The 72,089-nt window shown below is 38.0% G+C and overlaps 2 protein-coding genes and 1 pseudogene across 2 annotated transcripts in view; 1 reads left to right on the plus strand and 2 right to left on the minus strand.

Moving 5' to 3' along the window:
- Positions 1–12,696: 12,696 nt before the first annotated feature.
- Positions 12,697–22,202, minus strand: LOC119769458 (calcium-binding mitochondrial carrier protein-like). The gene is made up of 3 exons (XM_038261953.1): positions 21,698–22,202; positions 12,952–13,086; positions 12,697–12,881 (listed from the first exon to the last, which is right to left on the minus strand). The coding sequence occupies exons 1-3, from the start codon at positions 21,799–21,801 to the stop codon at positions 12,818–12,820; spliced, it is 303 nt and encodes a 100-aa protein (XP_038117881.1). The 5' UTR covers positions 21,802–22,202; the 3' UTR covers positions 12,697–12,817.
- Positions 22,203–33,247: 11,045 nt separating this feature from the next.
- LOC6051883 lies at positions 33,248–33,967 on the plus strand (annotated as a pseudogene).
- A 37,765-nt stretch (positions 33,968–71,732) lies between these two features.
- The window catches only part of LOC6051884 (ryanodine receptor), a 1,141-nt gene continuing 784 nt past the window's right edge, over positions 71,733–72,089 (minus strand). The window contains 2 exon segments of the mRNA XM_038261030.1: positions 71,733–71,988; positions 71,990–72,089. The exon segment at positions 71,990–72,089 is cut by the window's right edge and continues 784 nt beyond it. Of these exon segments, the coding sequence (XP_038116958.1) occupies positions 71,748–71,988; positions 71,990–72,089 (341 nt within the window). The 3' untranslated portion in view covers positions 71,733–71,747.

The raw sequence follows: 72,089 nt of genomic DNA on the forward strand, positions 1-72,089 counted from the left end.
GTAGAACCTTCTCAGGGCAATGGCCACCCGGGTGTGGCCAATCCTGCCAAAATGGTCATTTTCATTATCAGTTTCAAAAACCATGAATTTTGATACCCATATTGCCCCAAGTCGTATGGTTCGATTAATGTCCTCCCGGTAGAACCTTCCCTCAGGGCAATGGCCACTCCGGGTGTGGCCAATCCTGCCAAAATGGCCATTTTCATTACCAGTATCAAAACCATGAATTTTGATACCCATATTGCCCAAATTTGTATGGTTCCGTAAATGTCCTCCCGGTAGAACCTTCCTCAGGGCAATGACCACCCGGGTTTGGCCAATCCTGCCAAAATGGTCATTTTCATTACCAGTATCAAAACCATGAATTTTGATACCCATATTGCCCAAATTTGTATGGTTCCGTAAATGTCCTCCCGGTAGAACCTTCCTCAGGGCAATGGCCACCGGGTGTGGCCAATCCGGCCAATATGGCCATTTTCATTACCAGTATCAAAACCATGAATTTTGATACCCATATTGCCCAAATTTGTATGGTTCCGTAAATGTCCTCCCGGTAGAACCTTCCTCAGGACAATGGCCACTCCGGGTGTGGCCAATCATGCCAAAATGGTCATTTTCATTACCAGTATCAAAACCATGAATTTTGATACCCATATTGCCCAAATTTGTATGGTTCCGTAAATGTCCTCCCGGTAGAACATTCCCACAGGGCGCTGGCCAATCCGGGTGTGGCCAATCCGGTCAAAATGGCCATTTTCATCACCAGTATCAAAAACCATGAATTTTGATACGCATATTACCCCAAGTCGTATGGTTCCGTAAATGTCCTCCCGGTAGAACATTCCCACAGGGCACTGGCCAATCCGGGTGTGGCCAATCCGGTCAAAATGGCCATTTTCATCACCAGTATCAAAAACCATGAATTTTGATACGCATATTGCCCCAAGTCGTATGGTTCCGTAAATGTCCTCCCGGTAGAACCTTCCCTCAGGGCAATGGCCACCCGGGTGTGGCCAATCCTGCCAAAATGGTCATTTTCATTACCAGTATCAAAACCATGAATTTTGATACCCATATTGCCCAAATTTGTATGGTTCCGTAAATGTCCTCCCGGTAGAACCTTCCCACAGGGCACTGGCCACTCCGGGTGTGGCCAATCCGGTCAAAATGGCCATTTTCATCACCAGTATCAAAAATCATGAATTTTGATACCCATATTGCCCCAAGTCGTATGGTTCGATTAATGTCCTCCCGGTAGAACCTTCCCTCAGGACAATGGCCACTCCGGGTGTGGCCAATCCTGCCAAAATGGCAATTTTCATTACCAGTATCAAAAACCATGAATTTTGATACCCATATTGCCCAAATTTGTATGGTTCCGTAAATGTCCTCCCGGTAGAACCTTCCCTCAGGGCAATGGCCACTCCGGGTGTGGCCAATCCTGCCAAAATGGTCATTTTCATTACCAGTATCAAAACCATGAATTTTGATACCCATATTGCCCAAATTTGTATGGTTCCGTAAATGTCCTCCCGGTAGAACCTTCCTCAGGGCAATGGCCACTCCGGTGTGGCCAATCCTGCCAAAATGGTCATTTTCATTACCAGTATCAAAACCATGAATTTTGATACCCATATTGCCCAAATTTGTATGGTTCCGTAAATGTCCTCCCGGTAGAACCTTCCCACAGGGCACTGGCCACCCGGGTGTGACCGATATCCTACCAAATTGTTCCCAATAATTTCGGTATTCCGGTGACCGTTCTGGCTACCGTCAATAACTTCTGACCTCCTCTCAAGTTCGTGCACCACCTGCGTGTGTGTGTGAGCAATAAAATTCCCAACGTAAGGTCCGTCTTTGATGAAAGTCTGATGGACACTAAATCCTCCAGAGGCTAATTTTTAGCTTAAATAGTTTTCACGGCATCTACGCAACAGAAACAGAATGTCACGCCGAGGGCTTGCGACGGTAACGCTACATTTTCGAAAAATTTTGCATTGACACCGCAGATAGAGCTTTAAGACAAAGTCCTTTGTCAAAAAAAGAGTCCATTCTCCAACAGGTGGCAGCACAGTATTCCCGCTATTCATGAGCTTCCGATTTTTGCCACCAGACGGCTACCGCTTAATCAAAAGTTACACATTGGATGCGTTTTTGGCCAGAATCCAGCCAATGTGTTCCGGGCTGTTTACTCGGTGCGATGGTTCAAGCGTGGTCTTGTGCGAAAATGGTTGGATTCAACGCTTTTTGGTGTAATTCTGATCTTCAGTGTAGGTCATGTTCTAAACAAAAAAAAATGGGGTTCCTCTCTTTTACATGGACTTCTTCCACCGGGTACGGTTACGGGACAAAACCCACCAGAAGCGCTTGATTGTGAGAGGAGGTCCGGCGCCTGCTGCGGACACTTTCGGCCGGTGTGTTCCGGATGGTGAGCTCGTCTCGTCTGGAGGCGAACATTGTTAGGTGAGTTGTGAGTTGAGGCTAGTAAGTAGTTCAGAAAAAGTTTCAAAATTAGGGCCACGAAATGATTTTTCTTAAACGGTACTCAGCTGAAAAGTAACTGAAAATGACAGTAACTTTGGACGTTTTTTCGCGTGATGCTTGTTTACATTTTGTTTTGTTGAATAAATCAAACAATTTGGATATACAAATTTGAATGCAATTTAAAATCACAAACGTTTGAGTAATGCTGTAATAATTAATGTTGCATTTCATTTATTTTAAGTTTATGCAAAAAGTTTTATTGAATTTTAGAAATTAAGAAATTAAGAAATTAAGAAATTAAGAAATTAAGAAATTAAGAAATTAAGAAATTAAGAAATTAAGAAATTAAGAAATTAAGAAATTAAGAAATTAAGAAATTAAGAAATTAAGAAATTAAGAAATTAAGAAATTAAGAAATTAAGAAATTAAGAAATTAAGAAATTAAGAAATTAAGAAATTAAGAAATTAAGAAATTAAGAAATTAAGAAATTAAGAAATTAAGAAATTAAGAAATTAAGAAATTAAGAATTTAAGAAATTAAGAAATTAAGAAATTAAGAAATTAAGAAATTAAGAAATTAAGAAATTAAGAAATTAAGAAATTAAGAAATTAAGAAATTAAGAAATTAAGAATTTAAGAAATTAAGAAATTAAGAAATTAAGAAATTAAGAAATTAAGAAATTAAGAAATTAAGAAATTAAGAAATTAAGAAATTAAGAAATTAAGAAATTAAGAAATTAAGAAATTAAGAAATTAAGAAATTAAGAAATTAAGAAATTAAGAAATTAAGAAATTAAGAAATTAAGAAATTAAGAAATTAAGAAATTAAGAAATTAAGAAATTAAGAAATTAAGAAATTAAGAAATTAAGAAATTAAGAAATTAAGAAATTAAGAAATTAAGAAATTAAGAAATTAAGAAATTAAGAAATTAAGAAATTAAGAAATTAAGAAATTAAGAAATTAAGAAATTAAGAAATTAAGAAATTAAGAAATTAAGAAATTAAGAAATTAAGAAATTAAGAAATTAAGAAATTAAGAAATTAAGAAATTAAGAAATTAAGAAATTAAGAAATTAAGAAATTAAGAAATTAAGAAATTAAGAAATTAAGAAATTAAGAAATTAAGAAATTAAGAAATTAAGAAATTAAGAAATTAAGAAATTAAGAAATTAAGAAATTAAGAAATTAAGAAATTAAGAAATTAAGAAATTAAGAAATTAAGAAATTAAGAAATTAAGAAATTAAGAAATTAAGAAATTAAGAAATTAAGAAATTAAGAAATTAAGAAATTAAGAAATTAAGAAATTAAGAAATTAAGAAATTAAGAAATTAAGAAATTAAGAAATTAAGAAATTAAGAAATTAAGAAATTAAGAAATTAAGAAATTAAGAAATTAAGAAATTAAGAAATTAAGAAATTAAGAAATTAAGAAATTAAGAAATTAAGAAATTAAGAAACTAAGAAATTAAGAAATTAAGAAATTAAGAAATTAAGAAATTAAGAAATTAAGAAATTAAGAAATTAAGAAATTAAGAAATTAAGAAATTAAGAAATTAAGAAATTAAGAAATTAAGAAATTAAGAAATTAAGAAATTAAGAAATTAAGAAATTAAGAAATTAAGAAATTAAGAAATTAAGAAATTAAGAAATTAAGAAATTAAGAAATTAAGAAATTAAGAAATTAAGAAATTAAGAAATTAAGAAATTAAGAAATTAAGAAATTAAGAAATTAAGAAATTAAGAAATTAAGAAATTAAGAAATTAAGAAATTAAGAAATTAAGAAATTAAGAAATTAAGAAATTAAGAAATTAAGAAATTAAGAAATTAAGAAATTAAGAAATTAAGAAATTAAGAAATTAAGAAATTAAGAAATTAAGAAATTAAGAAATTAAGAAATTAAGAAATTAAGAAATTAAGAAATTAAGAAATTAAGAAATTAAGAAATTAAGAAATTAAGAAATTAAGAAATTAAGAAATTAAGAAATTAAGAAATTAAGAAATTAAGAAATTAAGAAATTAAGAAATTAAGAAATTAAGAAATTAAGAAATTAAGAAATTAAGAAATTAAGAAATTAAGAAATTAAGAAATTAAGAAATTAAGAAATTAAGAAATTAAGAAATTAAGAAATTAAGAAATTAAGAAATTAAGAAATTAAGAAATTAAGAAATTAAGAAATTAAGAAATTAAGAAATTAAGAAATTAAGAAATTAAGAAATTAAGAAATTAAGAAATTAAGAAATTAAGAAATTAAGAAATTAAGAAATTAAGAAATTAAGAAATTAAGAAATTAAGAAATTAAGAAATTAAGAAATTAAGAAATTAAGAAATTAAGAAATTAAGAAATTAAGAAATTAAGAAATTAAGAAATTAAGAAATTAAGAAATTAAGAAATTAAGAAATTAAGAAATTAAGAAATTAAGAAATTAAGAAATTAAGAAATTAAGAAATTAAGAAATTAAGAAATTAAGAAATTAAGAAATTAAGAAATTAAGAAATTAAGAAATTAAGAAATTAAGAAATTAAGAAATTAAGAAATTAAGAAATTAAGAAATTAAGAAATTAAGAAATTAAGAAATTAAGAAATTAAGAAATTAAGAAATTAAGAAATTAAGAAATTAAGAAATTAAGAAATTAAGAAATTAAGAAATTAAGAAATTAAGAAATTAAGAAATTAAGAAATTAAGAAATTAAGAAATTAAGAAATTAAGAAATTAAGAAATTAAGAAATTAAGAAATTAAGAAATTAAGAAATTAAGAAATTAAGAAATTAAGAAATTAAGAAATTAAGAAATTAAGAAATTAAGAAATTAAGAAATTAAGAAATTAAGAAATTAAGAAATTAAGAAATTAAGAAATTAAGAAATTAAGAAATTAAGAAATTAAGAAATTAAGAAATTAAGAAATTAAGAAATTAAGAAATTAAGAAATTAAGAAATTAAGAAATTAAGAAATTAAGAAATTAAGAAATTAAGAAATTAAGAAATTAAGAAATTAAGAAATTAAGAAATTAAGAAATTAAGAAATTAAGAAATTAAGAAATTAAGAAATTAAGAAATTAAGAAATTAAGAAATTAAGAAATTAAGAAATTAAGAAATTAAGAAATTAAGAAATTAAGAAATTAAGAAATTAAGAAATTAAGAAATTAAGAAATTAAGAAATTAAGAAATTAAGAATTAAGAAATTAAGAAATTAAGAAATTAAGAAATTAAGAAATTAAGAAATTAAGAAATTAAGAAATTAAGAAATTAAGAAATTAAGAAATTAAGAAATTAAGAAATTAAGAAATTAAGAAATTAAGAAATTAAGAAATTAAGAAATTAAGAAATTAAGAAATTAAGAAATTAAGAAATTAAGAAATTAAGAAATTAAGAAATTAAGAAATTAAGAAATTAAGAAATTAAGAAATTAAGAAATTAAGAAATTAAGAAATTAAGAAATTAAGAAATTAAGAAATTAAGAAATTAAGAAATTAAGAAATTAAGAAATTAAGAAATTAAGAAATTAAGAAATTAAGAAATTAAGAAATTAAGAAATTAAGAAATTAAGAAATTAAGAAATTAAGAAATTAAGAAATTAAGAAATTAAGAAATTAAGAAATTAAGAAATTAAGAAATTAAGAAATTAAGAAATTAAGAAATTAAGAAATTAAGAAATTAAGAAATTAAGAAATTAAGAAATTAAGAAATTAAGAAATTAAGAAATTAAGAAATTAAGAAATTAAGAAATTAAGAAATTAAGAAATTAAGAAATTAAGAAATTAAGAAATTAAGAAATTAAGAAATTAAGAAATTAAGAAATTAAGAAATTAAGAAATTAAGAAATTAAGAAATTAAGAAATTAAGAAATTAAGAAATTAAGAAATTAAGAAATTAAGAAATTAAGAAATTAAGAAATTAAGAAATTAAGAAATTAAGAAATTAAGAAATTAAGAAATTAAGAAATTAAGAAATTAAGAAATTAAGAAATTAAGAAATTAAGAAATTAAGAAATTAAGAAATTAAGAAATTAAGAAATTAAGAAATTAAGAAATTAAGAAATTAAGAAATTAAGAAATTAAGAAATTAAGAAATTAAGAAATTAAGAAATTAAGAAATTAAGAAATTAAGAAATTAAGAAATTAAGAAATTAAGAAATTAAGAAATTAAGAAATTAAGAAATTAAGAAATTAAGAAATTAAGAAATTAAGAAATTAAGAAATTAAGAAATTAAGAAATTAAGAAATTAAGAAATTAAGAAATTAAGAAATTAAGAAATTAAGAAATTAAGAAATTAGGAAATTAAGAATGTAAGAAATTAAGAAATTAAGAAATTAAGAAATTAAGAAATTAAGAAATTAAGAAATTAAGAAATTAAGAAATTAAGAAATTAAGAAATTAAGAAATTAAGAAATTAAGAAATTAAGAAATTAAGAAATTAAGAAATTAAGAAATTAAGAAATTAAGAAATTAAGAAATTAAGAAATTAAGAAATTAAGAAATTAAGAATTTAAGAAATTAAGAATTTAAGAAATTAAGAAATTAAGAAATTAAGAAATTAAGAAATTAAGAAATTAAGAAATTAAGAAATTAAGAAATTAAGAAATTAAGAAATTAAGAATTTAAGAAATTAAGAAATTAAGAAATTAAGAAATTAAGAAATTAAGAAATTAAGAAATTAAGAAATTAAGAAATTAAGAAATTAAGAAATTAAGAAATTAAGAAATTAAGAAATTAAGAAATTAAGAAATTAAGAAATTAAGAAATTAAGAAATTAAGAAATTAAGAAATTAAGAAATTAAGAAATTAAGAAATTAAGAAATTAAGAAATTAAGAAATTAAGAAATTAAGAAATTAAGAAATTAAGAAATTAAGAAATTAAGAAATTAAGAAATTAAGAAATTAAGAAATTAAGAAATTAAGAAATTAAGAAATTAAGAAATTAAGAAATTAAGAAATTAAGAAATTAAGAAATTAAGAAATTAAGAATTTAAGAAATTAAGAAATTAAGAAATTAAGAAATTAAGAAATTAAGAAATTAAGAAATAAGAAATTAAGAAATTAAGAAATTAAGAAATTAAGAAATTAAGAAATTAAGAAATTAAGAAATTAAGAAATTAAGAAATTAAGAAATTAAGAAATTAAGAAATTAAGAAATTAAGAAATTAAGAAATTAAGAAATTAAGAAATTAAGAAATTAAGAAATTAAGAAATTAAGAAATTAAGAAATTAAGAAATTAAGAAATTAAGAAATTAAGAAATTAAGAAATTAAGAAATTAAGAAATTAAGAAATTAAGAAATTAAGAAATTAGGCAATTAGAGGATATTACGATATTAGGAAATTAGGAAATTAGGAAATTAGGAAATTAGGAAATTAGGAAATTAGGAAGTTAGGCAATTAGGAAATTAGGAAATAAGGAAATTAGGAAATTTGGAAATTAGGAAATTAAGAAATTAGAAAATTCGGAAATTCGGAAATTCCGAAATTACGAAATTAGGAAATTAGGAAATTGGGAAATTCGGAAATTACGAAATTAGGAAATTAGGAAATTACGAAATTAGGAAATTACGAAATTAGGAAATTAGGAAATTCGGAAATTACGGAATTAGGAAATTAGGAAATTTAAAAATTTAACAATTAAGAAATTACAAAATTAGAAAAGTAGGAAATTAGGAAATAAGGAAATCAGGAAATTAGGAAATTAGGGAATTAGGAAATTAGGAAATTAGGAAATTTAAAAATTTAACAATTAAGCAATTACAAAATTAGAAAATTAATAAATTAGGAAATTCGGAAATTCGAAAATTAGGGAAATAGGAAATTAGGAAATTAAGCAATTACAAAATTAGAAAATTAGGAAATTCTGAAATTAGGAAATTAGGGAATTAAGAAATAAGGAAATTAGGAAATTAGGAATTTAGGAAATACGGAAATTTGGAAATAAGGAAATTAGGAAATTAGGAAAATAGGAAATTAGGAAATTAAGCAATTACAAAATTAGAAACTTAGAAAATTAGGAAATTCTGAAATAAGGAAATTAGGGAATTAAGAAATAAGGAAATTAGGAAATTAGGAAATTAGGAAATAAGGAAATTAGGAAATTAGGAAAATAGGAAATTCTGAAATTCGGAAATTCGGAAATTACGAAATTGAGAAATTAGGAAATTAGGAAATTCGGAAATTACGAAATATGGAAATTAGGAAATTAGGAAATTAGGAAATTAGGAAATTCGGAAATTTGGAAATTAGGAAATTAGGAAATTCGGAAATTAGGAAATTAGGATATAAGGAAATTAAGAAATTAGGATATTAGGGTATAAGGAAATTAGGAAATTAGGGAATTAGGGAATTAGGGAATTAGGAAATTAGGAAATTAGGAAATTAGGAAATTATGAAATTCGGAAATTAGGAAATTAGGACATTAGGAAATTAGAAAATTAGGGAATTAGGAAATTAGGTAATTTGGAAATTTGGAAATTTGGAAATAAGGAAATCAATAAATTAAAAAAATTAACAATAAAGAAATAAAAAATTAAGAAATTACAAAATTTGAAAATTAGGAAATTAATAAATTTGGATATTCGGAAATTAGGAAATTAAGAAATTTAAAAATTTAACAATAAAGAAATTACAAAATTAGAAAAGTAGGAAATTAGGAAATAAGGAAATTACGAAATCAGGAAATTAGGAAATTTGGGAATAAATAAATTCGGATATTCGGAAATTAGGAAATTAAGAAATTTAAAAATTTAACAATTCTAGATTAAATTTTCAAAACAACCTATCCCTCATGGGTTTCCTATGCAGATAGGACCTTTTGAAAATTTAATCGAGAATTAAGAAATTACAAAATTAGAAAAGTAGGAAATTAGGAAATAAGGAAATTAGGAAATCAGGAAATTAGGGAATTAGGAAATTAGGAAATTTAAAAATTTAACACAGCACAGCAACCTAGGAAGTTGTTGTCTTCTTATTCCAAAATTGACAAACTTACGGACCCAATCCTGCAACAATCAGATTATAAAAATAGGCAAATGTTGTTGTAAATTGCTTAGTAGACAGTACGTTAGGGGATGAATAAAAAATTATATGGATAGTTCCTGTAGTTTCGAAAATACTAAAATATTTGTAACAAAAATCTTGGTGCAAAAGCTCTGGTTGATGTGAACCGTTAAGCAATTACAAAATTAGAAAATTAGGAAATTAGGGAATTAGGAAATTAGGAAATTAGGAAATAAAGAAATAAGGAAATTAGGAAATTCGGAAATTCGGAAATTAGGAAATTAGGACATTAGAAAATTAGAAAACAGGAAATTAGAAAATTAGGGAATAAGGAAATTTGGAAATTTGGAAATTTGGAAATTAGGAAATTAAGAAATTAAAAAATTTAACAATTAAGAAATTTAAAATTAAGAAATTACAAAATTTTAAAATAAGGAAATTAATAAATTCGGATATTCGGAAATTCGGGAATTAGGAAATTAAGAAATTTAAAAATTTAACAATTAAGAAATTACAAAATTAGAAAAGTAGGAAATTAGGAAATAAGGAAATTAGGAAATCAGGAAATTAGGAAATCAGGGAATTAGGAAATTTAAAAATTTAACAATTAAGCAATTACAAAATTAGAAAATTAATGAAATAGGAAATTCGGAAATTCGAAAATTAGGGAAATAGGAAATTAGGAAATTAAGCAATTACAAAATTAGAAAATTAGAAAATTAGGAAATTCTGAAATTAGGAAATTAGGGAATTAAGAAATAAGAAAATTAGGAAATTAGGAAATAAGGAAATTAGGAAATTAAGCAATTACAAAATTAGAAAATTAGAAAATTAGGGAATTAAAAAATAAGGAAATTAGGGAATTAGGAAATAAGGAAATTAGGAAATTAGGAAAATAGGAAATTCGGAAATTCGGAAATTCGGAAATTAGGAAATTAGGAAATTAGGAAATTAGGAAATTAGGAAATTAGGAAATTAGGAAATTAGGAAATTAGGAAATTAAGGAAATTAGGAAATTAGGAAATTCGGAAATTCTTTTTAGGGCTGTTCAGCTATTTTATCGTGACTATGCGTTAACTCTTCAAAGAGTACAGTTATCAAAACAATCCGGTTGTAATCAAAAGAACGTATTTCTGAAAGTAATTCTGGTTGAGAGTAGCTAGATAGAATAATATGTATGTGTCAGTAATAAGAGGTACATTTACTCATCGGGTCCTTTATTTCCACAGCCGGCTGTCTAATATTGGACCATTAACAAACATTCGCGTCGGGATAAAATTTTCAAAAATTACATCAGTTAAATAATAACTATCTCAACAGCAGCATCCGATTGCTTGCCTTGAGAATAAATTTCAATCCTGTTAAAATACTAAAATCAAATAAATTTAAACGGGAACAGTCTCAACAGCAGCTTCCGATAGTCTGCCTTGAGAATAAAAAAAAAACCCTTTAACCTCACTTATGCCAATGGTCGTATCGCTTGCTTAGGGCGACTCCCAGACCTTAACCTTTCACAACTACCAACTCCACGCGACACTTGCGCATCCTTGTTGTTTAAATTCGATTAAATTTGATCAAACGGTCAGTTTGATCGAGTTCCACAATAAGGTTGGGAAAAAGAGCCTGCGGTTTCGCTACCTTTTTCTAAGTAAGTTCAGCATCAACACTTCCCGTGCTCCTAATCCTTATTCCTCTCCCGGTGAATGGTGGAGATGGGAGCGGCCGGCAATGGATGGCTTTCATGGTGCTGCCTGTCTTGTTCTGGTAGAATTGGTTTTAATTCCCTTTAATCAATTTCTAAGCAACTTGGGCTGGACAATCATCACATATACATGACGAAATCCAGTCTGCAACCCGCTAAGATCACCATCTCCATGCGAATGCGAATGCGAATGCGAATGATACAAGCATCTCCGCCAAAGGTAGAAGCCTTCGTGTCATCACAAGAAGATTACAAAAAAGCTTGGATATTTTCAATTCTTATTTGAAAGAATGGAAAATTACTCCAAATGCTGCAAAAACTCAACTTATTATTTTCCCTCACAAACCAAGGGCTGATTTTCTTAAACCAAAAAGTCATCACATTATAAAGATGAATGAGGTAAATTTAAAGTGGGAGGATCAAGTGAAATATCTTGGACTTGCTTTTGACAAAAACCTTACTTACAAGGATCACATTGAAAGTATCCAGGTTAAATGTAACAAATATATTAAATGTTTGTATCCACTTATAAACAGGAATTCCAGACTTTGTATCAAGAATAAACTGTTAATTTATAAACAAATTTTCAGACCTGCCATGCTTTATGCTGTGCCGATCTGGACAAGCTGTTGCTTAACCAGGAAGAAAAAACTTCAGAGGATTCAGAACAAAATTCTGAAAATGATTCTGAAACTTCCTCCCTGGTTCAGCACCAGTGAACTTCATCAATTAGCCGAAGTTGACACTTTGGATGTTATGTCCAATAAGATAATTGATGCATTTCGACAAAAATCATTGCAGTCTTCAGCTGCATTGATCCGCTCTTTATATAGTTTATAAGTTAGTTTTAAGGTATCCCTTTTATCTTTTGTACATGTAGGACCTCCTACATTTGAAAACACTGAATAGCGAAAGCTACAATATTTCATGAATAAATGAAAGTTGCTAGTATTTAAAATTGAGGTGAAAAGTCATCGATTGTGATTGGACACTCAATAATATTTTAACTAAATGAATGTACATGGAAGAGAAAATCAAAATAAATATAAATTAAAAAAAAAAAAAAAAAACGCACTATCTGTAAGGCGAAGACAGATTCTTAACAGGCCTATTTTGAACCCTAAAGAGATCTGGCAAGAAAACCCCAGTAAGGTAGTTGATTTCATTTTAGAAATTATACCTGAATGGGGCATACCGCAACGTCAGCCAATGACCGCTACCCTAAATGGTAACGTGTCATCCTGAAGTCTGCGATAATAAAATGGGTATACCGCAATAGATCAAAGTCATGGTCGCAGTGGTCTCAACCCAACAAAAAAAAACATGCTCATGCTCATGCTAATGCTCATGCTCATGCTAAGAAATTCCAACAATTTCCTTAAGAAAAATTAAATTTTGTTAAAAATTTAAATAAAAGCTGCCCTGCTGACAATCAGTGACACATTCAATGATTGGAGAATGTTGTTCTGATGTCTAAGAATGCAATTCAGTCATTCTACCAAATTCTACCTCATTGTAAAATTGTTTTTAAAGCTGCGTCCACCTTTTTCGAGCCAATTCCAAAGGTGGTGCAGATGGTCGGCACGTAGCACTGCATAATACTGTGTGTATTTACGCTTACAATTGCACTTTAAAGTACGCGCGCGGCTTTATTTTAAAATGTTTGAGCTATCAGCCACAATGTTTCGTCGCTGGGGAATGTGTCTGATACTGCTGATCATAGGAAAATATCAGAAAGAATTCTTTCTTGGATTTCCAATCGGGTGCATCATCGAATACTTACATGGATGTATACATTTTTTCTCCATTTGATTTGATCTGTTGATTTTGCAGTCGAGTTTTAACCAAATCTAGCGGAAACACGCAAGATACACCGATAATACCCGCAATGCCACCGTTGATTATTTTAGGAAGCAGTCTGAAATTCAAAAGAAAACACTCAAATTGTAATTTATATTGTAGGGTGTAACAGCGGGGGTTCTATTTGCTGTAAACTAGCTACGCTTACACATGTAAGAAGAAAGGTTGAAACGAGGATTTTTCTTTCTTATTTTGTTGCCCAGCCACACACACCTTTAAACTGGGCCCCTGTCCCGTCAGGTCCGTCGGTAGTCCCGTCGTACATTACAACTACACAGCAAAAAATCCGATGGCAAAATCCGTAAAATCGCATGCAAAAGCATGCACATCACTTTCGTCAAAAATGACACTTAATATTACACACTGCATGTACATTTTTTGTAAACACAAAAAAAAAAGTTGAAACTGATGGGATTCAAAACCAGCACCAACAGTACGGACTGACGCCTTAGCCCGCTCGGCCATCAGACCGATGAAGAATGGAGAGGTTAAACGCATATATGAGCTTGACATTTCGTTCAAGTAGGTTTCCCATACTGATGGGCTTGATTGTGATACCCATATTACCCCAAGTCGTATAGTTCGGTAAATGTCCCCCCGGTAGGACCTTCCTCCAAGGCAATGGCCACTCCGGGTGTGGCACATACGGTCAAAATGGCCATTTTCATTACAAGTTTCAAAAACCATGAATTTTGATACCCATATTGCCCCAAGTCGTATGGTTCGATTAATGTCCCCCCGGTAGAAACTTCCCCAGGGCACTGGCCACTCCGGGTGTGTTAATCCAGTTAAAATGGCCATTTTCATTACCAGTTTCAAAAACCATGAATTTTGATACTAATCCTGTAAAAATGGCCATTTTCATTACCAGCATCAAAACCATGAACTTTGATACCCATATTACCCCAAGTCGTATGGTTCGATAAATGTCTCCCCGGTAGAACCTTCCCCAAGGCAATGGCCACTCCGGGTGTGGCCAATCCTGTCAAAATGGCCATTTTCATTACCAGTTTCAAAAACCATGAATTTTGATACCCATATTGCCCCAAGTCGTATGGTTCGATAAATGTCCTCGGTAGAACCTTCCCCAGGGCAAATTTTGCCTCGTCTCCTGCTTTCTTGGAACTGTCACGCGAGAATGTTGCACCACTGTTGCCACATTTCATGCGAACTATTTAAGCTAGCACTTAGCCTCTGAACAATTTTAGTTTTGACCGAGCCTCTGGCAGAGACGGATCCACGGTGGTAATTTTATTGCTCACACACACATGCACACATTGAAAGACACAGGTTGTGCACCAACTTGCGAGGAATTCTGTTCTAACGAAGATTGTTAGAACGGTCACTCGAAAACCAGAATGATTTGGGGCAATGGGGTTGGGATCAAACTGGTAGGATATTGGCCACACCCGGAGTGGCCATGGCCCTGGGGAAGGTTCTACCGGGGACATTTATCGAACCATACAAATTTGGGCAATATGGGTATCAAAATTCATGGTTTTTGATACTGGTAATGAAAATGGCCATTTTGACAGGATTGACCACACCCGGAGTGGCCATTGCACAGTGTTCGGAATGGCAACATTAAGTGGAATAAATTGCGATTACTCCTTTATTTGACGTCCTAGCCAAATAGTGTCTTGGGAAGAGTTGTTGTACTTGATGAGGGCTATCTTTTGAAGTTATCCAGGTTTTTAACCCGTATAGGCCTGGGTGAAATTGGAATCACTAAAATGGCCATAACTCAGCGAAAACTCAACCAATTTGCATACTTCTTTATTAGTTGGACTCGTTAGAATGTCTATTTTCCGAAAATGACCCGCAGAACCCGGAAATGTTCCGGTGGCCGGAGATATTCCGGTGGGTCACTGGGTCAAACAGGGTCAAAAATGGCCATTTTTGGGTCCCGCACTATTTTGTTGATAGAAATCTTGGAAAAACACATTTTTTCATGTTACGATCTTTGTTCTACCAACAGACAATACTGACCAATGATTTTGCACCTCCGGGGATGTTCCGGATTGAACGGGCAGGTTCCCTACCCCGGGGGAACCGGTCAAGGGACGGTCAGAAATAAAACTATTTCTATCATGGCAATATGGGTGTCAAAGTTCATCATTTTCAAAATCAAGCTCATCTTTGATCCCCAAAACCACTTTTGGACCGATCTGGCCACTTTGGGACCGGTTCCCGGTACTCCAGTGAAATCCGGAATAAGGCAAATTACGGGAATATTTCTGAACAATTTTTGACTGGGCAATATGGGAGTCAAAGTTCATCATTTTCAAAACAAAGCTCATCAATGATCCCCAGAACCACTTTTGGATCGATCTGGCCACTTTGGGACCGGTTCCCGGTACTCCGGTGGAACCCGGAATATGGCAAATTAGGGATTATTTCTGTATAATTTTGACTGGGCAATATGGGTGTCAAAGTTCATCATTTTCAAAACAAAGCTCATCCATGATCACCAAAACCACTTTTGGACCGATCTGGCCACTTCGTGACCGGTTCCCGCTACTCCGGTGGAACTCGGAATATGGCAAATTACGGGATTATTTCTGTATAATTTTTGGCATGGCAATATGGATGTCAAAGTTCATTATTTTCAAAATCAAGCTCATCTATGATCCCCAAAACCACTTTTGGATCGATCTGGCCACTTTGGGACCGGTTCCCGGTACTCCAGTGAAATCCGGAATATGGCAAATTACGGGATTATTTCTGAACAATTTTTGACTGGGCAATATGGGTGTCAAAGTTCATCATTTTCAAAATTTAGCTCGTCCATGATCCCCAGAACCACTTTTGGATCGATCTGGCCACTTTGGGACCGGTTCCCGGTACTCCGGTGGAACCCGGATTATGGAAAATTACGGGATTATTCCTGAATAATTTTTGACAGGGCAATATGGATGTCAATGTTCATCATTTTCATAATTTAGCTCATTTATGATCCCCAAAACCACTTTTGGACCGATCTGGCCACTTTGGGACCGGTTCCCGGTACTCCGGTGGAACCCGAAATATGGCAAATTACGGGATTATTCCTGAATAATTTTTGACAGGGCAATATGGAAGCCAAAGTTCATCATTTTCAAAACAAAGCTCATTTATGATCCCCAAAACCACTTTTAGACCGATCTGGCCACTTTGGGACCGGTTCCCGGTACCCAGTGAAATCGGAATATGGCAAATTACGGGATTATTTCTGAATAATTTTGACAGGGCAATATGGATGTCAAAGTTCATCATTTTCAAAATCAAGCTCATTTATGATCCCCAAAACCATTTTGGACCGATCTGGCCACTTTGGGACCGGTTCCCGGTACTCCAGTGAAATCGGAATATGGCAAATTACGGGATTATTCCTGAACAATTTTGACAGGGCAATATGGATGTCAAAGTTCATCATTTTCAAAATCAAGCTCATTTATGATCCCAAAACCACTTTTGAAACGATCTGGCCACTTTGGGACCGGTTCCCGGTACTCCGGTGGAACTCGGAATATGGCAAATTACGGGATTATTCCTGAATAATTTTTGACAGGGCAATATGGATGTCAATGTTCATCATTTTCAAAATCAAGCTCATTTATGATCCCCAAAACCACTTTTGGACCGATCTGGCCACTTTGGGACCGGTTCCCGGTACTCCGGTGGAACTCGGAATATGGCAAATTACGGGATTATTCCTGAATAATTTTGTCAGGGCAATATGGATGTCAATGTTCATCATTTTCATAATTTAGCTCATCTATGATCCCCAAAACCACTTTTGGACCGATCTGGCCACTTTGGGTCCGGTTCCCGGTACTCCAGTGGAACTCGGAATATGGCAAATTACGGGATTATTTCTGAATAATTTTTGACAGGGCAATATGGATGTCAAAGTTCATCATTTTCAAAACAAAGCTCATTTATGATCCCCAAAACCACTTTTGACCGATCTGGCCACATTGGGACCGGTTCCCGGTACTCCGGTGGATCTCGGAATATGGCAAATTACGGGATTATTTCTGAATAATTTTGACAGGGCAATATGGATGTCAAAGTACATCATTTTCGAAATCAAGCTCATCTATGATCCCCAAAACCACTTTTGGACCGATCTGGCCACTTTGGGACCGGTTCCCGGTACTCCGGTGGAACCCGAACAAGGCAAATTATGGGATTATTTCTGAACAATTTTGACTGGGCAATATGGAAGTCAAAGTTCATCATTTTCAAAACAAAGCTCATCCATGATCACCAAAACCACTTTTAGACCGATCTGGCCACTTTGGGACCGGTTCCCGGTACTCCATCCAGTGAAATCCGGAATATGGCAAATTACGGATGATTTCTGAATATTTTTGTCTGGGCAATATGGATGTCAAAGTTCATCATTTTCAAAATCAAGCTCATCCATGATCCCCAAAACCACTTTTGGACCGATCTGGCCACTTTGGGACCTGGTGGAACCCGAATAAGGCAAATTACGGGATTTTTCTGTATAATTTATGGCATGGCAATATGGATGTCAAAGTTCATCATTATTCAGAAATAATCCCTAATTTGCCATATTCCGGGTTCCACCGAGTACCGGAACCGGCCTCAAAGTGGCCAGATCGGTCCAAAAGTGGTTTTGGGATCATAGATGAGCTAAATTATGAAAATAATGAACATTGACATCCATATTGCCCTGTCAAAAATTATTCAGGAATAATCCCGTAATTTTCCATATTCCGAGTTCCACCGAGTACCGGGAACCGGTCCCAAAGTGGCCAGATCGGTCCAAAAGTGGTTTTGGGGATCATAAATGAGCTTGATTTTGAAAATGATGAACTTTGACATCCATATTGCCCTGTCAAAAATTATTCAGAAATAATCCCGTAATTTGCCATATTCCGAGATCCACCGGAGTACCGGGAACCGGTCCCATGTGGCCAGATCGATCCAAAAGTGGTTTTGGAAATTATGTATGAGCTTGGTTTTGAAAATTATCAACTTTGACATCCATATTGCCCTGTCAAAATTATTCAGAATAATCCGTAATTTGCCATATTCCGAGTTCCACCGGAGTACCGGGAACCGGTCCCAAAGTGGCCAGATCGGTCCAAAAGTGGTTTTGGGGATCATAAATGAGCTTGATTTTGAAAATGATGAACATTGACATCCATATTGCCCTGTCAAAAATTATTCAGGAATAATCCCGTAATTTGCCATATTCCGAGTTCCACCGGAGTACCGGGAACCGGTCCCAAAGTGGCCAGATCGGTCCAAAAGTGGTTTTGGGGATCATAAATGAGCTTGATTTTGAAAATGATGAACATTGACATCCATATATCCCTGTCAAAAATTATTCAGGAATAATCCCGTAATTTGCCATATTCCGAGTTCCACCGGAGTACCGGGAACCGGTCCCAAAGTGGCCAGATCGATCCAAAAGTGGTTCTGGGGATCATGGATGAGCTAAATTTTGAAAATGATGAACTTTGACACCCATATTGCCCAGTCAAAATTGTTCAGAAATAATCCCGTAATTTGCCATATTCCGGATTTCACTGGAGTACCGGGAACCGGTCCCAAAGTGGCCAGATCGGTCCAAAAGTGGTTTTGGGGATCATAGATGAGCCTGATTTTGAAAATGATGAACTTTGACATCCATATTGCCATGCCAAAATGATACAGAAATAATCCCGTAATTTGCCATATTCCGAGTTCCACCGGAGTACCGGGAACCGGTCCCGAAGTGGCCAGATCGGTCCAAAAGTGGTTTTGGTGATCATGGATGAGCTTTGTTTTGAAAATGATGAACTTTGACACCCATATTGCCCAGTCAAAAATTATACAGAAATAATCCCGTAATTTGCCATATTCAGGGTTCCACCGAGTACCGGGAACCGGTCCCAAAGTGGCCAGATCGATCCAAAAGTGGTTCTGGGGATCATGGATGAGCTTTGTTTTGAAAATGATGAACTTTGACTCCCATATTGCCCAGTCAAAAATTGTTCAGAAATATTCCCGTAATTTGCCTTATTCCGATTTCACTGGAGTACCGGGAACCGGTCCCAAAGTGGCCAGATCGGTCCAAAAGTGGTTTTGGGGATCAAAGATGAGCTTGATTTTGAAAATGATGAACTTTGACACCCATATTGCCATGATAGAAATAGTTTTATTTCTGACCGTCCCTTGACCGGTTCCCCCGGGGTAGGGAACCTGCCCGCTCAATCCGGAACATCCCCGGTGGTGCAAAATCATTGGTCAGTATTGTCTGTTGGCAGAACAAAGATCGTAACATGAAAAAATGTGTTTTTCCAAGATTTCTATCAACAAAATAGTGCGGGACCCAAAAATGGCCATTTTTGACCCTGTTTGACCCAGTGACCCACCGGAATATCTCCGGCCACCGGAACATTTCCGGGTTCTGCGGGTCATTTTCGGAAAATAGACATTCTAACGAGTCCAACTAATAAAGAAGTATGTAAATTGGTTGAGTTTTCGCTGAGTTATGGCCATTTTAGTGATTCCAATTTCACCCAGGCCTATACGGGTTAAGAGAAGATGGCGTTCGAATGTTGAACGTCCGAAATGTCAAAATCGCGCAGTAGCACCAACATTAGAAAAAAAAAATGCGGCTGTCATGTTAGGCACACTTTTTTCGTAATGTTGGTACCACTGCGTGATTTTGACATTTCGGGCGTTCACCATTCGAACGACATTTTCGCTTAAAAAGCTGGATTGACATACAGGGTGACGACCTTCCAGGGTGTCAAACAAAAACTAACTTTGTTGGATGACGTTGTAGGGCTTTGGTGTCTTTAGCAAAGTTGTAGAGGAGAAAATTTCATGAAGGTTTGTCGAAGGCGCCAAATTTGTAGGTCTTAATCTACTCGAGATATACGCCATTTTTGCAAAAATGTTCCAAAAAGCACTTTTTGTGATAACTCAAAATGTTAGCATTTTAGCGGACTACTATGTTCTGAAGAGTAGGGTCATACTTATGCAAAATTTTGCTGAACTTCCCGAAAAAAAAAACTTTTGAAAATATGTTCAAAAGTGGTCAAAAGTGGCTTTTTCAAAAAACTTATTTGTAAAATTTTGGTAAGCGATTGTCCACGCTCCATACAAAAGGATTTTTTGTATGGACAATTGACCACGAGGGGAGTATCGTGCAAGAAGTGTTCTCTTTGTGTTGTGTTTGTGTTCATGTTCAAGCCATGCATGCAGTGGGGGATCATTGTGCTAATGAATATTAATGCGCGTCAGTATCGTGCAAGCAGTAGTGATGGGAAGATGGATTTTTGTGGTGTTCTCTTTGTGCTGTGTTCGTGTTTAAGTCCAAGACATGCATGCAGTGGGGGGTCATTGTGCTAATGAATATTAATGCGCGTCAGTATCGTGCAAGCAGTAGTGATGGGGAGATGGATTTTTGTGGTGTTCTCTTTGTGCTGTGTTCGTGTTCATGTTCATGCCATGCATGTGGTGGGGGATCATTGTGATAATGAATATTATTGCGCGTCAGTATCGTGTGAGCAGTAGTACCAGGATGATGGTTTTAATTTCGTGTTCGTTTTGTAATGTATTTGTGTTAAAATCTAGCTTGGTTCTTTGTGGTGATGGAATTGTTTTTGGTGGTGGTGGTGATGGTGTTAAGAGCGAGTCCACGAACAGGGCATAACCCTTTGTGTGGGACGTCGTTTGGACCTCACCAATCTGCCTGAAATTTTCAGAGGTTGTTTGTACAACCATTTTCTCCATTTCTAAAAACTTTTTTTTTCGTAAATCGCAATAACTTGTGTCGCTTATGAGCAAACCCCTTATGTCTGTATATCAATTTTTTGTAATTGTCTGCTCTACAACTTTGTAGAACATTGTTACACTCTAAAAAATAACCCTGCAAAGTTAGAAAAAACACGAAATTTTAAAATGAAAAATTTTGTTCAGTGTAGATTCGAAACTGGGTGGACATATAAGTTAATAGATCATTAACACATTAAAATAGATGATTAAAGTATTGATATTTCGTTAATTTATTGACGCGAACCAACCTTTTCATTTTCACCGTCTTGACAAACCTTGGTTTCCCACCCTAATTCTTTAAGCGTGTGAGAAAAAATAAATGCGTGTGGGACGCCATTTTTTTATTCATTGCTGTTTTTGCGCTCGGGCGGCAAGAAAGTTCTGTAAAAGTGTTCTGAGTTTTTCTTTTTTTTTTTAAATAGAGTTTGAGTTTGATGATTCCCCGGAAATGGTAAGTAAATGTGTGTGCCAGCAAGGAAAAATATATATTCACAACAGTAGGCGTTGGAAAAGGACTAGCCGAAAGAAAATGCAGTCAAAACACTGCCAATCGCTGCCATTCTGAACACAGAACCAACCGCAATCAAATTTTTATTTCGTGCAGAATGCTGCTATAAAAAGTAGTGCAATTGCTCAATATTTCTAGATTGATACTAAATTTTCTTCTTCTCAGATCTGGTGGAGTTTTATTTGATGCTTTTTTTTTCAATTTTCAGGTTATGTTACGCTCAGTGTTTTGGGCCAAGATGCGCCCGGAAGTAGGAGTGGTTCAGGGACGCCTCAGGAGGGTTCTGGACGCAGCCGGTCTCACAGGCTGCTTCAATTTGTCAATGCTAGTGGACGACATAATAATTGAAGGGCTGCAAACTATGGCCAACACTTACCGCGATAAGCTATTTCCCGGCTCTAACCTCGATTCGTTCAAGTTCACGTCATTTGACAAGGGAGTGATGAAGCGAATAGCGTCCAAAATTACGGAGAACGGCATCGACAAATATCTTCCCGAGGAACCAGCAGAGAATGGCAACCGAAACCTAGACCAAAACAGATCCGACCTCCATACAATAGACGTGGACAAGGAGTCCCAGGCCCTCTGTGCGAGGTTCGCCGACCGCTATGCTGAGTAAGTATTTTATTCTTAGTAGTAGTAGTTTCAATTTTCATTCAACATCTAAACTTCCAAACATAAGAACAACGGATTTTCCATATAAAATAACTGTATAACATCAATATTAGCTTTTGGGCAGTTGTTCCCTGCAAAATATAACTTGGCCGCGAACTAACTGTATAACTGTAGTTAGTACTTCAGTTAAACTTTACATTGTCTTCGGTAGCCGTGTTCACTAGGGTGGTCCAAATCCGGACTTTTTTGGGGCTACCCCCTGAAATCAAAGATTGACCCATCACTAGGCTAAATTCCAAATTTGAGCTCATTCTGACCACGGGAACCCCTCCCTCCAATCGCTTAAAGTTTGTATGGGAAAAATCGTCAAAATGTATGGAGAAAAGCAACTGTTTTACCTTTTTACCTGTGGAAGGCGCCATAATTATCCGATTCTTACCAATTCTCAAATGTAGAACCTTCATTATACAGCAATTCCATTTCAAAAGAGCCTAAACCGAAAAAAAAGTTCTCCGATCGGGCTCAAATTTTTTCTGGGGGCTCCTTGGCCAAAATAATTAGACCCGTATTTTTTTGTTTGGCCATTAGGGTGACCTACATCGTGCTAGGGTGGTTCGAAAAATGGCAATTTTCGTCATTTTTCGCAAAAACTACTTTTTTCTAAAAATCATATCTCCGCGCCATTTCATCCGATTTTAGCTGTCTTAGACGCAAAAGAAAGGTGATGAGTTTGGCTATTTGGGAAAAATAGTGAAAAGTTCCAAAAATCTAGCTTAACTATTGAAAAAGTCGTAAGAAAACTTAAAATGGCGTTTTGACCGTGTCTGGACCAAAGAGCCTATGTCTAAAAATATTTTTATCGGATTCCTCGGAAAATTTCACATAACATATCAAAAATTGGCGATGTCGAACCGTACGTTTCCGAGATATGATTTTTTGAAAAAAAAACTGCGTTTTTCGACGCGCCACGCGCAAAAACGGGAAAATGACAAAATCGGCAAAAAATCTACTTTTTCCACTAAAACTGCGATAACTTTAAAATTTCAGCGATGACCTATAGATGTTATGGTACCAAAAGTTGCGTCTTTCAATTACAAAAATTTTGATACCCAAACATCTATAGGTCATCGCTGAAATTTTAAAGTTATCGCAGTTTTAGTGAAAAAGTTGATTTTTGCCGATTTCGTCATTTTCCGTTTTTGCGCGTGGCGCGTCGAAAACGCAGTTTTTATTTTCAAAAATCGTATCTCCAAACGTACGGTTCGACATCGCCAATTTTTGTTATGTGATGTGAAATTTTCCGAGGAATCCGATAAAATATTTTCAGACATAGGCTCTTTGGTCCAGACACGGTCAAAACGCCATTTTAAGTTTTCATACGACTTTTCAATAGTTAAACTAGATTTTGGAACTTTACTATTTTTCCCAAATAGCCAAACTCATCACCTTTCTTTGCATCTAAGACAGCTAAAATCGGATGAAATGGCGCGGAGATATGATTTTTAGAAAAGTAGTTTTGCGAAAATGACGAAAATTGCCATTTTTCGAACCACCCTAGCACGATGTAGGTCACCCTAATGGCCAAACAAAAAAATACGGGTCTAATTATTTTGGCCAAGGAACCCCCAGAAAAATTTTGAGCCCGATCGGAGAACTTTTTTTTTGGTTTAGGCTCTTTTCAAATGGAATTGCTGTATATTTAGAACAACTTTCCCGAAGACACCATATTTTTAGGATTTTTTTTCCCGCGAAGTTATTAGCGCCCAAAACTGACCCTTTTTGCGCGGCCAGCTGTAATGGGCTACCTAACAACGATGTTTATTTCCAATTCGTACACGCACGTGCTCTCTCTCAGGTTCAAACTCTCTCACGAGCTTACTCGCCTGCCTGCCTGCCTGTTTACCTACAAGCGCGCGCTGTTTCTCTGCTTGGACTTTTGTCGTCGTCGTCGTTTTCGTTTGCTATTCGCTGCGATGTGTTCTTGACATGTTTATTATAATTTTGAACTAAAATACCAGGTTTGTTTTGAGATATAAAATTCAATGTAATATGTGATCAACAAAACGAAAAAACACAACAATAGATATCATGTTATAAGAGCGTGTGAGATAGAATACAAATTTGATGAATTAGTTCATCCATGAATCGTCATCTGTTCTGATCCAAACCTATTTGCAAACGTTTTGGATTTTAATTTATCTGCTTTTGTTACAAGAAATACCATGCTGTTTTTTAGATAAAAAAGGAAGGAATTTTCTTTAGATTTTTTTTAAACTGATCTGAATGTAGTTAACGATTGTGCAGAAAGAGATGTTTCCTGAATCGAAAAATGTACAGGTAAACTGACAAAAAATGATAAACAGTTGCAATATTTGTTGCTAGGTCTGGTCTAGGAACACAGAAAGAAATTTCCAGAAAGAATAAAAAAATAACTCTAAAATTAAAATTTAAATAATAATTTTACAATGATTGCTGCAAATTTTCATTCATACTCTCTAAAGAGTATGAATGAGAATTTGCAGCAATAATTGTGAAATTGCCTTGATTTGTACTATAGTATATTTTTGTTAAAGCAGACTACCTAAAGGAACAACATTTGTATTACCTGATTTTTTTAAAACAATTGAATCATTATCATGTTTCTTTAGCATATACGAAAAACTGCGTGTAATGCTTGGGAAAACAAACAAACATTGTTCTCATTACATTTGCTGTATTTTGTTAACTGAGCCTAAGCTGTCTTTTCTTTAAACATTTTTTTTCAGAGCAGTTTTTTTTTATTTTTGACATAATTTAAGAATGTATATGCTAAATATATCTCAAAACAATCCTGCTATTTTAGTTGAAAATCATAATAAACATGCCAGAAACGCAGCGCAGCGGATAGCAAACGAAAACGACGACGACGACAAAAGTCCAAGCAGAGAAACAGCGCGCGCTTGTAGGTAAACAGGCAGGCAGGCAGGCGAGCAAGCTCGTGAGAGAGTTTGAACCTGAGAGAGAGCACGTGCGTGTATGAATTGGAAATAAACATCGTTGTTAGGTAGCCCCTTACAGCTTGCCGCGCAAAAAGGGTCAGTTTTGGGCGCTAATAACTTCGCTGGAAAAAATCCTAAAAATATGGTGTCTTCGGGAAAGTTGTTCTAAATTTAATGAAGGTTCTACATTTGAGAAATGGTGAGAATCGGATAATTATGGCGCCTTCCACAGGTAAAAAAGTAAAACAGTTGCTTTTCTCCATACATTTTGACGAATTTTCCCATACAAACTTTAAGCGATTGGAGGGAGGGGTTCCCGTGGTCAGAATGAGCTCAAATTTGGAATTTAGCCTAGTGATGGGTCAATCTTTGATTTCAGGGGGTAGCCCCAAAAAAGTCCGGATTTGGACCACCCTAGTGTTCACGTAGTTGTTTGGCCGCTTCTCCAAGGCAGGGCGACTCCAACTTGTACTCTCCAAAAAACTGACTCCACAGACGCCGATTCGAACAACTCCCTTGGTCCCTTGTTGAAAATTTGCCGCTTAAGTTTCACCAACACTGGCTATTCAGAATATGCCAACTCCATCTCCGACTCAAACACAAGCTATTTGAAAAGATCTTACTCCGACTCCACAGCTTGGGTACCAGGTTGTTGCTTCTATCAAGCACTTGTACTGACCACTCCGCTGCATTTTTACCTTTCCTTATGTTCCGGATCTTCTTCTTTCGCCAACAGCGTAAGGAACATTCGCTGGTGCTTGGACCGCTTCACAATCCGGAACGCGTTTAACCCAAACCCTTTTCCGACAACGACCCTGTTCATCTTACAATATAGCATCATCTTGACCAGAAGGTTTGGCTCGCGTCATGGCCACGTTAACTGCTGAGGTAGCGTACGTCGGTGGTTTTCAAACGCATCGTTGATAAGATCATCAGATTTTCGCGACCTTGGGACTGCTAAGCAGAACCGGCCTCAAATGCTGCAGCTGATAGACCTGGAGCCAATAACGTGCTTGAGCAGCCAAATTGCTCTCACTTGGCAGCTACAATTGCTCGACCTTTTTTACCATCAGATATTCAGGCAATACTTCGACCCCGACTTGACGAACTCCACTAGTAGCTACTATCGTTTCATCAGTGCCTAGAAATTACGCAGCAGGTTGTGTTTTCGGCATGTCTTCGTCGCACACACCCGCAGCTTGGCATGCAATCAAGTAGTAGCGATGAGTCTCTGGCTGGTGAATTCTGTTTGAAATAAGGAATTGCGCAAATTAGCACTTGTTGTTTGAATAGTAACTGTTTTACTTATCATTTGCCTCTGCGGTCCACTTCTATATCTCGTTGGACTGGTCAAAGCGTTTTTTTTAGAAAAATCATTGAATCGTGGATCGTTAAAACCTGTAATTGAAATTTACAAACTGACAGATTGTTTCAAGTTTACACGTTTACCTAAAATCGTTGAATTTCTGGTTAAAATCTGTGATTGAAATTTACAAACTGACAGATTGTTTCGAGTTTACACGTTAACCGGAACATCATCAATTTTAAATATATTTTTGTAAACAGTTTAATTTTTTTTCATTCATATGAACCACGTTTTGTACAATTATTAAGTTTGTTTTTTTTTCACAGGATTCCACAGTTTGATTCGACCAAGCTTAAATTTAAGTTCGAGCCACCAGCAAACGGGCGGATCACCGGTCACATTCTATGCTATATTTGTATGGAGTGTGACAGTCAAAGTGAACAAAAGTGGCTCAAAGTCGTTAAGGCAGCTCCCACCCATTCGTGGACAGTAACGAATCCACAAAAGCACTTCGATGCACATTTTAATATAACGACCAGACCAACTCGCACGAAACGTGTAGCTGTACTCGATGGCAGTGACATCCATTCTATTGATAAACAAGCTAAACGATCACGTCAACAACAACGGCTTGAACACTTCGGCACGTCATCAAATACGGCGAAATTAGCACACTTGCAGATAGAACCTTTCGAGGATACGCAGTATGAAGATGGGAATCCCAACCAGGAGAAAAACATTCATAAGGCAGGAGATGGCGAACCAACGGATGTCGACCCGCTAGATGATTCACAGTTCAGTGACGACAACGTCATATACGACCCGAGAGACTGTCAACCAAGCGGAAGTAGATCTGCAAGATGGTTTATTTATCAATTGAGGAAGGTGACGAAAGTCGTGAGGAGTTTGAGCTGCTAACAGAACGTGAACGTGAAAGCCCCGTGGAAGATGAGATGTTTTCGCCACTATTTGAATTTGTTGCTGTTGAAGAGCATGCCTGTACCGTTGATAGCAACGACGACGACATTTACTGCGCAAATGTCTTGTTTCCTAACTGTGGTAATACCTTAAATTTAAAAAATACTAAATCAGACAACAAGCATACTTTCAAGATTAAGGATGCCAGCGGCAAAATTAAGCACATAAAAAAAACTACGCTTGTCTGGATGTTGACACAAGACCGCCACAAACTATCAACAGACCGCCTGCGTAGATTCCAACAAAAAAAAACAACAAATAAGTAAGGTTAGCATTTAGTTCCATCCAAACAAACATCACAGATTTTTCTAGTCAATTTAAACTTCTTTGCTTAAACTCCTCCACAACGTTACCCATTTTTGAGTTCAAAAATTCTACCCGGTTCTGAGTGTGCTGGAGCAATTATGCGGTAGAGTGTATGTTTACTAAACAGTTTTGTTTTTACCAATGTTCCAGCCTGATCGTCGTCACACCCTTAGAGCTGTTTTTGATTCGCCGGACGAGAAACGACTTTAAGCAGGAGATCATCAACGCTGACCTGAGACAGCTGGTTCAGGTGTGAACCGGTAAATGCATTTCATTAATTCTTCATCGACTTATTTGCCTTTTTTTAGGAAACTTGTAACGAGACGTTTCCGGCTAGCAAAAACAAAATAAACTTCATGACTGTATTGCGTACCGATTCTCAAAACATACAAACATGCGCTTACGCGACCTCGCAAACTTTGCCTAATCTGGCTCTATCTAAATGCGGAACATCATGTTTTGTGTGAAATTGTGCTTAAAACTAGCGGTACTTGCGCGCTGGCGCCTCTCCTCACTGTTGCTGCATGCTGCCGCGTTCGCCCTCAGCAGTCACCCCGAAGTCAGCCACGACTCGATCCTTCCTGACGGCCCACGACGCGGAAGCGCCGAGCGATCCGCGTCCCCGCGCTCTCACGCGATTCGCACAAACGTGTGCTCTTGTCCCGCACGGCGGCCGTTCGATTCGGCTCGCTCCGCCCGTAACTTCTTCAGCACCGGTCCGCCTCGATGTCCAGATGAGCTCGAGTCTCCACCAAAAGACCTCTCCTGCTGCTAGTTGTACCCACGCCGTTCCAGATCGGCGTTCTCGAGATCGTATCGGCACCAATTTTCGCAGTTCGTTGATGTCGCTCTTCCTGGCTTGACCGTGCTTCGAGCGCGGGATGGTATTGTCCGCTTTGAGTCAGCCTTCGTCCAGGCAGATGCGTCACCGTCTCGTGTGCGGTGCGGTTCCGTTTCCCACGCGGGACTTTTGGTTCGTCGCTTACCCTTTTCGCAGCCGCCGTGCCGCCTTTTCTGCACCTCTGTCCTCTTCGTGTCGCGCCCGGGTTGCGTTGGGCCTGAGGCTCTTGCTGGTGCGGGTTTTGTTTGCCCGCGGAGCCGTCGTTGCGACGCTTGAGGAGGGCGCACAGGGGCCGATGGCGGACACACGGAACGTCTCACAAGGGAGCACACACGGGTCACTACCGTTCGCGAAACTTTCCTCGAACGCGCGGAACACACGTGGTTTTTGACCACACTCGTGCACGTTGGTGCGCGGACATGCACTTGCTTAGGCTGATCGCAGCAGACTGAATGCTCTCGCCGACTTCCCGTTTGCTCTTGCGGTCGCGCAGTATTCTCTCACGCTCTTGCTTGGGTTGTGGTGAGTTCCTTGGTGAGCGCCAACTGACAGCGGCCGAGGGGTGATGCGGGGAATTTCGCGCAGACTTTTCACAGTTTCGGTACAAACTAGGACTAATAATTACATTTTCGCTACCAATTAAGTCTAATTGTTATAAACTGTTTTGCACCTCGCAGAGACAAAACAAGACGGACGAATCGCACAAAACATTGCTAAAGAGATCCACCTCGAAGCCGGCAAGGAGCTGGTCAGTTGTTATGGCAAACAGCTCTTGTTCTAGTTGCTATTATTCTTTTCTACAGTTTTCAGATTAAGTGAGCCATGAAACGTGAATTGGAGGCGTCGACGTTGACGGATCGACGGAATGAAGATGGCGAACGAGTACTCAGCTTGTCATCAGCTTCGAAAGGAAACGGTGCCGGCGTTGTCCACGATGAGGAGATTAGGATCCAATCTTTCAAGTGATCTTAGTTTCATGTTTAGCATCGGTTAGCAAAAAAAGTACTCGATTAACAAACACAAAAAAATAAGTTTTGTCAAAAAAATGCTCCAGTTATTAGCATAGCATTGGTGTCTACCCGTAGCTGCTACTTCGTTATTGACCAGGACCCCCAAACATTGCTCCGTGGACCACAGATGAAAAGTAGGAACCAATCATCACCCCTTCGCAATTTTCAAAGGTCCCTATCATGCTGATCAATACCGACGCCGGCCACGACCAGAGGTAAGACACGGGGAAGTGGATGGGAATGTTAGTCCGATACTTGAGTGATGGGACCGCCAAATCGACTGCGTCTCCGACAAAGTATCACATGAGTTTTGAGGGGTTAGTAAGATGGGTATGAGGTCAGGATTCACTGTGGTAGGTGATGCGACCATAAGCAATTTGTTTATCGGTTGAAATTTTAAAATCTTAGGCAGCCGGCTGCGGAAAGATAGCTATCTAGGGATTTAAATATAGTATTAATTCGACCGCGATTCTCCAGAAATTCTCCGTCGGCGTGCCTTCCGATCAACGGTGATGTAAGAAGGGCTTCATTTATTGAAATGATTATTGAAATGATATAGAAAGGGCTTAATCCAGCAATACGACTTGCTAGTCTCAAAAAAAAATAGGTCCGTTTTTATAGAAAACTATAAATAGAGAACAACACAAAAAAACTCATCGGCCAACGAACGCGAGTGGAAAAAAAAACAATGAAAAAAAAAGAAGGTAAAAAAACAGAACTGCGCGTTCCGAAAAGCACCACACTACTGATGCCGTTATTTAATTATAATAGCCAATCACCCCATGCACTCGAACAGCGACACAAAAGAGACGGAAAATAACACAAAAAACAGGACTGCGCGTCCACACAGGCACCGCACTACTGATGCCATTATTTAATTATAATAGCCAATCACCCCATGCACTCGAACAGCGACACAAAAGAGACGGAAAATAACACGAAAAACAGGACTGCGCGTCCACACAGGCACCGCACTACTGATGCCATTATTTAATTATAATAGCCAATCACCCCATGCACTCGAACAGCGACACAAAAGAGACGGAAAATAACACGAAAAACAGGACTGCGCGTCCACACAGGCACCGCACTACTGATGCCATTATTTAATTATAATAGCCAATCACCCCATGCACTCGAACAGCGACACAAAAGAGACGGAAAATAACACGAAAAACAGGACTGCGCGTCCACACAGGCACCGCACTACTGATGCCATTATTTAATTATAATAGCCAATCACCCCATGCACTCGAACAGCGACACAAAAGAGACGGAAAATAACACGAAAAAACAGGACTGCGCGTCCACACAGGCACCGCACTACTGATGCCATTATTTAATTATAATAGCCAATCACCCCATGCTCTCGAACAGCGACACAAAAGAGACGGAAAATAACACGAAAAACAGGACTGCGCGTCCACACAGGCACCGCACTACTGATGCCATTATTTAATTATAATAGCCAATCACCCCATGCACTCGAACAGCGACACAAAAGAGACGGAAAATAACACGAAAAAACAGGACTGCGCGTCCACACAGGCACCGCACTACTGATGCCATTATTTAATTATAATAGCCAATCACCCCATGCTCTCGAACAGCGACACAAAAGAGACGGAAAATAACACGAAAAAACAGGACTGCGCGTCCACACAGGCACCGCACTACTGATCAAAAAAATGCTCCAGTTATTCGATGAAAACTTCAGTTTTTGGTTTGGAAACAACATTTTATCTATTAATAGTTTAAAAGCTTATCTCATTACCTTTCCAACGATGTATAATTGTCCTAATAAAATATTTAAAATGGCTGAGCTATGTTAAAATTAAACAATCAGCCTTTTTTACGAAAAACGCTAGATTTTTACTCCATTTTTTGACTTTCAGCTTGCGTATCTCCGTAATGAACAAACTTAGAGCTTTGAAAATTTGGATTTTTCTTAGTTAGAATGTTTACTTTCGAGAAAAAAATACCAAAAAATATTTGGAGAAGGTCACTTTTTTGAAACTTGGCCACCCAATGTACCATAGTGCGCTGTTAGTAAGAGTTTCTTCAAACGGCAGTATGCCATGAGTATTTTAAATTAATTTAAAAAAAAAACGCAGTCAGCAAATTACTGTTTATTTCAGGCGTCTTCATTTGAGCTTCACGACTGATCCAGAGTTGTGTGATGAATTTATTGAGATGTGCCTCGGAATGAGTGCCCCCAAGACCAGTCCGGATTACGATTCGAAGAATGACGACGTCAGCAGGCGTCGTCACCTGTCGTTCATTTCTATCTTCATGAAGATGGATTCATCTGCGGAAATCACGGTGAATTCACTGGAATGGTAATTCGACTCTAGGAAGATCGTCAAGACGTCAACCTGATGGTGATTACTATCTGTTCGCGTTTCACAAACCGCCACAAAGCACCGTCCCGACAAGCATGCTCAATTTAATTTAAGTGGTCTGGGTCCTTTTGGCAGTTGTTTATTGATTATAATTAATTTGTTTTTCATTATAATGGAAACCATTTAAATAAATATATAAACTTGTTTTCTAACTGTCTAACAAATGTTGCTGGACCGCCGGGCTCAAGGTCGTACCGGTGATGGTGGTCATCACGGGGCCAGAGGGTGTCACGGATTGAACGGTGGTAAGCACTACTGCAAGCCTACGTAATTTGCCGGTCCAATTGATCGGATCTGGGACGATGTGTTTCACGACTAACCCGCTCGGCGGTTGACCCGACTGATGTGGATGTATGATGACGTTCTGCTCGTTTGGCGACGTGTACCTACGGTCCGGACTGAGCTGCTGGTGTTGTTGTTGTCGCATGTGTGACTGCATATGGCCACTGCTACTCGTTGGAGGTCCTGCCATCAGTTGAGACTGCTGTGATTGTGGTTACTGTTACTTCTGCTAAGTTGTGAACTTCTGGAAGGTGGTGTCGTCTAGTTGCTTGATGCTTTGGAGCTGAGGAGAAACATAAAACAAGAAACTTTTTAACTAGTGAAACTCCACATAATCACTAACTTATCCTACATGCATCGGTTCGTTCTCAAGCTCCGGCAACGCCATTTGATCCACCGGGTTCGTGTCCTTAACCCCGACCTCCTCCGACTTGTTGCGCCTGATAGTGGTGGTGTGTCCCTCTGTGATGCCCCCACCAACTACACCGTGATTAATTGTGACATAGATAACACTGTGATGATACTGGGCACCACTTCCACCGCATCCTGCACCATCACTTGAGCTCGGCCACTGGTTGCTGCCCTACGAATCGTTAAACTCGTGCCCTTGCGCATTCGCGTGAAGGTTGTTGTTGATCTTGGACTCCACTTGCTGGGCGATGACCGCTACTGCCGCTGAAGAGGAAGAAGCGGACGAGATTGTTATTCCGCTGTCGATTGGACCAGCGCTGCTGTAATGATGACGCGAGCAGAAAGTTTTCCGATCGGGATGATTGAACAGCTTGAGCCGGATCCGATCAGGACGTTGGAGTTGTTGCCAAAGGCTAATCCATCCCAGCCATCTATACCGGGGAGCAAAAGAAGCTTGCTTGCTGGGCGCTTGAATGCAATCGGATAAATCACGATGCGGTCCTCACCGATCAACTACACTGTCCGAAAAAACGAAGGACTTTTCCTCCCAGATCGATCCTCTGGCCAGCATCTCCTGTTTCAGCAACATTTCCTGATCTCCTGCGCCACCTGAATTCTCCTGCTTATTTTTTTTTTTTTGCGACAGTTCAAAACAAAAACAAATACGCGTGAGGTCAAACTGTCAAACCAATGTGGTGTAAGAAGAGGTGGCGATGATTGGATCGTAAACAAAATTAACTTCTCGTTAATTAATTAATTTCGGCAGTTAATTAATTTAATTTATTTAATTTCTTACTATTGTCTCGCCCCTCGGGGGAAACATTACCATCCTGTTCTTTCTGTACCTGCTGCAGGGCATTTCAATTGGGCTGGCGGCGGCCATCCCGAAGATGTTTCAGAATCGCGGCGCCAGCTACAAACAACAGGTGCGTGTTGAAGGTTGGTCCGGTAATACGTCTTATCACGATGGGGTTGATAAGAGATGAGTTGGAAGCTTGACGCGTCGTGATAACACTTGTTTAACATTTCAGGCCGAGTTCAGCTTCGTCCACCGGCCGTTCAATATGAAGCTGGTGTGGGCGCCAATCGTTGACACGCTGTACTAGTCGCGCTTTGGTCGCAAGTCTTGGTTCATCCCGACGCAGTACCTGATCGTTTATACTGATTCTCAACCTGCACGTGAACTGCTGCCTGGGAAACTCCGAGGGAGATGATGTGGCTTCCCACGTCGCGCCGAACATTTCCATCCTGACGGCGATCTTTTTCGCGCTGAACTTCCTCGCCGCCACGCAGGACATTGCCGTCGACGGGTGACTGACTGACGATACTGAAGCGTTGCAACGTAGACGGCCTTATACTTCTTTGGCTACGTGGTGTTCATGGCGCTGGTGACGCTGCCGGGCCCTGTGGTTCTGGGGATTGGTGTTCCTGGTGACGACCACGTTGGCAGCCCTGCTAAAACGTGATTCCTGCCCAGTGCCGAACGCATTCACGAAGAGAGCGTAGATCTCAACATCGAATCTATGACATTTCCCCGAAACCCATATTACCGAAGGGACATTTCCCCGAATGCCACTTCCCCGAAAAGACACTTCCCCTAATAGTCATTTCCCCGAATTCCATTTACCCGAATTTCCCATTTCCCCTAATCGTCCACATCCCCGAATGCCATTTTCCCGAATGGGCCACAATCCCGAATGCCACTTACCCGATTAGTCATATCCCTGAATAGTCATTTCCCTGAATAGTCATTTCCCTGAATGCCATTTCCCGAACGCGGTCAAGCGGAAATGCCCGGTGCCCCGGAGCGCGCGCGCTCCTGGGCACCGGGCATTTCCGCTTGACCGCGTTCGGGGAAATAGCATTTTAAAAGAAAAAAATTGAGGACAATTTTTATCACATCAAACAACATATTTAAAGGTTCGTATTGGCCTTGAATGATCAACTTTCTTTTTGGCTTCTTTCAGAACAGACGTAGCATTTTAGGGGGGATTCAATACAAATTCAAATACAATGAATATTGTTACATACTTTTTTTATGCATATATTCTCAAAACAAATACTTTTTTCTTATAGACATGATAATAATAATGCAATAGAAGTTTTGTTATTTTTTATGATTCAAAAAACATACCCTGCGATTTTCGTAGACAGAGCCCCGTACACACTGATCATTTTATTCACATTGCTGGTTTGAGATTTGGCGAAAAGTATAATCAACAAAAACTTTAAATAAAATTTGTACCAGCCTTATGTACCTATTTGTCCGATTTTTGGGTTCTTTGACAAAATTCGAAAAATGACAAATTTCCTTGCAAATTTCTCAAAAACAACATCTAATTATGCGGTTGAATACAAATGTTAATTGAACAAAAAAAAACTAGTTCAGTCCAGACTTGATTATCCGAAGGCTTCGGAAAAATTTCACTTCGGATAATCGAATCACAAAAAAAAAATTGATGCCTAATTTTTTATTATCGAGCGTATGTCCCCTAAACTACGTTAAAGTGATTTAGAACTTTTAAATCCAAGGCCAATATGGCGGTGTTGAAATATTGAAAAAAAAAAACATTTTATTATTTAATAGGCAAACAACTATTCAAATTTGACTAAAATGGGGTTGCAGTACTCAAATTTGATGTTTAAAACAAGAAAAAGAAAAATAACGATAAAAAAATTTTGTTATTGATTCGATTAATCGAAGTCCCATACAAACCTTCGGATAATCGAAGGTTCGGATAATCGAAACTTCGGATAATCGAGGCTTCAGATAATCGAGTCTGGACTGTAAATGGGTCCTAAAATGAAGCTTAAATTTGTGATATTATTGTTCACAACGATAAGGCTTATTTGTCTAAGTACAATGACCCTTTGAGCGACCGCAAAGGATTTAAAATGGATTTTTAATTCAATTTTTAAAAAGTCACTTCACGGCCCTTCTTGGCAGAAAAGCTTCTACTTGACAGCTCGTTCCAAGGGGACCATAGTTGATCCATCGAAAAAATGTTGTCTTGTCAATAACTTTTTATTTGCATAAAAATGAAAAAACCGTATCAGAAATGGTTTTTAATCATGTTTCTTACCGTTGTTCATAAAAATTGACAAAGGGCTTTACTACCCAATTTACAACATTTAATCAACAACATACCCGAAAAAGCTGTTTGTTCGGTAAAATTGAGAAAGAAAATAACTGCTAGTCATGGAAAAAGGCTTTAGCGAAAATGATGATTAGGGGATATGAAAATTTAAATTTAAATAAACGGCAATTGGCGTAAGTGTCACTTCGGGGAAATGGCATTCGGGAAAATGGCCGATTAGGGGAAATGACATTCGGGGATATAGCCGATTAGGGGAAATGATATTCGGGGAAATGGCATTCGGGAATGTGGCTGATTAGGGGAAGTGGTATTCGGGGATGTGGCCAATTAGGGGAAATGATTTTCGGGGAAATGGCATTCGGGGAAATGTCATTCGGGGAAATGAGCTAGACCCCTCAACATCATGCAAACGTCAGCTGCCTCAAGCTAATCGACGCCGGCGTTCCCAAAGATAAACTCGCCTTCCTCGTCGTTCCTCTCGTCCCGCTCCAGATCATCCTCACGCTCGTCATCAGCTAGTACATAACCGACCCAAGACCCATGGAAGCAGGGCTGTGGAGTCGGAGTCGGAGTCGGAGCCGGAGTCGGTGGAGTCGGGTCTTTTTGGGGACCTGGAATCGGAGTCGGAGTCGGAGTCGTCAAAACTCTAACAGCTGGAGTCGGAGTCGGAGCCGGAGTCGGCTAAATTTTTAGAGCTGGAGTCGGAGTTGGAGTCGGAGCCGAGGATTTCTGATAACCCGGAGTCGGAGTCGGAGCCGGAGTTATCTTAAATTCAACAAAAAATATGTTTTTTTTTATTGTTCAGTATTTCCTATAGAACAGGCTAATTTTCAAAACATCTTATATTTTTATTGATTTATCAGATGCCATTGTGTTTTTGAAGCTTTTTATTGTGATTGAAAAGGTATAATTGTGTTATTACACTATAATCACTAAATGATAACCTCTTACCCAAGTATGTAGTATCATAATTCAAAAAATAATTTAAAAATATTGGTTATGTAGTCAGACATATCTAATTGATTCTTGAATGCTTCCTTTTGCCTATATTTATGTGCCCTTTCAATTCAAATTTGACCAAATTTAATCCAGATATTTCTAAAAAAAAAGTACACACACAATCATCTTTTACCCCGATAGCATATGTCTTGGTACGAGGTACATAAAAAGATTAAAAATAGTAATCACTGTTTTTGCAAATCGAAAAAGAGTCACTGACAGTTTAACTTTTATAACAAATAATCAACGATAATAACAATCTCTTACTTGGAACTCAACATGCGCATTTTGTTTATCACTAAGTAAAAGAAAATCAATATGTTGCATTTGAATAATTGAAACTAACAAAAAATATCAAAAGAAGTTGCAACAAATTTTGAATTAATCATTGATTGTTGATGTTGATTTTAGTTAAACTATTTTGATATCGTTGCAAAAAAACTAAATTTCAAGAATTCAGAGCAAAATGAACTAATAAAAAAAATTATAGAACAAAATGTAGGATTTTAATTTATTTTTCAAATATTATACAAAAAAACAAAATCAAAATATTATCAACTGGTACGAATTTTCTCATACTGTATGTCCCACGCCAATATGACGAAAGGTGATAATCATTGCATAACAATGTACCCTGTACCTTAAAAAATTAAATATTTGTGACCTAGAAAATATTTTACTTGTGGATATTTGTTTTTTATTATATTTTAAGTTTTTTCATATATTTCGATGGAGGCGCAAGATCATTCATAAAACTTCGTTTTAGGTGAAGATTCACGAAGTATCGTGCGCCTCCTTTTTAAAGTATATAAAATTTTCAAATTTAAATAAATTAAAAATTTCCAGGGTAAAATATTTTCCATGTCACAGATATTTGAAAAGGACATCTTAAGCGTACTTTTCACGAAGAAATTGTTTAGATACATTGATTTGCAATAATAATCTCCTTCAGCCGTGATGTCCATGTACGTCTTAAAAAAAACAAAAAAAATGTTTCGTTTAAAATTGTCATTTTAAAAACAAGGTGCCTGTCACTGTGCTTCTTACAAATGTCAGCCTGAAAGTGAGCAAATTGAATTTTAATGTTCAATAGATCATTAAGGCCAGGTTTCTTTTAGTTATTCTTTCAAAAATAATAATTTAATATTTAAATTTATTACCTTGAAAAAAATATTTTCAAATTTGAGGTTAACCCTCTACAACCTAACCCCGCCTTTAGACGGGCTTCGATCTAAAAAATCGCCAAAAATCAATTTTCCAACCGATTTTTGATATTTAAAAAACATTGGAAAGAAGAACTCTTAAAATTTTAGAAAATTTCAGGGTTGGAAGTTTAACTTGTTTTATGTGACTTTGCCAATGTTTTTAAAAATGTCATTTTTTAGGGGTCAACTTTGGCTGTGTTTTTTACTAACATTTCCTATAGTTTCAGTAAAAAGAAGTATGCGGTAATTTTTGTAGTGTCCCAAACTATGCCTCTACGCATTTTTTGCAATTTAAATGATGATGATGCGATTCTATGGCGGAAAATGTGAAAAACATGCAAAAAATTGAAAAAGTGACTGTAAAAACATGAAACAATTAGATAGGCGAAATGTAATTATATTAGATGGTAGAGTAGGCCAAATACTACCAAAAACAAACATAAACTAAACAAGATAAATGCAAATTAAAATACTAAAAATGAAACAAGAAAAACATAAAACAAGAGAAGTAAAGTTTTTCGTAGAACAAAAGTTGCTCAAAATGACCTCCTGAACACGGGAAAAATAAATATTTTCGAAAAAAAAATTTGGGCAGTAGAGGGTTAAGCAAATAAATCCAAATTAACTTACATAACTGTTCTTCTCAAAATGCCTCTAAAACTGAAGATATTTTTTGATTTCTGTTTCCGTAACCTAGAAACTTTTTTCCGTTTATTTACTTTACTTTACTTTTACTTAACTTATTTTTCTTGACATGACGCTTAGAGAGTATTCAAATAATCCTATTTTTTTTTGTGGGACTTAAGACTACTGCGACCATTTAGTTGATCTATTTTAGTGTACCCCTAATTACTGTCGCATATTTTCAGGGTGACGAGTCACCATTTAGGGTGACCGCCACTGACTGAGGATGCGATATACCCCAGTTTGGCATTAGGTCTATTCCCGTACCTGCAGAATTGCAGAATTTCTGCAGCTTCTGCAGAATTCTGCAGCCAGCATAAGTTACTTTTTTGCAGCACATTCCCGTACTTTTCAGCTCGCTCTCTTCATCTCTCTCTTTTGCAAAAGTTCTGCAAGGAGAGAAGCCGCAAAACTTTAGCCTGGGTATCGCGTTCCCGTACTTTTTCTGCAATATTGTACACAGTTGAGTGGATTTACTCAAATTGGGTATTAAAGTTTTTTTTTATTATTTCAAAACATTTAAAAGAGGGATAGAACGGGGACTTATTTTTTTATGCAACTCAACATTTTATTCAAAAGATGCTTATGCTTAGGTAGAAATTATACATTATAAACAATTCAAAACTTTTACATCAGGTAAAAAATAGAAATGAGTGTGGCAGGTGCGTTTAACAAATATAGCTAAAAAAAAAAGTGACAAACAAAGGTTTAATTTATAATGGATCATAAATACCTGGGTGCGGAATAGTGGTTCGCAAAGCGGCCTCAATTTGGGACTGTCAAAGCGGTTCGCAAAATGATACCAAGAAGTGGCAAGTATTGCGATCGATCTATAATTTATTTTTTCAGGAATAAAAAAAGTTGATCTCATCGAGCTTTTGAAGTATTCGAAGTCAACAAATCTTAAGAAGAAATTCAAAAGCCCGAAACTTTAATTCGGTTATTCTTCAGCTTCACATAATTCCACGCAATTATTCGTCACGTGGGAAACTAAAATTGCCTCTTTTACCCGCCAATTGTTGTTTAGTCTATGAGCAAAAAAAAGCGAAGCACTTAAATTTCCAGCGAAAACTTTAACATCAACAGATTCAAAATGTTTCAAAACAATTCACTTCAGCAGCAACAAATATGTCACGCTTGAGCTTTTTTTTTTCCTTTGGGCTGACAGGCTAAGACCGCAGTTGGTCCATCTCGCCTACACGCTTGAGCTTGAACATAGCGTTCTACTTTGTTTATGTTTACAGCTGTACACCCTTACCAAAAATCATGATTTTTTGAGTTCCAAATCCCACTTTTCATACGATTTTTTGAGTTCAAGTACTACAACCATAAAAATGGTTATATGGGTTGAACTGAAAAATTCGTATGAAAAGTGGGATTTGGAACTCAAAAAATCATGATTTTTGGTAAGGGTGTAGTGTAGTTGTATTAGTGGGGAGCAGTAGGGAGCTTTCGAAAATCACGTTACGCATTCTGTCTTTTCAGCACCCAGATAAATACATGTTTTGATAGCAGAACATTCGAAGATTTTTTTATTCAGGATAACATAAATAAATTATGGATGTCACATGAAAGAACAACGGTGACGCAGCAAAATTGGAAAATATTAGAAAGTAGATGAATCAAAAACTCGAAAATATGGAAATACATAAATTTAGAAACTCGGAAATTAAGAAATTCACAAATAAAATATTTTAAAAAAGCTAATATTTTTTAAATTGAGAAACTAAAAAAAACAAATCAGGTATTTGAGAAATTTAAAATGCAAATATTTATATAAGAAAAATGAAACAATCACAAATTCAGCGCTTAAAAATTCAAATAATTAAAAATTAAGTAATTCAAAATGTTTAAAATTAAAAAAGCCTAATTTCAAAAATACAAAATAGAAAAAATGAGGTTAATAAATATAAAAGTTCATACATCTAAAATTTAAAACTTACAAAATTTCAAAAACTACAGTTAAAAGTTTCAAAGAAATTATAATTTGAAAAAAAAAATAAATTTAAGAATTTAAGATAAACAACTTGGATTGTTTTGCAGATTTCGAGGCAATCCAATTCTGTTGTATCATGGAATTTTCCCATTTTGTAATTTCCATTTTCAAAACGCATTTCGACACTCCACAGAATGGCTCCGGACCAGCAAAAAGGTTATCTGAGCCTTTCCTAGCAAGAAAATCGGCCTTTTCATTCCCTTCAACCCCACAGTGCCCTGGAACCCAGTATAAAAATACTCGATTTATATTACCCAGTTTTTTCAGAAGAATCACACACTCCCAAACCAATCTAGATTGGCATTTGGATGAATTCAAAGCATTCAAAGCAGCTTGACTATCAGAGAAATCCTATTTATCAATGTTTTAAAAATAATTAACTAATAATAGTTAACTAACTTTTGAAACATTTAAAAATATGTGGAGTCGGAGTCGGAGTGGGAGCCAACCATTTGTTGAAAGCTGGAGTCGGAGTCGGAGTCGGCTAGAGTTGGTAGGCCGGAGTCGGAGCCAACCATTTGTTGAAAGCCGGAGCCGGAGTCGGAGTCGGAGTCGGCTAATCTGAGAAAGCCGGAGTCGGAGTCGGAGTCGTTTGAAATATGACCCGACTCCGCAGCCCTGCATGGAAGTCTACCTCAAAGCCATCCCCTACCGAATCGCCCTGACGCTGCTCGCCGCGGCCGTCGTCTGGTTCACCCCGGCCATGTGTCTACGACCATCACGTTCCGTACTCCTACTATTTGATCCTGCTAACCAACTACACTGAAAATACGCCACACGTTTTATTCAAGTGCCCAAACACTTGAATGATTGAATAAAGCCACATCATAGATTTAATTGGTTTGTGTTTCAACATCATTCCAAACCATTATCAAATGCAAGTGTTTGGGCGATTGAATTTTTGGTATTTTTTGACATGTTATTGTCATTCGGGTGGCTCAAGCTTTTCAAGTGTTTTGCTCATGAATTTGTCCCACTACCTTTAACTATTCAAAGTGAAGAGCAAAACACTTGAAATTGATCTTAAGATCTACCCAAAACAGGCACTATTCAAAGTCAACGTGAAGTCCACATGAATTTAATGTGTTTCACTGATCGATTTTAGAGCAACTTTCATCGAAGGCTAGAAGCTACACTGAGCAAAACTTACACAGCTCAACGAAGTGTTCTACACATGATCTGGCCCTGCTGTACAGAGCACTCAAATATCAATCGCAAAACACTTGAAATTTCGGTGATTGGTCATGAAATAATGTCAATAGCCAAACACTTGAATTTTAAATGGGGTTGAAAAATAAAAGTACGTACAAGCGATATACAGGTTCTCGCTTGCTAGTCGTGCACGCTACCACTGCGCCGGCTGGCCAGTTGAAGACGGGTGAGTTTTTTGCGCTATTCGTCCTAGCCTAGCTTCTAGCCTTCGATGAAAGTTGCTCTAAAATCAATCAGTGAAACACATTAAATTCATGTGGACTTCACGTTGACTTTGAATAGTGCCTGTTTTGGGTAGATCTTAAGATCAATTTCAAGTGTTTTGCTCTTCACTTTGAATAGTTAAAGGTAGTGGGACAAATTCATGAGCAAAACACTTGAAAAGCTTGAGCCACCCGAATGACAATAACATGTCAAAAAATACCAAAAATTCAATCGCCCAAACACTTGCATTTGATAATGGTTTGGAATGATGTTGAAACACAAACCAATTAAATCTATGATGTGTCTTTATTCAATCATTCAAGTGTTTGGGCACTTGAATAAAACGTGTGGCGTATTTTCAGTGTAGGCCTGCAGGAAGAAATTAAGAAATCTGCAGAAATCGCAAGTCGAATACTTTCGGCAGTATTAACACAGGCACCGGCAATGGACTTCCCCTTAAACGAAGTCAGAAAAGCATTTGAAGACACCACCTCGGACCAGAATCAAAAACTCGCTGAATCATTCTGCCGTATCCAGGAAATTACGTCATCCCACCGGGATGACATAATTAAAACAATTGCCTCAGCAGAAAAATGCCCCTCGGACATAATTTTAGCAGTCCACGATGAAGTGAGGGCCCTCACTTCATCCATCAATAAACTGCAAGACAATGAAATTGAAGTCCGGCAAAAATCACTGGCAGAAGAATTAAACGAACAAACCGTACTGGAAATCGAATCTGGCTGGCGACTTATCGGCAGCAAAAAAATTTGGAAGCCAGACTGGACCGACTTCGACGCCAGGCAGCGGACTCGCCGTCTTCAGAAAAAGGAAGCCGAAAAAGCACGTCGCCGCAACCGAAAACATCGTCAACAAACTCAGCACCAGCAACAACAACAATCACAACAACATCATCAGCAACGCCGGCAACAGCAACAACAATCACATCAACATCTTCGTCGGCAACAGCACCAGACCAACTGCAACTCTGACGCAGGCCGAAACCCAAGTACGCCACATTTTAACTTAAAGGACAATCAATTCGACCAGGACAACGCAAGTAGCAGCAACTTTTTCACTCATTCGTCACCCAAATTGTCCGACAAGGAACTTCTAGACCAAGCAAGGGTTTTTTTATTACTTTTTTTTAATTTATATTTATTTTGATTTTCTCTTCCATGTACATTCATTCAGTTAAAATATTATTGAGTGTCCAATCACAATCGATGACTTTTCACCTCAATTTTAAATACTAGCAACTTTCATTTATTCATGAAATATTGTAGCTTTCGCTATTCAGTGTTTTCAAATGTAGGAGGTCCTACATGTACAAAAGATAAAAGGGATACCTTAAAACTAACTTATAAACTATATAAAGAGCGGATCAATGCAGCTGAAGACTGCAATGATTTTTGTCGAAATGCATCAATTATCTTATTGGACATAACATCCAAAGTGTCCACTTCGGCTAATTGATGAAGTTCACTGGTGCTGAACCAGGGAGGAAGTTTCAGAATCATTTTCAGAATTTTGTTCTGAATCCTCTGAAGTTTTTCTTCCTGGTTAAGCAACAGCTTGTCCAGATCGGCACAGCATAAAGCATGGCAGGTCTGAAAATTTGTTTATAAATTAACAGTTTATTCTTGAGACAAAGTCTAGAATTCCTGTTTATAAGTGGATACAAACATTTAATATATTTGTTACATTTAAATTGGATACTTTCAATGTGATCCTTGTAAGTAAGGTTTTTGTCAAAAGCAAGTCCAAGATATTTCACTTGATCCTCCCACTTTAAATTTACCTCATTCATCTTTATAATGTGATGACTTTTTGGTTTAAGAAAATCAGCCCTTGGTTTGTGAGGAAAATAATAAGTTGAGTTTTGCAGCATTTGGAGTAATTTTCCATTCTTTCAAATAAGAATTGAAAATATCCAAGCTTTTTTGTAATCTTCTTGTGATGACACGAAGGCTTCTACCTTTGGCGGAGATGCTTGTATCATCAGCAAAAAGTGATTTCTGACATCCTGGGGGTAAATCATGCAAGTCAGAAGTAAAAATATTGTATAAAATTGGACCCAAAATGCTTCCTTGAGGGACGCCGGCACGTACAGGTAGTTGATCAGATTTGCTATTCTGATAACATACCTGCAGAGTACGATCCGTCAAATAATTTTGAATAATTTTCACGATATAAATCGGAAAATTAAACCTTTTCAATTTCGCAATCAAACCTTTATGCCAAACACTGTCAAATGCTTTTTCTATGTCTAGAAGAGCAGCGCCAGTAGAATAGCCTTCAGATTTGTTGCTTCGAATTAAATTTGAAACTCTCAACAACTGATGAGTAGTTGAATGCCCAAGGCGAAATCCAAACTGCTCATCAGCGAAAATTGAATTTTCATTAATGTGCGTCATCATTCTATTGAGAATTATTCTTTCGAATAATTTACTAATAGATGAAAGCAAACTAATGGGCCGATAGCTTGAGGCTTCAGCAGGATTTTTATCCGGTTTCAAAATCGGAACTACTTTGGCATTTTTCCAACTACTGGGAAAATATGCCAAATCAAAACATTTGTTGCAAATTTTGACCAAGCTACTTAAAGTTGCTTCAGGTAATTTTTTAATTAAAATGTAAAAAATGCCATCCTCACCAGGGGCTTTCATATTTTTAAATTTTTTGATAATAGATTTTATTTCATTCAGATCCGTATTAAAAACATCATCTGATGAAAACTGTTGTTCAACAATATTCTGAAATTCTATTGAAATTTGATTTTCAATAGGACTCAAAACATTTAAGTTGAAATTATGAGCACTCTCAAACTGCTGAGCAAGTTTTGAGCTTTCTCCCCATTAGTTAATAGAATATTATCACCATCTTTTAAAGAAGGGATTGGTTTTGAGGTTTCTTAAGAACCTTTGAAAGTTTCCAAAAGGTTTGGAATAAGGTTTAATTTGTTCAACATCTCTTGCGAACTTTTCATTTCGCAGGAGAGTGAATCTGTGGTCAATAACCTTTTGCAAATCTTTTTGAATTCGCTTCAGTGCAGGATCACGAGAACGTTGATACTGTCTTCGGCGAACATTTTTCAGACGAATCAGAAGCTGAAGATCGTCATCAATAATGGGAGAATCAAATTTGACTTGGACTTTAGGAATAGAAATATTTCTAGCATCCAAAATTGCATTAGTTAAAGATTCCAAGGTTGAATCAATATCGGCTTTGGTTTCTAAAACAAAATTGAAACTAATGACTTTTCAGTATCAAGGTGGACTAGCTCATTCCTTTTTCAGGGCAGAGACCATCTACTTACAGGTAGTCGTAGACCTAAGCTACTGACTACTCATCACTCAGGGTCGGCATTTCTACTCAGCGATTCAAGTGAGACACGGATGAAATAAAAATCAAGAACCACAATTTTCTAATTAAAACGTGTATTTCTGGGATAGTGTAGGGTGTGGGTGTGTGTGGGGGAGTGTAAGGCACTTCAGGGGCAACGTACCGTTCAGCAGCTGGACTCGCAGCGAGGCTTCGCTGACTCCACTCCAATCCTCGAACGCCTTCGGCGTTCACCTGCTCCAAGGCCGGTCACAGGAGCGCCCTCGACTGTGCCGCCGCGATCCCGTGGGGGGGGGGGATGTTCTTGAGCTGCTGGTTGGTCGTCGACTTCCGGATGTCTTGAGCTACTGCTGGGTTGGGCTGGAACGCAGAGGTAGGCCAGCGGGCGTTGCTGGTCCTACTTGCGGCAGGCGTCTTCCCTCAGTGGCGGATTCGGCAGCCCCAGAGTCCACTGATTTGGGCGTGCCGAGAGGGGATAATCTCCTTGACGTGTTATGGCGCCGCGCGCCAGAGATTCGGGTCGGTGCTTGACGATAAAACGTAGCCAACGGCTCCTGCGCACTCACAAGGCTAGGTTCACCGGTTCCCGTGTGCCGTCGCGCCGACGGAACTAGACTTCCGTTCGGGGCACTTCCACTTCCGGAAGGCGAAACGTACACAGCACAAAGAGGACGGTACTGGTACAACGGACACGACTAATCACACGGACGCCTGAATGGCAAAAGAGGCCGATGCTAAACATCGGCGGGCCAAGAAGACATTTCCCGCTCGAATTCCAAACGGGAGGGGAAAAGCTCCATTTTCTTTTCCACCCAATTCGAGTAGTCCTGCCCTATCGCTGTCAAGGACTATCTCGTTACAGCGGCACGAAAACCCTTCTACTGCCATGTCTTGTGTGATGTTGTATGTAAGGAATCAAGTAGAAAAGTGAAGGTTCGTTGAAGAATTGTAACCAACGGTTACAAAATCATGATTTAAATTATTCTCAATATGATGCTGATACCTGTCCCAATTTGCTTTGTGGTAATTAAACACAGAACTATTGGGTCTGGTAACTGCTTCATGAGAAAGTGAAAAAGTTACTGGAAGATGATCAGAATCAAAATCAGCATGAGTCACTAAAGGACCACAATACTGACTTTGATTTGTGGATGGATTTCTAACAGAAGAAAAGCAAGTTGGTCCATTCGGGTATAAAACCGAATAAAGACCAGAAGTGCAATCTCTGAATAGAATTTTACCATTGGAATTTACTTTTGAATTATTCCAAGATTGGTGTTTGGCATTAAAATCACCGATGATCAAAAATCGAGATCTATGCCGAGTAAGTTTATTCAAATCCCCTTTGAAATAATTTTTATTTTCCCCAGTGCATTGGAATGGTAAATATGCAGCTGCAATCATAATTTTCCCAAAAGAAGTTTCAAGTTCAATGCCCAAACTTTCAATAACTTTTAACTTAAAGTCACGTAACGTGCTATAAGTCATACTACGGTGGATAACTATTGCAACTCCACCGCCATTTCGATTCATTCTGTTATTAGTTATAACTTTATAATCTGGATCACTTTTCAAATAAGTGCCAGTTTTTAAAAATGTTTCGGTTATAACAGCAACATGGACGTTATGAACTCGTAAAAAGTTGAAAAATTCATTTTCTTTCGCTTTTAAAGAGCGAGCATTAAAATTCATAATATTGATGGAATTACTTCGATCCATGATTAAACTTCAGGGTAAGAACAACATCATTCGCAAATTTTAATCCAATCTGGATAGCTTCCATCATGGATGTAGCATTACTCATTGTTTGAATCAAACCAAACAGTGAGTTTTGCAAAAAAGTCATTTTTCAAACGTAACATCGCCGAGATCAGAAGATCCCAAAGCGTTGCCAGCAGAAAAATTTTCAAATGAAATTTGAGGTACCTGCCCAATTTGAAAATTGGTAGAGGATTTAAAATTCGTGGATGAACCCGAACCCGAAACGACGTTGGCATAAGAAATGCCATTGCTGTTACCTAACTTTTCCACGGTAGGGGTATTTCTAGCATTGTTCGAGTGAGACAGCACGAACGTTTGATTTAAAGATGCAGGTACAACCTGACTTTGAGAAAATTTCGGTTTGGATTTCGGCTGATGCTTAGCACGAGAATCCAAAACCTTTTTTCTGATGGGGCAATCCCAGAAATTTGATTTGTGATTTCCACCACAATTTGCACATTTAAATTGGGTGACTTCTTTCTCGGGACAATTGTCCTTGTCGTGAGAAGAATCCCCGCAAACCATGCATTTTGGAACCATGGCGCAATGATCAGTACCGTGACATGTTTCTTAAAATGCTCCCACTTTACCCGTACATGGAACAAAAACTGAACTTTGTCCAAAAGTTTCAAATTGTTGATTTCATTTCTGTTGAAATGAATCAAATAAAATTGTGAAGTCAAACCAAAGCGAGAAATATTCCCGTTTGATTTTTTCTTCATTGGTATTACTTGGGATGGGGCAAAGCCAAGCAACACCTTAAGTTCGTTTTTGATCTCATCCACCGACAAGTCGTTTTTTTATTCGCTAATTTATTTTTATTAGGTCCTCTTCGGTACCGAGACCTGGTTAGGACCGGGGATCAAATGCATAAAAATAAATAAATACACACAGGAGTTAATCCGCAACGAACTTTCGGGACATGGTGCCGACCACCCTTTCCTGGTCCGAGCGGGTCTTGCAACTCCTCAGCCGCGCGGTGAACTCGTAGAACATCTTCCACAGCTCCCCGATGAACATCTTCCACAGCTCCTCCGTGCTGTAAAGCACCTCCTCTCCTATCGCCTTGGGTTGGCCACCGGCGCCAGGGCCAGTGTTTCCTCGACTGCTTCCTGCATCAGCTGCGGATTGTGGTTCTGTTTTCTTCAGCTTATCCGGGATCGGGACCGGAACCGGCAGCGGAGGGAAATCCGCCGCGGAGAACGACGGTACCACCGGACTCTGTTTGTCCTTATTCCAAGCTGGCGGCTTCGGCTTGGACGCCTGCTGCCTTGACTGGATGAACTGCGCACGTTTGGGGCAACTACGGTCCAGACCCTCGTGCGATCCAGAGCAGTTAGCACACTTTTTGGGTTGAGTTACTTCGACTTTACAGTGTTCCGTTTTGTGGAATCGCCCACAGTTGTTGCATCTGCTTTTGAGATAACAGTTCCTGGCTCCGTGTCCCAGGCGGAGGCAATTCCTGCACTGGGTCACGTTAGGTTGCTTGTTCCGGTAGGCCTCCCATCGGACGATGACTGGTCCCATTTTCTTAACTGCACTCAGCTTCTTGAGGTTCGTGTGTCCCTTGGGAAAGAAGACAATATAAGGGGTTTCACCCGCGGTAGACTTTTCCTTCCGCTTGATGGCCTTCACATCCAAAACATCAAGGTTATGGTCCTCCTTGAGTCGATCCTTGATAATTTCCACATCCAGTTCTGGGAGTCCTCGCAGAACGACCCGGTGGGAACGTTCGCTTCGTCGGTCGTGCGTGTAGAATTGCACTTTGTACTTAAGCAGCAGCTCTCGAACGGTGTTAAATCCCTCCACGGAAAAACACGTCACTTTTATTCCGCTCCGGGTCAGCTTGTACTGCGGTTTCACTTCGCACAGGGCCATTACATCCAGAAATCTGTCGAATCCCAAGTTCGTTACCACCAAAGGTGGTTGCTTTTGTTTACCGGCAGATTGTCTGGGTTCTGGAACCGCCGGAGCGTCTCCTCCTCCTGCTGCACTGGCATTGTTGTTGTTTTTGTCGCCCGTTAGCGCGCTGAATTTGTTGCTGTTGAGCAGAGTCTTCTCAACTTTTTCTGCTTCGATGACGAGTCCAGTGACCTCGCTGATCTTCTTCCGCTTCCGATTCCCGCGGACGGGACTAAAATCTTCCTCCTCGGAGGATTCCTCCACCTCCATCCGTCAAAAACTTCCAAGCACGCGAGATGACAACACGAGCAAAACACGTCTTAACTTGTCGCTGGTTGGCGACTGAGTGCACCGACAAGTCGTTGGAGAGACCTTTCAGGACCGCCTTGAATGGACGAGCATTCTTGGTCTCATACGTGTAGAAATTGTGTTTGTGGTTTTTCAAATAACCAACAAAAGTTTGGTGATCTTTTAAAGATTCCGTCAACAAGCGACATTCTCCTCTTCGACCAAGCTGGAACGAAACCTTCAAATTGCAAGTTTCCTTGCAATTCTTCAGTTGCGTTCGAAAGCTGGCCAAATCGGAGACGGAAGTCACTACAATTGGCGGAGCCTTTACTCGTTTCTCGACGGCAGAAGGCTCAGTACGAGGAGAAGGATCCTTGTGAACAGTTTCGGATAAAACACCGAAACTGTTTGCCAATGGAATTGGAGGATTGACCTCACTTTCAGAATCAGAATCAGACCTCGGATGAGGCTGTTTTCTTTTTCTGTTTCCGTTAGCCGGTTTAGCGTTCAAACGCTTCACCGACGTAACGACCAAATCTTCAGAAGATTTGCGTTTACCTTTGTTTTGACGCCTTTTGCAATCAAAGTTCTCTTTAAAAAGATGGCTTCGTTTGTAAAATACAACAAAATTTCAGGTGGGGTTAGTCTTGAAAAGACTGTTTAGAATTTGGGAAAATAACTCAGGTAGTCTTTAAAAAGACTGTGAATTTTTTTTTTTAAATAACTCTGAGCTTAGGTAGTAAAAAATACCGCAGCTCTAGTGTCCGTTCACCTCGAAGGTTCGCAAGACGACCAGGCAAGGGTCGAATTTTCTGGCCAACCTCCAACTACATCGAATTCAAACTTCATCAACTTCCGAAAAGGGGAAATCACAAACTCCTGAAGTAACAGACAGTATGTTTTGTCTAGCTTTCAGGATTTTTGTGATATTTACTTGTAGAGTCAAAACAGATCAGTAAACTTCACTTATTTGTGTATTACACTTTTTTAAAGATAACATTTTTTGCGGTAACACTCTCAACTTTTACGCGCACGATCACATCACTCAACTTTTTGTTGCTAATTTCATTAAGACCTTCGTCGAGCCAATTCTCTACGTTGAAGCCAGACTTGTCCTCCAGATCTCTTCGCCGAGCCATGCCAGACCCGAACTCCTAAGTCCCGGGTGGACTCTTCACGGCGGCTAAGTCCCGGCGGACTCTTCACAGCGGCTAAGTCCCGGCGGACTGCGGCCTCCACCGCTAAGTCCGGCTGGACTGGGGCCTCTGCTCCTGGTGGCTGCTGGCGGGTCCGGCTGGTCTGGGGCTTCTTCAGGATCTGGAACTGGACTGGGCTTGAACTGGCTGGAACTGACTGGAACTAACTGGAACTAACTGCCCTCCTCAAGAATTTTGGGGTTTTTATAGTCAGTCCCCGAAAACTCTACTAAATTTTGTTCTGCTAAAAGTGGTCCGTTTCGATGAGAAGCATCGATGAACCTCATGAATTAAATTATGCAGACCTCTGCAATTCTTCATGACTTTCCGTATGGTGTAGTGAGTACACCTCAAAATCGGAAGTCATGGGTTCGAACCATTGTCGTGAAACTTTAAATTATGTTATTGGAATATCAAAATTATGTTCCTAAAACATTCTCAAAAATGTTGGTCAATAATGAGAAGGTCGAATTCTCCATTGAACAAACATGCCAATGAATTTGGTTAAGCCACACCCTCAATTTCCCCTGTGAAATAACATCGCACATTCATAATTGAAAGCTTAACCATTTTTTTGATTGCCTAACAATTGGCGAAATTTAATAAAGGGCTCTTCAGGTGAGGATGACTCATGATCCACACCTCTACATAAGCTTAATTATTTGTCGCGCAACGCGAGTCGACGGGTTGAATTATTTATGCTTGCGTAAGCGCGCATGGTCAGAACTGTTGTGAGGTTCGAAAAATGGACAAATTTAATGATCTAAATTTGAGGTCGTTGCACAATGAAGCCGCCCATAGTACGCCTAACTGAACAGTCTGCAGTCGGCGATGGCCGTTTCCTGCTGGCCAGACTCCGCGAAATTAAAGTCTATGACAATCTCAGACTATACTTGGCGTATCTGAAGGACCAAAAACCGGACGTCTGCATAGACGGACTAACACTAACCAGCATGCATGTCTTTTTTGCATCCAATGGCCTGCCTACTGAACCTGAACATCTTATGAACATCTTTATGGAATACAACTCAACAATTGGAATTTCACCTAAACAAACCCTCACTTCAATACCTGCAGCATTCGCGCGAAGCCGCCAACAAATTTTACCTGCCGACTACATCGTCGAATTTTTACAAGCATTGACGCCTTCTAACACGGAAGAAGAAATGACACCCTCGCAAGAGGCAGTAAGTACTATTAATAATTTAAGTATGTCTCCAAAAATTTCTTCAACGGAACAACATAATGCGAATGAAATTCTAATTTATTGTCAGAATTTCAATCGCATGAAAAGCCCAGGCAAAATGAAGGAAATTTCTTTAAACATTCTCTCACATTCTTTCGACATTATTCTTGGAACTGAAACTAACTGGGACGAAAGCGTCCACCCTGAAGAAATTTTTGGAAACAATTATTTTGTATTCCTAGGCAATAGAAATTTAAATCTCAGTCAGAAAAAGTCAGGAGGCGGCGTCCTCTTAGCCATAAATGCCAGACTTAATCCAAAAGAAATTGTAACTGAAAAACATTTTCAATTTGAACAAGTCTGGGCCAAAGCCACTATTGCAGGCCAAGTACACATTTTTGCATCAGTATACTTTCCGCCGGACCATGCAAATAAACAGTCGTATGAACTATTCTTTAAAACAGTAGAAATCATAACATCAAAAATGGAACCGGAAGTAAAACTTCACATTTATGGCGACTTTAATCAAAGCAAAGTCGAATTTCTATCTGACCAAGAAAATGAAGCAATTCTTCTCCCAGTCATTGGGGAAAATGAAACTTTGCATTTTCTCTTTGACAATATTGCAAATTATGGACTTTTCCAATTCAATCATGTAAAAAACCAAAGAAATTCATTTTTAGACCTTTTATTCACTAACTGTATTGAAGACTTTCATGTACAAGAATCTGTAACCCCCCTTTGGAAGAATGAAGTCTTCCATACAGCAATTGAATATTCTATTTATGTCCATAAAAACACTTTGCCCATTGACTGGGAATATGAAGAAGTCCTGGAATACAATAAAACAAACTTTGTAGAAGCCAAACGTAAACTACTTGCAATTGACTGGCAAAATTTATTTAATAATGAAGGAAATGTCGACGAATTAGTAGGAAAATTCTATACGGAAATTAACACTATAACATCTGAAACCGTACCTACTAGAAGAAGACGACGTAATAACACAGGCAATAAATACCCGGTGTGGTTCACTCCACAACTAAGAAATTTAAAAATAGAAAACAAAAGCCTACAAACTATACAGAAACAATACAAATGACACAAATCTTCTGAATTATCTGAATATTTCCGACCATTTTTTCGGCACTCAATTCTGCCAACGAAGAATATAATAGTAAAGTCGAATCTGAAGTCAAATCATGCCCGAAAAATTTCTTTAATTACGTAAAATCGAAATCCAAAAGTAGTAACTTCCCATCGCAAATGCAACTGGACGAAAATGTAGGCAGTAACTCAAAAGAAATTTGCAATCTTTTTTCAAAAATTTTCAAAGAAGTATACTCCTCATTTTCCGAAGAAGACCGCGACCGCGACTACTTTTCATATATACCGGAATTTCCAAATGACGTCTCAGTCAATTCTTTGTCAGAAACGGAAGTACGCCAGGCATTGAAGGACTTAGACTCATCAAAAGGTCAGTGTCTTGCGAACCTTCGAGGTGAACGGACACTAGAGCAGCGGTACCGCTAACGGAAACAGAAAAAGAAAACAGCCTCATCCGAGGTCTGATTCTGATTCTGAAAGTGAGGTCAATCCTCCAATTCCATTGGCAAACAGTTTCGGTGTTTTATCCGAAACTGTTGACAAGGATCCTTCTCCTCGTACTGAGCCTTATGCCGTCGAGAAACGAGTAAAGGCTCCGCCAATTGTAGTGACTTCCGTCTCCGATTAGGCCAGCTTTCGAACGCAACTGAAGAATTGTAAGGAAACTTGCAATTTGAAGGTTTCGTTTCAGCTTGGTCGAAGAGGAGAATGTCGCTTGTTGACGGAATCTTTACAAGATCACCAAACTTTTGTTGGTTACTTGAAAAACCACAAACACAATTTCTACACGTATGAGACCAAGAATGCTCGTCCATTCAAGGCGGTCCTGAAAGGTCTCTCCAACGACTTGTCGATGGATGAGATCAAAAACGAACTTAAGGTGTTGCTTGGCTTTGCCCCATCCCAAGTAATACCAATGAAGAAAAAATCAAACGGGAATATTTCTCGCTTTGGTTTGACTTCACAATTTTATCTGATTCATTTCAACAGAAATGAAATCAACAATTTGAAACTTTTGGACAAAGTTCAGTTTTTGTTCCATGTACGGGTAAAGTGGGAGCATTTTAAGAAACATGGCGGTAATGGCCAGAATCTGACCCAGTGCCGGCGTTGCCAGGCATTCGGTCACGGTACTGATCATTGCGCCATGGTTCCAAAATGCATGGTTTGCGGGGATTCTTCTCACGACAAGGACAATTGTCCCGTGAAAGAAGTCACCCAATTTAAATGTGCAAATTGTGGTGGAAATCACAAATCAAATTTCTGGGATTGTCCCATCAGAAAAAAGGTTTTGGATTCTCGTGCTAAGCATCAGCCGAAATCCAAACCGAAATTTTCTCAAAGTCAGGTTGTACCTGCATCTTTAAATCAAACGTTCGTGCTGTCTCACTCGAACAATGCTAGAAATACCTCTACCGTGGAAAAGTTAGGTAACAGCAATGGCATTTCTTATGCCAACGTCGTTTCGGGTTCGGGTTCATCCACGAATTTTAAATCCTCTACCAATTTTCAAATTGGGCAGGTACCTCAAATTTCATTTGAAAATTTTTCTGCTGGCAACGCTTTGGGATCTTCTGATCTCGGCGATGTTACGTTTGAAAAAATGACTTTTTTGCAAAACTCACTGTTTGGTTTGATTCAAACAATGAGTAATGCTACATCCATGATGGAAGCTATCCAGATTGGATTAAAATTTGCGAATGATGTTGTTCTTACCCTGAAGTTTAATCATGGATCTAAGTAATTCCATCAATATTATGAATTTTAATGCTCGCTCTTTAAAAGCGAAAGAAAATGAATTTTTCAACTTTTTACGAGTTCATAACGTGCATGTTGCTGTTATAACCGAAACATTTTTAAAAACTGGCACTTATTTGAAAAGTGATTCAGATTATAAAGTTATAACTAATAACCGAATGAATCGAAATGGCGGTGGAGTTGCAATAGTTATCCACCGTAGTATGACTTATAGCACGTTACGTGACTTTAAGTTAAAAGTTATTGAAAGTTTGGGCATTGAACTTGAAACTTCTTTTGGGAAAATTATGATTGCAGCTGCATATTTACCTTTCCAATGCACTGGGGAAAATAAAAATTATTTCAAAGGGGATTTGAATAAACTTACTCGGCATAGATCTCGATTTTTGATTATCGGTGATTTTAATGCCAAACACCAATCTTGGAATAATTCAAAAGTAAATTCCAATGGTAAAATTCTATTCAGAGATTGCACTTCTGGTCTTTATTCGGTTTTATACCCGAATGGGCCAACTTGCTTTTCTTCTGTTAGAAATCCATCAACAATTGATTTGGTTTTGACAAATCAAAGTCAGTATTGTGGTCCTTTAGTGACTCATGCTGATTTTGATTCTGATCACCTTCCAGTAACTTTTTCACTTTCTCATAAAGCAGTTATCAGACCCAATAGTTCTGTGTTTAATTACCACAAAGCTAATTGGGACAGGTATCAGCATCATATTGAGAATAATTTAAATCATGATTTTGTTTTAGAAACCAAAGCTGATATTGATTCAACCTTGGAATCTTTAACTAATGCAATTTTGGATGCTAGAAATATTTCTATTCCTAAAGTCCAAGTCAAATTTGATTCTCCCATTATTGATGACGATCTTCAGCTTCTGATTCGTCTGAAAAATGTTCGCCGAAGACAGTATCAACGTTCTCGTGATCCTGCACTGAAGCGAATTCAAAAAGATTTGCAAAAGGTTATTGACCACAGATTCACTCTCCTGCGAAATGAAAAGTTCGCAAGAGATGTCGAACAAATTAAACCTAATTCCAAACCTTTTTGGAAACTTTCAAAGGTTCTTAAGAAACCTCAAAAACCAATCCCTTCTTTAAAAGATGGTGATAATATTCTATTAACTAATGGGGAGAAAGCTCAAAAACTTGCTCAGCAGTTTGAGAGTGCTCATAATTTCAACTTAAATGTTCTGAGTCCTATTGAAAATCAAATTTCAATAGAATTTCAGAATATTGTTGAACAACAGTTTTCATCAGATGATGTTTTTAATACGGATCTGAATGAAATAAAATCTATTATCAAAAAATTTAAAAATATGAAAGCCCCTGGTGAGGATGGCATTTTTTACATTTTAATTAAAAAATTACCTGAAGCAACTTTAAGTAGCTTGGTCAAAATTTGCAACAAGTGTTTTGATTTGACATATTTTCCCAGTAGTTGGAAAAATGCCAAAGTAGTTCCGATTTTAAAACCGGATAAAAATCCTGCTGAAGCCTCAAGCTATCGGCCCATTAGTTTGCTTTCATCTATTAGTAAATTATTCGAAAGAATAATTCTTAATAGAATGATGACGCACATTAATGAAAATTCAATATTCGCTGATGAGCAGTTTGGATTTCGCCGGGTGCGGGACATTTCGCCGAATGTCGTTTCGCCGACGGTCATTTCGCCGAAGGTCATTTCGCCGAATGTCGTTTCGCCGCATGGGACATTTTGCCGAATGGGACGTTTCGCCGAATTGACAAATAATCGTTAAATAAATATATAAAATGGACACAAAATGTATTAAAATATTTTGAAAAGGTATAATGTCCCTAAAAGGTGATTTTGCAATCCTTTAAAAAAAATATTTTTTGTTTTTTAGTATGTTATTTTTACAAGTTTTTGCATTATAACAACATTTGCATTAATTTCTGTTAATTTTTTGCATTCTTGTTTTAATATATCATTTGAATTATTTCTGTGAGTTTTTGCGTTCTGTTAACCATGAGCAGTTCTTTTAATTTTCTGCTTATAATTTTGATACATTTCTGTTAGTTTTTGCATTCTTTCAAACATGAGCAGTTCTTTTGATTTTTAGCATAACATTTTGAAAAAAATCTGTAAGTTTTTGCATTCTTTGTTTTTTGAGCAAATTATTTGTATAATTTTTATGAGTTTTTGCATTCTTTCAAATATGAGCAGTTCTTTTGATTTTTTGCATAACATTTAGATTTTTTTTTTGTTAGTTTTTGCATTCTTTGTATTTAAGCATTTTTTCTATTATTTCTGTGAGTTTTTGCATTCTTTCAAACATGAGCAATTCTTTTGGTTTTCAGCACAACATTTTGCAAAATGGCTGTTAGTTTTTGCATTCTATATTTTTGGCATATTTTTCAATTATTTCGGTGAGTTTATGTATACAGCAATTCCCCACGAAAACAGCATGGAAAAAAACAAAAGTGCTCGGATCGGGCTCAAAATTTTTTCTGGGGGTTCCCTGGCCGAAATAATTAGACCCGTATTTTTTTGTTTGGCCATTAGGGTGACCTACGCCGTGTTAGGGTGGTCTGAAAAATGACAATTTTTGTCGATTTTCGCAAAAACCACATTTTTCGAAAAATCATAACTCCTCGCCATTTTAACCGATTTCAATTGTCTTATACGCAAATGAAAGGTGATAAGTTGGCCTTTCAAATAAAAATAATAAGAAGTTTCAAAAATCTAGCCTAACATATGAAAAGGGCGTATGGAACTTTAAAATGCCGTTTTGACGGTGTCTGGACCAAAGAGCCTATGTCTGGAAATATTTTTATCGGATTCCCCGGACATTTTTACATAACATACTAAAAAATGGGAGGAGTTTATTCACAGGATTCCGAGATATGATTTTTTGAAAATAAAATCCGTGTTCTTTGACGCGCCGCGCGCAAAAACCGGAAAATGACGAAATCGGCAAAAAATCAACTTTTTTCACTAAAACTGCGATAACTTTAAAATTTCAGCGATGACCTATAGATGTCTGGGTACCAAAATTTTCGTAATTAAAAGACGCAACTTTTGGTACCCAAACATGTATAGGTCTCGCTGAAATTTTGAAGTTATCGCAGTTTTAGTGAAAAAAGTTGATTTTTTGCCAATTTCGTCATTGACTAATTTCTGCGCGCGGCGCGTCAAAAAACACGGATTTTATTTTCAAAAAATCATATCTCGGAATCCTGTGAATGAACTCCTCCCATTTTTTAGTATGTTATGTAAAAATGTCCGGGGAATCCGATAAAAATATTTCCAGACATAGGCTCTTTGGTCCAGACACCGTCAAAACGGCATTTTAAAGTTTCATACGCCCTTTTCATATGTTAGGCTAGATTTTTGAAACTTCTTACTATTTTTATTTGAAAGGCCAACTTATCACCTTTCATTTGCGTATAAGACAATTGAAATCGGTTAAAATGGCGAGGAGTTATGATTTTTCGAAAAAAGTGGTTTTTGCGAAAATCGACGAAAATGGTCATTTTTCAGACCACCCTAACACGGCGTAGGTCACCCTAATGGCCAAACAAAAAAATACGGGTCTAATTATTTCGGCCAGGGAACCCCCAAAAAATTTTTGCCCGATCCGAGCACTTTTGTTTTTTTCCATGCTGTTTTCGTGAGGAATTGCTGTATATTTAGTTTTTGAAGCATATTATTTCTATAATTTTTGTTAGTTAACATTTAGAAAAATTTCTGATAGTTTTTGCATTCTTCATTATTTAAGCAAATTATTTGTATTATTTCTGTGAGTTTTTGCATTCTTTGAGACATGAGACGTTCTTTACATGCCACTCCTTCTCAAGTTTGCACGGGTGAATTACAAGATGGCACTGCAGCGAACAAATAGCATAAATTGTACAAAAAAGTTAATTTTTATTCAATTCGGCGAAACGTCCATTCGGCGAAATGACTTTCGGCGAAACGTACCATTCGGCGAAACGACATTCGGCGAAATGACCGTCGGCGAAACGACATTCGGCGAAACGTACCAGATCCGATTTCGCCTTGGGCATTCAACTACTCATCAGTTGTTGAGAGTTTCAAATTTAATTCGAAGCAACAAATCTGAGGGCTATTCTACTGGCGCTGCTCTTCTAGACATAGAAAAAGCATTTGACAGTGTTTGGCATAAAGGTTTGATTGCGAAATTGAAAAGGTTTAATTTTCCGATTTACATCGTGAAAATTATTCAAAATTATTTGACGGATCGTACTCTGCAGGTATGTTATCAGAACAGTAAATCTGATCAACTACCTGTACGTGCTGGCGTCCCTCAAGGAAGCATTTTGGGTCCAATTTTATACAATATTTTTACTTCTGACTTGCCTGATTTGCCCCCAGGATGTCAGAAATCACTTTTTGCTGATGATACAAGCATCTCCGCCAAAGGTAGAAGCCTTCGTGTCATCACAAGAAGATTACAAAAAAGCTTGGATATTTTCAATTCTTATTTGAAAGAATGGAAAATTACTCCAAATGCTGCAAAAACTCAACTTGTTATTTTCCCTCACAAACCAAGGGCTGATTTTCTTAACCCTCTACAACCTAACCCCGCCTCTAGACGGGCTTCGATTTAAAAAATCGCCAAAAATCCATTTTTCAACCAATTTTTGATCTTCAAAAAGCATTGAAAAGAAGAACTTTTAAAATTTTGGAAAATTTTAGGGTTGGAAGTTTGACTTGTTTTATGTGACTTTGCCAATGTTTTTAAAAATGTAATTTTTTTAGGGGTCAACTTTGGCTGTGTTTTTTACTAACATTTCCTCTATTTTTTAAGTAAAAAGAAGTATGCAGTAATTATTCTAGTGCCCCAGACTATGCCTCTACGCATTTATTTACAATTTAAATGATAATGGTTCCATTTTATAGCAGAAAATGTGAAAAACATGCAAAAAAAATAAAAAGTTACTGTAAAAACATGAAAAAATTAGATAGGCAAAGTGTAATGATAGGAGATTGTAGAGTAGGCCAAATAGTACCAAAAACAAACATAAACTAAACAAGAGAAATGCAAATTAAAATACTAAAAATGAAACAAGAAAAACATAAAACAAGAGAAGTAAAGTTTTTCGTAGAACAAAAGTTGCTCAAAATGACCTCCTGAACATGGGAAAAATAAAAATTTTCGAAAAAAAATTTGGGCAGTAGAGGGTTAAACCAAAAAGTCATCACATTATAAAGATGAATGAGGTAAATTTAAAGTGGGAGGATCAAGTGAAATATCTTGGACTTGCTTTTGACAAAAACCTTACTTACAAGGATCACATTGAAAGTATCCAGGTTAAATGTAACAAATATATTAAATGTTTGTATCCACTTATAAACAGGAATTCCAGACTTTGTCTCAAGAATAAACTGTTAATTTATAAACAAATTTTCAGACCTGCCATGCTTTATGCTGTGCCGATCTGGACAAGCTGTTGCTTAACCAGGAAGAAAAAACTTCAGAGGATTCAGAACAAAATTCTGAAAATGACCAGCACCAGTGAACTTCATCAATTAGCCGAAGTTGACACTTTGGATGTTATGTCCAATAAGATAATTGTTGCATTTCGACAAAAATCATTGCAGTCTTCAGCTGCATTGATCCGCTCTTTATATAGTTTATAAGTTAGTTTTAAGGTATCCCTTTTCCCTTTTGTACATGTAGGACCTCCTACATTTGAAATCACTGAATAGCGAAAGCTACAATATTTCATGAATAAATGAAAGTTGCTAGTATTTAAAATTGAGGTGAAAAGTCATCGATTGTGATTGGACACTCAATAATATTTTAACTGAATGAATGTACATGGAAGAGAAAATCAAAATAAATATAAATTAAAAAAAAAAAAAAAGGCTCATCAAAAGGACCAGGACCCGACGGAATAGCACCTGCATTCCTAAAGAACCTTGCAGAAGAATTGACATATCCACTGCATCATCTTTTCAACATGTCTTTTTTCAAAGTCTTTTTTGGTGCCTATTTTCAAGTCAGGCCCAAAATCAGACATACGTAATTATCGCGGAATTGCCCTTTTGTCTTGCATTCCAAAACTTTTCGAATCTATTATAAATGAAAAAATCTTTCAGCAAGTAAAAAACCGCATCACATGTAAACAGAACGGCTTTTTTAAAGGCCGCTCTACTAGCACCAACCTTTTAAAATTTGTAAATTTTACACTGAATGCAATGCATAATCGCAATTTCGTAGAAGCAATTTACACAGACTTTAGTAAGGCATTTGACAGAATCGACATACCATTATTAATCTTCAAACTGCAGAAAATTGGAATTCAACCGAATCTTTTGGAATGGCTTAAGTCATATTTGACTAAGCGCGAACAAATTGTTCGCTTCCAAAATGTACTATCGGAATCAATTCACGTCACCTCTGGGGTTCCGCAAGGATCCCATCTAGGACCTCTTCTTTTCATCTTGTATGTAAACGACATTTCCTTCATTCTTAAAAAAATTAACGTACTTGTATATGCAGACGACATGAAATTGTATATGGAAATAGGAAATGCCAATGACAGTCATGTATTAAAAAAGGAAATTAATCTTTTCTACACATGGTGTAGTAAAAGCCTACTCCAATTGAATGTAAAGAAATGTAATTCCATTGCCTTCAGCAGAAAACATGAAACACCAAACATAACAGTATTATTAGGAAACCAACCAGTAGAAAAATGCAAAGTAGTACGTGATCTAGGTGTCATCCTAGACTCACAACTAACTTTGTAGAACACTATAACACAATAATAAACAAGGCAAAAGTACATTAGGCTTTATAAAGCGCTTTGCATTCAACTTCCAGGACCCGTATACTATTAAATTACTCTATATAACGTATGTCAGGCCACTCTTGGAATACTGTAGTATCGTCTGGAATCCATACTATGCCGTACACCAAGCACGTATTGAATCTGTCCAAAAACAATTCTTACTGTACGCACTACGTAAACTTAACTGGACTGCATTTCCTCTCCCATCGTATGAAGCACGCTGCATGCTCATAAACATACAATCATTACAAGAACGTCGTAAATTTGCCATGCTCTCTTTCATCAACGACATTATTTCTCAACGCATACAGTCAGCAGCATTATTTTCAGTAATACGCAATAGTATTCATGAACCAAGCCGTACTCTTAGACATTCACAACTTTTAGAATAACTGCATACACGACAAATTATTTAAAAAATTCGCCATTAAATCAAATGATGCGCTTTTATAATGAAAATTCACAGTACATACATTTCGACATGTCTAAACCGGAACTACGAAAAAATCTGTACAATAGAAATAATATCTAGTATGTAAGAAAATTGTAAGTAGTCTACATAAGCTTGACGAATAAACAATAAACAAAGAAACAATAAACATTAAAAAATTTTTTTTCTATATTTTTCATTGTTTGAAAAAAAATAAAATAAAAAAAAAGAAAAATTTTGAGCTCGATCCTAGCACATCTGTTTTTTCCATACGGTTTTGTGGGGAATTGCTGTATACCACTGCATCCTGGTCAACCTGGTGACCGTGGACGAAAGAAACAACAGTGTACAGTGTAAATAGCCACCCAAGAGAAAAACCGTGATTAAAGATGGAGTGATTTGAACGTGAAATGTTTCCGTTTCCCGCCCGCCGAGCCTGCCGTTCACGAGCTTGCCCCTGATTCTGCCGCACAAGTCGGCCCAACGCTCAAACCGGAGCGTCTACTCCTGAAGATTAAGTGAGAATCTTGCCCCTGTCGCACCCCCACCTTTGCGACTTCCTTCTGGCCAAAACCGTCAACAGGCAAGAGGCCCCTGGTGATAGGGGTTTATTCCTGCAGGGAGACGTTCAGTTCCGCTTGGGGAACTGGGCTGTTCACCCGGCCAGCCTCTTGGAAATACAGTCCACCTTGGTATCTACCTTGGAACCGGGAACCATCGCATCAAACCCAACAGGAATCGATTGCTTAGTAAAGGGAAGGTAGTGTATCGTCACAAGCTGGACCTTATCAACGACACCATAGGAAGGCGGCCTATGGAATGTTAACATTAACCTTAACATGTTAACATTAGTTGAGTGAAAAACTGCCACTGAATCCACTTTGTAAATGCCGGCCCCGATACTCTTCAAGGGTGTTCCCCTCAGGAACTGGGAAAGATTTACTTTTTACTTTTCAAGAACTTCAAGGATGAGCCGTTCATCAATGACAAATGTATTCGATGTGGCGAAAAATATCACTGAGAACAACATGGAATCATCAGGTGAGTAGATTTTGCTGTTGCATATGGATCATTTCCATGGCTTTTTCACCAACTGCTGCACTAAAAAATGACATGAAAATACCAAGTGTTGGTATTACTTGTGCAAATTCAGGTAAATTCATTCGGCTAGAAAGCCTTACATTGTATGCATTTACTGCTTTGTTTGATGTCTGAGTGAGTACAAAAATACCAGCAACAATGGAGTACCTAGAGCGTCCAATTTCCCGGGGTTACAACATTCCCGGGAAACGGGAAATTTGAAATTTATCGAAAATTGATCTTATCCTGCTTCTGATTGATATTTTGCAACAAAACTGTATAGTACTGCAACTTTAATGTTCAAAATGAGTGTAGGGGTCAATTAATGGCTTGACTGCTTATAAAAATCATACAACTTTGTAAAAAAAAAAATCTTATTATATCAATTGATTTTTTTTTTGTTAAGAAGTATTATTTTTTAAATAAAATATTGAATCAGTGAGTAAAATCCATGCTTTTTAACCATAAAAATGCTTTTAAATTTGTCTCTGTTACCATTTCAAAGGAATATGTTTAAGAATAACGTTGACTCATAAAACAAAAAAATAAAAGCATGCAGAAATCATGTTTTTCATGGCAAATAACTTGTTCTAGACCGTAATTTTATCAAAAAAAACTCATTTTAAGGATTTTTAGGCAAAATTTTGACTTTTTATCAATATCACCAAAAATTTATAGGTATATTGTTAAAAAAACTTATAAACTATGTTAAGTAAAATTTACAAATTGATTTTCTTTTTCTTCTTAAAAACTTATCAGCAACCTTAGTGATTGTGTAAAATTTGAACACATTAAATCTGATTTTAACAACAAATATTTTGTACAAAAACGCCCCAATATGCTAAATACAGTTTTCAACGCCACTAGTTTTCAAATACTATTGAAATTTTTTTTTTCCAACAATAGTGCATAGACCTTGTGTGGCCTACCCCAGTACATGTTTTACAAAATAATAATCTTGAAACAAACCTTACAAGTTGGAAATAAATATAAAAACAGAATGAAATCCTGTCATTGATACCCCGTTTTTCTTATAAGTTCAATATGCACAGTAGATTAAAATGAATAAAATTAAGTTAGGTTCTCTCATTAATATTTTTTCAAATTAAAAAAAATTAGGACCAAAAATTAAGGAAAATGTATACTTCCGCTTGAATTTCGGGAATTCCCGGGAAATTTAAAAATTTCCCGGGAAACGGGAAATATTATTTTTCGGGAAATCCCGGGAAATTTTTCCCGGGACGGGAAATTGGAAGCTCTAGGAGTACCCGATTCGAGTGGGTAGTTTGACAGTTCGCTCCATAAGTAATACACTGTTCATAACCAAACGCGTCGTGTATTCAATTGAATAAGCATATAGTGTAGAAAACAAAACTTGTAAACTTACGCAAACTGCTTTGGACTGTGATTTTCCGATTTCGACATTATATCTGAAAAGTAATATATACAGTATTTAGTTCAATTATAGTCAAATATTTGAGGCGGAGACTAAATGAAAAATATGAACATTTTATTATTATCAGAGCTGTGATTTTGACATTTACTTAATGAGCGAGTCGTTCCCTTGATGTATCAAATTACCGTAAACCGAGGTGACTTTGAAAGGATTTCAATTTGTTTTTTGGAATATTTCCCAACAGGCACCGATGGCATAATCATCATCAAAAGAAAATCATTGGACGTTCATCAAGAGAAAAAATCCAAAGGGAGCATGGCTCTCCTCTCTCGCGCACGAAAGATCGGTAAAAAGAATCTAAAAAAATCATCATCTTGATTATTCGGCGGAACATCATTTTCAATACTACACTTGCAAGTGTAACGTCACACGTCGAAAAATGACCTGTCACATTTTGAAGATGAACAATGTGTGTAAACAAAGTGAAATAAATATTTTTGAGTGGTGCTGACAAGGAAATTCACAAAAAATCATCAGCAGATTGACTTTCTTGGAGAATTTCTGGAGCGATTTTCTTTTTCGTGATTTGCCTCTTCTCTCTTTCACGGGTGAAGAAAGTTCGCAAGTGAAATTGATTTTTGATTGATTATTCCATCCCTGCCAACAGGTAAGGTTTTTCTCAAGATTGTTATTTTTTAAACATGTACTGGGGTAGGCCACACAAAGTCCATCTACTATTTTGGAAAAAAAAGTTTTTTCAATAGTGTTTAGATAAATAGTTACGTTAAAAATTCTAATCTAATCTAACCCTAGGGCATCCTGGAAAATGCCTTAGCATCCTTATGTTATTATTAAAAATTGCAGTGCCCCAATGCATTTGATTGCTTTGAAACATCACAAACGTTAAAACGGCCAGGCCAACTGCGTAAAGTTAACCGCAAAGATGATTGGTTGAAGTGGATTGAGTTTGAGCACGAATGTTCAAACCACAATACATTTCTGAATCTACAGGGGAGGAAGAAAAATGGCGTTAGAGCGATGGCGGTCGGGATCAGGGTTCACTAGGGGCGTTGTTGTGGGGGATATCATCCTACCTGGATGTCCAAACACTCGAGCAACTCCTGCTCTTCGCTGTCCGCGGAACGTAGTACGGTTTCGGGCACTTCCTGACACGTTCAGGTTCACGGCGGCCGCTGATCCAACTCCGGGACACTGGCCTTCGGCTGGGATTGACGTCAGCCTTCCTCGACGTAGAATACCGGACTTACCATAGCGCAGTCCTGGCTACTTCATCCTGAACCCCCCTTGATCCGAGACCCGTCAATTTTCCTCTCTTTTCGCCCTCTTTCGCCACCCCCTGCTGATCTCTCGTGCGATGTTTTCCACGACGACATCTGGTGGTGGCTAGCGACAACAACGCACTGCGTGGGACTGGTCGTTCTGGGAGACGTTCAAGTAGCTTTCCGTCGACAACCACGAACATCTCTTGGCACTGCATTTACACAAATACGCGACGAGTCACACCAATATCGAACACTACAGACACACTGGTTACACACTAGCGTGCACAGGGTGGGGCAACATGGGGCAACTGCCCCACCATCCCAGCAATTTGTTCTAAATTCGGCCAGGGAGCGTCCATAAACGACGTAATTTTCAAAACGTCCATATAACTGCCCCACCATGCCCTGGACACTATTTGCCGATGTTATAGCGCCACAACTCGCTCTCTTATTCAATTGCAATGCATTGAAAATAGTTACGTTAAAAACTCTTAGTTTAAATTCCGGGGTGACTTTGATTGTCATAGTTTTTCTTGCTAAGATGTTCAAACTTTATTTGTACGTTAAATGTACCATCAATAAAGTAGCTGAAATAGTTTTACATCAATGTTTATATTTAGTTAACTAAGTTTATAAGCTTTTTAGTAAAATACATATAAATTTTTGGTAAAATTGTTAAAAAGTCGGAATTTTAGGCTAGTACGCTGATCGGAAGGAAAGGGGTCAAGAAACAGCTTTACGAACAGCAGAACAAAGGAGAGGAAGCGATTTCTTGGGGCTTTTCTTCACCCTCTCTGGCTTGCTTACTCTGCCGCTGTTGCCCATTTGAAATTTTTCTTGACCGATTCCTTCCGAAGTGCGTATACCGCTTTTGCCTGAAATTTGTTAAAACAAGTTTTGTTGAGTGTGACCAGTTAATTGGATTTTGAACGTGAAATTTTCACACTGTGTCGTGGTTGTTGGAAATGGTGAAACAAGAAGATTATGACAGTTCAAGGAGCTTAGTTTAAAAAAATTAGTTTCGTTTGCGGGGTGTCGTCGTCCGGTTCGCGTCGATTCTAGCGACCTTCTTCGATGGCACAATGTTTTTCGCGGGCGCTTGTGTGTGTGCTGTTTTATATGTGTACGGAAGAAAATCGGCCTTAGGTTCGCCCAGCATGAAAGAGGGAGAACTGGTCGATGCTAACCTGTTGAACTCAGTTTGGTTCGACGACACCGATGCTGCGCTTGGTGACACCGGACAACAATGAGCTTAATTGTTCTGAACTCGGGTGAGCACGTTCTATGTTGTTTTTTGAATGAAAGTGAGAGTGAATTAATTAAAAGAATGTGTTGTGAGAGCGAGAGTCACTTCTCTTCTTGTTGCCCAATGGGCATTGGGTTAAGTTCACTGCGACCACCTGAGAAGGCTATCTTTTGTGATGTACCCTGGTTACTGTCCATACTACAAATTACTCGTATCCATTGGATCGGAAGACGAGGGGTTATTTTGCACACATGGTTTATCCCAATTCGGCGCAATACAGTCGATGAACTGTATGACCTTCTTGGGATGGGTGTGGTGCCATACATCGTACGGCGTAAGAAGGTGCGATCCAAAGAACCGCAGCCTTCGAGACACAAGTGCTCCGCAGAAGCAGAATAAATGTGCCGAGCTTTCCAGCTCAGTTAAACAAAAACGACAGAGGTTGTTAGGCCACCTGCCGATTTTGTGCAGGTGATATCTGGCAGGACAATGTCCTGTTAGAAGCCCTGCGAGTATTCGTAGTTCCCTACGCTTTAAGCCAAGAAGTTTCCTGGCAATTGAAGGACTTGGAGTGATGAAAGTTTTAGCTTGTCTCAATCCTCGCATCTCGCCCCAGATTGAAGCGATTTGCGATTGTCCCCAATTAGTTATTTCTTGCTTTACGGCACTTTTTGATATTCCAAGGAACGGCTCGGGACCCACGAAGATGTTTGATGAGCCTTGTCTGGCAAGTTCATCAGCCATTTCGTTGCCTTCAATGCCGCAGTGCCCTGGGACCCAAAACAACATGACTCTGTTATGCCGAGAAGCAAGTTCCCTGAGGGAAGCGACGCACTCCCAAACAAGTTTGGATTCGCATTTAGAGGATTTTAATGCCAATAGTGCAGCTTGGCTATCCGAGAAAATACCGATTTTTGCGTGTCTATAATTTCTCATAATACACGTCCTCGCACAGATGTGTATGGCATACACTTCTGCTTGAAAAACGGTAGGCCACTTTCCCATAGATATGGTTTCCCTGATTCGAGGACCGAAGACTCCAGCTCCAGTAGAAGTGCCCATTTTTGAACCATCCGTAAAGAAACGAATAGTTCCTTCTGGAAGTGTAGGTCCTCCATTACTCCACATTTGGCGATTTGTTTCAATCACCTCATATGGAATGTCCATGTTGGGCCTCACCTCCATGCAGTCCGAGACTGAAGTTGCAAGGGGGGAAATGTCAAAAGCCTTCACGATCCGCGAATGACCCGTTCCATCTCCTTCCACCCAGTTGTTACACCGTTTTAGTCGTAGAGCGCCAAGCGCTGCCTCCTGCTTCACATGTAAATGTAAAGGCAGAATGCATAGCATGGCTTCCATGGCCGCGGTGGGGGTTGTTTTCATTGCACTCGTTACAGAGAGACATGCCAGTCGTTGGAGCTTGGTCAGCTTCGACTGACATGTCTTCTGTTCAGTCTTCGGCCACCAAACGGTCGACGCATAGGTTACCCTAGGTCGAGCGATGGTGGTGTAAGACCAGAATGCAAGTTTCGGTTTAAGGCCCCAGGTTTTGCCGAGCATTTTGTTGCACGCCCAGATAGCAGTAGTTGCCTTCTTTACCGCATAGTCCAGATGTGCATTCCAGTTCAGCTTTTTGTCAAGGAAAAAAAAAACGAAACTATTGGCACTACGCCCCCCGGGGCATGGCCTTCCTCTAACGTGGGATTTCTGCTCCAGCGCCTCTGACGAGACAGGAGAAACCGGGACCGACGTTTTACTTCACCATCCGATAGAAGCTCAGTGGATAAGGCGGGAATCGAACCCGCGTCTCATAGCATCATCGGGATCGGCAGCCGAAGCCGCTACCCCTGCGCCACGAGACCCAAGGATTACTCCTAAATATTTGACCTCAGAACTGAAGGTCAGTTGGGTTCCTTTCAAGGTAGGCGGCCTAAGGTCGTGTTTCCTCCTGTTAGTAAACGGGATTATCACGGTTTTGTTGGGGTTTATTGTCAGCCCTTCCTGCTCGCACCACGACATGGTGCAGTTTAGAGCTGACTGTAGACGGTCCGATAACGTTCCGTCGTACTTCCCCCGGATGATTAAGACTACGTCGTCAGCATATCCAATGACTTAGTAGCCGAGTAGTGTAAGTTTTCTTAGAAGACTATCTACCACCAGCAGCCAAAGCAAAGGAGAGAGTACTCCCCCTTGCGGACAGCCTTTGGCTGCTGTTATTGTGATAGATGTGTCTCCTAGCGATGCTGAAATCTCTCTGCTCGTAAGCATAGCATGAATCCAGCTCGCAGTTGTTCCATCGACGTTCCTCGACCGGAGCGCTTCATTGATGGCTGAGTACGAAGTGTTATCGAAAGCGCCCTGAATATCAAGAAAAGCACATAGTGCAGATTCTTTATATTTCAGTGCGTTCTCGATACGTGACACTAACGCGTGTAGGGCAGTTTCGGTCGATTTGCCCGCTTGGTATGCATATTGGTGTTTATGCAAAGGGAAGTCCTTCAAGAACTCCGCCCGGATGTGGTTATCCGTGATTTTCTCCATAAGCTTCAGCAGCGTCACTGTCAGACTTATGGGTCTGAAGGCTTTTGGCATCGTGGGGTCACTTCTGCCGGCCTTAGGTATGAAGATCACCTTAACTTTGCGCCGAGAGTCACTTGAAAGTTTGAGTACCGAGATATCAAGTGAATTATGTCAGTTGACACGCTTGATTGGAATTACTGATTCCTCATTGCTTTTGGGGATCGAGCTCAACATTGAGTAGGCAATGGTAAATTGAGGAAAATATGTCGCAAACACTAACTTTATCTAGTTTTATGATTTAGACCGATTCTTTCGTGACGGGACAACGTTTGTACGCATATGTTTTCAGTTTTTTGCTGATAACTTCAAAATCTGTGAGAAAAGGTACCAATATTTATACAAATTTGGAAAGTACATTAAATTTCCAATAAGATTCACTCCAGCAAACATTTAAAAACACAAAGTTTGAGTCAAGAGAGTTACAAACGAGGGGCGTGACATTGGCCTTAATATATTAATTTTTCACATTTAATACTTTAAGGAATTAAATTCCTCTTGTCATTTTAAACATTTGACAACGTACACCTGCTTTGTTGAAAACATTGTTTTTCTTTGAGTCAGTTCGCGCGCTCGACTGTCAGTTTAGTTATGATTGTTTTGTAGCAAAAAAAGATTAATTATTTCATTTCTAGAAAGCTGTGGAAAAAGGTGCGGACGACGGAGTTGTTAACACCTGTTGAGTCCGGAACGGTAACCATGCTGTGGTACACAAATGGTGTGATTGAGTAGAGTGGGTAGTTTCCGTTGAGGCTGGCCAATTACCGGAACCAGCTACGGTTGCTGAACCAGATTGAGAACGGCGTCTATCGGGAGTGCCGTTTGGAAGCGACCGGGGTGGTGGGGAGGGGAAGTTCTGAGGAAACTGGAGAACCAGAAGTGGTTCCAGCCGAGCGTGGCCTCCAACCATTGTAAACAATACATCCTGCACGGCGTCTTTTGCACTCTTACTTCTGCCGTGTTCATCTCGAACAATAAAAAAGCGACCAAAGCGCAAATCCAACAGGAAGCATCTGCCGTCTCGAACGGCACCCTTTCCAACGCTGGTCACTTGGCGTTCTCTAACTGAACCCATCCGAGTCCCGGCACGACATCATCCCGTGGACCCATCTCAACCTGACGCACGTCCGACCGCTCTCATCCGTTGATGCTGAAGACATTCAGAACATCCTCAACAAAACCATCCTCGTGGCTCCCCGCAACAACCCTCAGCTCAAACACTTTGGCCTTCACTCAGTTTACCGCAATTTCGACGCCGTGCGCGGAATGAACTACCGGATGCACCTGAGCTTCTACGATCGTGGCCGTCTCGAGCACGTTTTTAATAGCATCGAAGTGGTCAAACCAATGGTCAACCGCATCGAGATCGCCCCCTCGGTCTACGTTACGCCCAGCAAAGGCGACGAGGACGTGTTGAAGAACCGAGCCCTAACCCTAAATGATCGTCACAAACATAGGACCAGAAATGTTTCCACTCGAGCGTGGCCTTCAACCATTGTAAACGGTACGCTTACACGGTGCCGTACTTGCTGCTTGGACCGTCCGGAATGGGCAAAACAGCAACCCTGATTGTGGGCATTGAGCAAATCTCCATTTTCAAACCGAACTCAAAAATACTCGCCATGCCCACTTCAAATGCGGCTGCGAACGAATTTATCGTTTGACTTTTGCGAAACCAACCGGAACAACGACTCCAGCGCTTCCTCCCCCTACCTTCCCCTCAACAATCTCCAACTCGTCTTCGGCAAGACAGCTGGCCAGCAAGTATAAGCAGCTTTTGGCCAAGAAATCAGACTGTCCAGATATGATAATGATATCCTCGCGTTCCACAAATTAGCCAACAAAAAAAACGCCCTGTACTCGGAGGCTGACATGCGGCTAGGCGAGCGATCCGGATAGCTAGCGGACACGAGTGTCTTTGCGGTTGCCATTCCGACCCTGATGGCGGTCCATGCGGTTGGAACTCCAGAAGGACACAATGATGAATTCAGGCTGTGGCACATAATTTGATTGTAAATTAACATAAATTGTGAAATTCTTGAGAAATTCAAGTTTTTAAAATCGTTCAATTTTTTTTCTGTTTATTTTGTTGCATTAATCGCAGTAACCAGCGAGTTCACGGAATGTCTTTCTGGAGCTGATTATTTCCTTGAATCTGCACGACGTCACGTCAGGTGCTTCCTGGTCCCGGAAGAGTTCTTATTTTGTTGTGCAGCTGGTTTTTGTCCCGTCGTGCCGATGCCGGTCGTTTTGGAGTGTGGTGCGGGTGTTAACACTTTCGAAGAAAACGACCACCATGGGAACCACTTCTAGCAGGCCGCGTTGAACTTGTTCAGCTTCCGGGGGAAGTTTGCAGTTGAGTAACAGGAACGTTTTGATCGAAACCTGCGGTTGGGAAAATACAAAACTAATATCTGCATTCCAACAGTTTTTAAATCGTTTTACCTTGTTGTTACCAATGTTGTTACTGACTCGGTTTTCGCAAGGGTTGCGCTAGCCGCCGAGTTGTTCCGAGAGGTCACTCGCGATCGATCTTTCGTCAATTTTGTTGACCGCTATCCGTCCTTCCAGCTGATTGAAGAATCGAATGATGCTCTGGCCAGCAGAAACAGGTCACCTGAACTCGATGACCTTTTTTCCAACAAATCCTGTTTACGGGCCAACTGCTTGCCGTTGTGCGTTACGGACTGCAAGATCGTACGCAGCGTCTTGAAATCGACGGCCACATAGAGCAAGTGAGCGGCGAAGAAGAAGTTGTTAAAGTTGCCCATAACCGTGAAGATAAAGTACCACAACGCCGGCCTTCCAGATCTGGTATCTCCAGTCGATGTTTGCAATAAAGTGGCAGAAGCCAACACCCTCGGTTCCTTCCTGTGTGGCAAATGCGTTTCTTTCCA

The sequence above is a fragment of the Culex quinquefasciatus genome, chromosome 3 (genome assembly GCF_015732765.1).
Source record: "Culex quinquefasciatus strain JHB chromosome 3, VPISU_Cqui_1.0_pri_paternal, whole genome shotgun sequence".
Taxonomy (NCBI): Eukaryota; Metazoa; Arthropoda; class Insecta; order Diptera; family Culicidae; genus Culex; species Culex quinquefasciatus.

What these genes read in the sequence shown, in the direction of transcription:
- LOC119769458 (XM_038261953.1), bottom strand. Translation starts at nt 21,801, where the DNA reads ATGCCGTTCTCCGTAATTTTGGACGCTATTCGCTTCATCACTCCCTTG. An exon ending in CCGGGAAATAGCTTATCGCG is followed by an intron (nt 13,087 to 21,697) that starts GTAAGTGTTGGC and finishes TTTGAATTTCAG; the next exon opens with ACTGCTTCCTAAAATAATCA. An exon ending in GAAAAAATGTATACATCCAT is followed by an intron (nt 12,882 to 12,951) that starts GTAAGTATTCGA and finishes TCCTATGATCAG; the next exon opens with CAGTATCAGACACATTCCCC.